The sequence below is a fragment of the Procambarus clarkii genome, chromosome 54 (genome assembly GCF_040958095.1).
Source record: "Procambarus clarkii isolate CNS0578487 chromosome 54, FALCON_Pclarkii_2.0, whole genome shotgun sequence".
NCBI lineage: Eukaryota > Metazoa > Arthropoda > Malacostraca > Decapoda > Cambaridae > Procambarus > Procambarus clarkii.
In genome coordinates, this window is record NC_091203.1 from 12,900,606 (window position 1) to 12,972,694 (window position 72,089).

Sequence of the window (72,089 nt, forward strand, 5' to 3'; positions counted from 1 at the left end):
ATCAGATCTTTCCATGAGAACATGAGGGGCACCGTGGTCTTTGATGGCCTAACATCAGACGCCTTTGACATCCGAAGTGGAGTAAAGCAGGGCTGCGTACTGGCTCCAACCCTATTCGGGATTTTCTTCGCAGTTATGCTGCGGCACGCCTTCGGATCTGTCACGAAAGGTATTTACCTCCGGACCAGGTCGGATGGAAAGCTCTTTAACCTCGCCAGGCTGAGAGCCAAGACAAAGGTTTGGCTGAGGTGTCTCCGTGACTTCCTCTTTGCCGACGACGCAGCAGTCACGTCCCACTCAGCTGAAGACCTCCAACGGCTCATAACCCGCTTCAGCGAGGCCTCTCAGGCTTTCGGACTCACCATCAGTCTGAAGAAAACACAAGTCATGGGACAAGGAGTGGACTCCCCACCTGACATCGGCATCTCTGATTCCAAACTGGAAGTCGTTCACGACTTCGTGTACCTGGGCTCCACAATCTCTGACTCCCTCTCTCTTGATACGGAGCTAAACAAACGCATCGGTAAGGCATCTACTACCATGTCCAAACTGACAAAGAGAGTGTGGGCCAACAATAGGCTTACTGAGTATACTAAGTTTCAGGTTTACAGAGCCTGTGTCCTGAGCACTCTCCTTTATGGCAGTGAGTCTTGGACACTCCGCGCCCGTCAGGAAAGACAGCTGAATGCCTACCACATACGCTGCCTTAGACACATCTTGGACATCACCTGGCAGGACAAGGTGACAAACAACAACGTCTTGGGGAGAGCAAGAATCACCAGCATGTACACAATGCTGAAACAGAGACGAATGCGCTGGCTCGGGCACGTTGTGCGAATGGGCGACGGCAGGATCCCCAAGGATCTCCTGTACGGAGAGCTGAGGCAGGGAAAGCGTCCAACAGGCAAGCCCCAGCTACGGTACAAAGACGTATGCAAAAGGGACCTGAAAGCCATGGACGTCGATCTTGCTATATGGGAGACACTGGCTGCAGACCGTTCAGCCTGGAGGCAGTCTGTTCAACGAGGTCTCTCCAAGTTCGAGGAGTCACTTGCCAAGGAATCGAAGGCAAAGAGACAGAAGGAAAGCCGGTAGCCAGGAAGACAGACCAGAATCGGACTTCGTTTGTGCTCGGTGTGGGATGGACTGCCACTCTCGGATTGGCCTCATCAGTCACACCATACGCTGCACCAGGACCGACAACTAGGGCGCAACTCCATAGTCTCCCGAGACTGAAGGATGCCTACTACTATATATATATATATATATATATATATATATATATAGCACCGATAGCACTATATATATATATATATATATATATATATATATATATATATATATATATATATATATATATATATATATATATATATATATATATATATATATATATAATTTGAGATTACAAATTATCATCTGATAAGTTAGATTATGGACCTGCCAAAAAAACAAAAAAAACATGTTTTACAACCTATGTGGTTTTGCATGATTGTAAAAATACCAATCTTATGTAATCTCACCAACCCATTGTACCGTCTTGTAAATAAAATTATTATTATCATCATCATCATTATTATTATTATTATTATTATATGTTTATTTTTTTGGGAAATATATTACATCCATCTATAATAGTGATAAAAATAAAAGATGTAACTAATGCATTTCATAGAGAAAAGACTTGAATGTATTGAGGTTTGGTGTTGAATCTAGGAATTGATTTCTGAGAAAATAATGTGTTCGCTTTAGATGGCTTGTTCGCATCATCCTGCTTGGGGTCTTCAACCTACGGCACCTGAAATGGAAGCACCTGGCTAATACAGTATTATCAGAAAGAATACCAGCAAGTAGCCTAAATGAACAGGCACATGCAAATGACCTACTACGGATGTGCGATAGGTTTGCCTTAAACCAGCAAATAGTAGAACCAACTATGAAGGAGAACACGCTGGACCTCATTTTCACTAATAATGATGTATTGATCAGGAACATAATGATTACAAATACCTGTTACTCAGATCACAACTTAATTGAAGTTATGACAATGTTACGGCCCTCTCGGGACGCAACGGGGTTCTCACTCTGATGTTGTTAGAGGAAGATATATGTATCCGTTCCCAAGCCAGTAGTGGCTATCAAGGGATGAGATCCGTGACGCAAGTAACTTAAAGGGAGTAGGGAAAGAAAGTTAAGAACTTAATATTATATAATGTTCACCATCACCATTTAAATATATAAAAGTAAAACGTACACAAGGGGGAGGGGTATTAACACTTTACAAAGGAGATCAACACTGTAGTCTTCTGCTGGAGACTATGGATCCTCGAAGCTAGGTGCTGAGTCCGCGGTGCTTTCTTCGTGGCCTCAAGACGTGTCCTCTGAGAACGCCGAGCCTACCCTGGCCACAGGTCAGCCACAACACAGGTCCACTGGGGGCACCGTCGTGGAGGCCGTCAACCACACGTCCAGCAGGTCTGCTGGCAGGTACTGAGCCACCAAGGCTGGTACGGCCACTCCACGAACGATAAAAGGGGTACGCCCTAGACAGGAGTCTCGTGTGATATCACCAATCACCCTCCTGTCCTCAATACCCCAGTGGATTATCGTCTCCAACCGTCGGTCCCGGGTAAATCCTTTCACTGCCACTCCACTGGCAGGCTTAACACACCACAGTGTTCTTCCGGGGGGACGACGTCACAACAGCTGCAGCAAACTTCACTGTATGGAGACTGGCTGCCTCGGGTAGACTGACTCCACCTTCAACACAGTGGTCCCAGGTCGGCTCTGTAAGCAGACACGTCATCAATAACTGGGACACTAATACACCACACTCACAGGCTCAGATACTAACACCTGACGTATCCAGTCCATAGATGGCGCTGTCGTCGGAGCACCACCTCACCAGAGGTCAGGAGCGGCGGTGTTGAGCGCTGAACCAGACTGGAAACTGGTCCTCGAGGCCAGTACACGCTGTCCTCACTAGGTGTCGTCGTTCGTTTGGCGGGGGTTTCGGGAGCTGACCCACAGATGGCGTGGTTGTCACTGCTCCTTGCTCGGACGCTGGATCCGGGTTCGTAACAGACAACCATGCGGAGTAGACCTTCAAAACCAGTCCAGATTCCCGGTGGAGGAGATTTCAGCAAATTCAACTTCAATAATAAACAGATAAACTGGGAGCAAATAAACCAGGACTTCACAGAAATAAACTGGGAAGAACAGCTACAAAATGCAAACCTGAACCAGTGCCTGGAAAAAATTAGCTCAGCAGCACTAGAAATATGTTCAAATCGCATATCCCTAAGAAAAAAGAGGAAGAGATGCTGATTGGAACGGGAACGTCGTTCCCTATATAGGCGAAGAAAACGAATCGCGGAACAACTTGAGAGTCGCACCCTATCTCAAGAACGGCAAAGTAGGTTAGGTAGAGAAATAGAAACAATTGAACGCAAGCTACAAGAATCATACAAAACCCAGGAGAGGCAAAGAGAGCAAAAGCCCATCAGTGAAATAGAGAGAAATCCGAAATATTTTTTCTCCTATGCAAAATCAAGATCAAAAACCACATCTAGGATTGGGCCCCTGCGAAAGGGAGATGGAACTTTCACCGATGACAACAAAGAAATGAGCGAGCTACTGAGGAAGCAGTACGACTCTGTTTTCAGTGAGCCATTAAACGCACTAAAGATTGATAACCCAAATGAATTTTTCATGGATATGATACCAACATCAAATCATATATCAGACGTCACCCTATCCCCACTGGATTTTGAAGAAGCCATAAACAGTATGCCTATGCACTCTGCATCAGGCCCGGTTTCTTGGAACTCCATATTCATCAAAAACTGTAAAAAACCACTATCGCAGGCCCTCCACATTCTGTGGAGACAAAGCCTAGATTCTGGCGTTATTCCTGATATACTAAAAACAGCAGAGATAGCACCACTTCATAGAGGAGGAAATAAGGCAGAGGCAAAAAATTACAGACCGATAGCACTAACATCGCACATTATAAAAAATTTTGAGAGTGCTAAGAAGTAAGATCACAAAATACATGGAATCACAGCATCTCCATAACCCCGGACAACATGGTTTCAGAACAGGGCGCTCTTGCCTGTCGCAGTTGCTGGACCACTATGATATGGCAATAGATGCTATGGAAGACAAACAAAACGCTGATGTAATTTACACAGATTTCGCAAAAGCTTTTGAAAAATGTGACCATGGCGTTATTGCACATAAAATGAGTTCAAAAGGAATTACCGGAAAAATAGGCAGATGGATCTACAATTTCCTGACCAACAGAACCCAGTGTGTAATAGTCAACAAAATAAAATCCAGCCAATCAACCGTGAAGAGCTCAGTCCCCCAGGGTACTGTGCTTGCTCCAGTACTTTTTCTCATCCTCATATCAGACATAGACAGGAACACAACCTATAGATCTGTATCATCCTTTGCAGATGATACTAGGATCTTCATGAGAGTAGGCAACATAGAGGACACGGCAAACCTCCAGTCAGTTGTAGATCAGGTCTTTCTATGGGCTACAGAAAATAATATGGTGTTTAACGAAGATAAGTTCCAGCTCATGCGCTATGGAAAAAATGAAAATATAAAAACGGAAACCACGTACAAAACTTAGGCAAATCATAACATAGAACGAAAAGTCAATGTAAAGGATCTGGGTGTATTCATGTCGGAAGACCTTACCTTTAAAGAACACAATAAAGTAGCCGTCACAACTGCAAGAAAAATGACAGGTTGGATAACAAGAACTTTTCACACTAGAGATGCTATACCGATGATGACACTTTTCAAAACGCTTGTGCTCTCTAGAGTGGAGTACTGCTACACAATGACAGCCCCTTTCAAAGCTGGAGAAATTGCTGACATGGAGAGCGTGCAGAGATCCTTTACTGCTAGAATCCACTCAGTAAAACACCTAAACAATTGGGACCGACTAAAGAGCCTAAATCTGTACTCCCTTGAGCGCATGCGGGAGAGATACATAATAATTTACACGTGGAAAATATTAGAGGGGCTGGTCTCAAACCTGCCCACAGAAATAACATCACATGAGATCAGAAGACATGGCAGGATGTGCAGAATACCCCCGTTGAAAAGCGGAGGTGCAACAGGTACTCTGAGAGTACCTGTTGATATGTATGTTGATAGAGTACCTATCTACTCTATCAACATTAGTAGCCCGAGACTGTTCAATACGCTTCCGCTACACATAAGGGGCATAACTGGCAATCCCCTCACAGTGTTCAAGAGAGAACTGGATAAGCACCTCCAAAGGATACCTGATCAACCAGGCTGTGACTCATACGTCAGGCTGCGAGCAGCCGCGTTCAACAGCCTGGTTGATCAGTCCAGCAACCAGGAGGCCTGGTCGACGACCGGGTCGCGGGGAAGCTAATCTCCGGAAGCCCCTCAAGGTAACCTCAAGGTAGGTAAGGTAGGCTTATGATATATAAACGCATATTTAAATACACCATACATGTGTAATATCATTTTAACAAAGACTAAATTCTACATAAGAGATTGCTATCTAATACAATTCAATATGTTCATATTGAGATTTCCGCATTTAAATATATTTATATAGACTTACTACAGATGTTAGGTGGATGGAATACCGTTGGGGAAATAACGCCCCCCCCCCCCCCACCAACGTTTGGTGGGGTCGGGGCGCGGACTCCCAAAGTCAAAGCATCCATTTAATAAGTATTCGTCAGTGGTTCATTCCTTTGATGCAATTAAGGAGAAAATACAATATTTTTTACTAACAAGTACCTTAATGTAAGGTTAAAGTGAATTTAGTTTACCAGGCGTGTATTCAAAGTGTTGGTGATTTTTATTTAATGCCAATTTTACACGATAAAATTATGTCAGACCCGCAGGGATAGTTCATTGTGCTTTGTCACTCATCATGTTAGTAAAAATACTGCCACAATGACATTATTTGGCAACGTTAAACGTCTTATGAGTGAACTCACCACAGTTAGAGTATTGGACAGCGTCTCTCCTCGTATGAGTAAACATACCGCAAATGAAAATATTGGGCAGTGCCAGTCATGCTCTGGTTGAACATACCTATAGTGACAGTATTGGGCAGTGTTACTAATCTGTAAGTGAAAATATCGTTACATTGAAAGAACCAGTTGAAATAAGAGCTGTGAATAGCCTAGAGTATATATATACAACGTACAGTATGTATGTATGAACAGGGGCCTGACAGCTGAGTGAACAGCGCCTCGGATTCGTATTCTATAGGTTCCGGGTTCGATACCCGGTGGAGGCGGATACAAATTGGCAGAGTTTCTTTCACCCTGATGCCCCTCTTACCTAGCAGTAAATAAGTACCAGGGAGTTGGACAGCTGCTACGGGCTGCTTCCTGGGGGTATGTAACAAAATAGAAGCATGGTCGAAGACCGGGCAGCAGGGACGCTAGGCCCCAAATCGACTCAAGATACAGTATATAGTGTATAAAATATTGAGGAATAAAATGTAGATAATAGAATAAAAGAACACAATATGCATTGAATATTAAATATATGCCTAAAAATAATAAATATATTTTTTAATGCAGCCAGGAATAATGGGAGCCGGTCGGCCGAGCGGACAGCACGCTGGACTTGTGATCCTGTGGTCCTGGGTTCGATCCCAGGCGCCGGCGAGAAACACTGGGCAGTGTTTCTTTCACCCTATGCCCCTGTTACCTAGCAGTAAAAAAGGTACCTGGGTGTTAGTCAGCTGTCACGGGCTGCTTCCAAGGGGTGGAGGCCTGGTCGAGGACCGGGCCGCGGGGACAAAAAAAAAAAAGCCCCGAAATCATCTCAAGATAACCTCAAGATAACCTCAAGATAAGAAGCCTAAAAAATGTCAACCCATCTCTAATTGGAGAATGATTTACTTATTGGACAAGTAATATTTGAACATTTTATTAATATATCTTCAGTTTTTTTATCATATTATGTTCTGTGAAATTGGATATTTATACTCATGCTACATATGCCGCAGATTCACAACAGTGGACTCTCAAATCCAAGTGGTTTGTATATAATCATTGAGCCTGTTTCACACAAAAATCACAATAACGTGATGCACCAAATGAACAAATCCACAAGGGCCGTGACGTGGATTCGAACGTGCATCCTGGAGCATCCTAGACGCTTCCTTAATCGACTGAGCTATGACATGGTTAAAAGAGTTGAAACCGAAGTTCTACTGAACTTACTGGATCCCGCAGCCTCTCCGAGACACAAACTAGGGTTTTACAAAACTCCCCTATGCACTCGAGCTATGTCAATAGGCCGTTTTCCCTCTTCGCCCTTACATCATTACACACAGAAATCACAATAACGTGATGCATCAAATGAATAAATCAGAAGGGATTTAAGGGATTAAGGGATTGCAGGACAGCCTTCTACCTAAGACCAATGGCGTCAAGGAGGGGTGCCACTACCCATATTGATTTTGCAGAAGGATGGATAGCTTACATTGAGATTACGATTGAGGGTGATAGCTGGAGGGACATGCCCCGAATTCAAATTCAAACTTTATTCATAAATAGTATTTTTTTTTATAATTTGGATACTTTACATAAAATAACAGCTATTAATTACATAAGACATTTTCAATAAATAAATAACATGTAGACATTGGCATTATCAGAATCAGAAACAATTGATAACAATTTAAGCTAATCATTTCAATTCCGGCTACACTAAATACGAGTATAACACTCTAATTATAAAATTACATTTAGGCATCAAGATAGGGATATTTAACAAAAATTAGAAGGATTATATATTGTTAAGACATTATATATCACAAAATTAGGACGATGAAGCAGATAACAGCAAATTTAATATTAATTAATCATATGACGTAGAATATTTTTGTTCACACTCTGCACTCTACATCAACAAAATCTGGAACTATCCTCGATCAAAATCTCTCCAAACACTCATTTTATTTAGCATCAATCTGACTTCATTGAACTCACAATGCCTGTCAGTAATCCATCTCTCTCTCTCTCTCTCTCTGATATAAGTCCTTAATTACTCCAAACATTCAGTTGGGGTAAGGTCTAACCTGTATACTGCTTTAAATGTTCCGGTAAGGCACTATGTGTTATAAGGGTATCGTATCAGCTGAGGCCACATTCACTGACTCACCTGGTGTTGCTGGATCCCATGGAAGTATATGGTGTCGTTTGTGAAGGACTATAATTGAAAATTTTCTTTATTCATGCATTGAGGTTTCGTTATATAAATAAGTATACTAGACATATTCAAATGTTGTGGGGCTGCATCTCAGAGAAGGTCAGAAATTCGACCTTTTTTGGGGATATCGATATATACCTATTGTGTATATTTGAACAGGTTGCCTGTCCTTGACAAAACCAACTATAATTATTATTATAATAACAACTGTTCATTTGAGTGTTAAAGGAAGTTTTAAAACACAATAAGTATAACGTCAGAATTATAAATAAAAACTATTTTTCAAGAAGGATATAAAGGAGTTTGTCTCAAGTCTGCCTCACCTTCACGTCTCAACACGGAAGATTTTACTGACGCCATTGAGATAAATTTAGCTCACATGCCTTCTAACCGCGGCTAATTTCTCAAACAGAATGTCTAATTTTATTGTGCTTATTTGAGATTGTCTGTAGAGCCTTGCCGGAGAGGTTAGGGGTGTGGTGAGCAAATGTTTGTGGAAGGATGGATGAATGGTGTGATAATGTTTAGGATGGATGTAGTGAGGTGAGCAAATCCACATGGGGGGTGACGATGGTTCGAACCTAAGTCCATGAGAATCCCAGACGCTGCCTTAATCGACTGAGGCAATCGCTTAGGGCAAGGCAGCGTCTGGAATCCGCTCGAACGAAGGTTCCATCCCTCGTCACGGCAATTGTGAATTTGTTCATTTGATGCATCACGCTATTGTGATTTCTGTGTGCGGTGGGGTGAGATTACGAGTGACACGAAAGTGGTGTTGGTATAGTGAGGATAACGTTAGGTAATGTAAAGGGTGAGTTAATGTGAGAGAGTGGTGAGAAAGTGACGAAATGTGTGGGATGGGTGAGACATTGGGTAGCCATAATATTGGTGGGGCGAAATAGCCTATGCAATGGGTGTAGTATTCACCTAGTTATATTCACCTAGTTGTGCTTGCGGGGGTTGAGCTCTGTTGGTTGATACCTGGTTGATACCTGGTTGATGGGGTTCTGGGAGTTCTTCTACTCCCCAAGCCCGGCCTGATGCCAGACTTGACTTGTGAGAGTTTGGTCCACTAGGCTGTTGCTTGGAGCGGCCCGCAGGCCCACATACCCACCACAGCCCGGTTGGCCCGGCACTCCTTGGAGGAATAAAACTAGTTTCCTCTTGAAGATGTCCACCGTTGTTCCGGCAATATTTCTTATGCTTGCTGGGAGGACGTTGAACAACCGTGGACCTCTGATGTTTATACAGTGTTCTCCGATTGTGCCTATGGCACCTCTGCTCTTCCCTGATTCTATTCTGCATTTTCTTCCATTTCTTTTCGGTTCTTTCGGCCAGCCTCTCAACTGTCAATCAATCAACTGTTACTAACTACTAGGTTTTTTCACACACACTCACACCCAGGAAACAACCCGGAATAGCTGTCTAACTTTCAGTAAGTTCAGATGAACTTCGGTTTCAACTCTTTTAATCATGTCGTAGCTCAGTCGATTAAGGCAGCGTCTGGGATGTTCCCGGACGCAGGTTCGAATCCTCATCACGGCACTTGTGGATATGTTCATTTGATGCAACACGTTATTGTGATTTCTGTGTGTAATGATGTAAGGGCGAAGAGGGAGAACGGCCTATTGACATAGCTCGAGTGCGTGGGGGAGTTTTGTAAAACCCTGGTTTGTGTCTAGGAGAGGCTGCGGGATCCAGTAAGTTCAGTAGTACTTCGGTTTCAACTCTTTTAACCATGTCGTAGGTCAGTCGATTAATGCAGCGTCTGGGATGCTCCCGGACGTATGTTCGAATCCTCGTCACGGCCTTGCCGGAGAGATTGGGGTGTGGTGAGCAAATGTTTATGGAAGGATGGATGGATGGGTGTGATAATGTGTAGGATGGATGGGGTGACGTGAAATTATGAGTGAGACGAAAGTGATGTTTGTATAGTGTGGATAATATTAGGCAATGTGTGAGGTGTGGTAATGTGAGAGATTGGTGTAAAAGTGATAAAATGTGTGGGATGCGTGAGATATAAGGTAGCTATAATATTGGTGGGGTGAAATAGCCTTTACAATGGGTGTAGTGTAGTGTGTGTGAAGTGTTCTGTGGGACTGCTGTTATAAAGTATAGACAAGGTGACTTCTGGGATGGGTGTAGTGTAGAGGGTGAGGTCAAGTAGTTATGGGGAGAGATCAAATTAGTTATAAGAGGGCTAGAGCTGGCATTATTTAGGTGAGGGATAAATTGTGGGTTCTCGACCTAAACGAGCGGCATACTATACAGACGGGTGCAATTTTGTTTTCAAAATTACGTTGTAGAAATGTTTTATATCATCATATAAATACAATATAAACTGAGAGAGCTGATTACACGGGTGAAGATATATGTTTTAAAGAGGTATTAGATTAGTTTATTAAAAGTTGTTCAATGTCAACCAATATTTTTTGACTTATTGTATATGAAAAGGGCTGCAGTTATTCCAAGTTTCAGTACTGCAGCCTAAATAGCAAGGGAGATTTTTTTTTTTTTTTTTTTTCAACGAATATTACACATTTTCAAGTGTGTATATATAACCAAACGTTGTAGATATAATCTTTCTATGACACTTTTCTGACACAATAGCAAATAATTTTACAATTTCTGACACAATAGCAAATTTCATGAACAAGAATAACAATAGAGTTCTTTTCTGCTAAATATTATATAACTGTTCTTGTGATTTTTCATATATAGGGGGTTTGTGATTCTGGTGGCTGCCACTTGCGCTTCTGAGATTGAGAAGCGAGATGCAGAGCCCAGTTACGTGACGAGCAATTACGGTAGTGCTTACCATGCATACTTTCACCGTTACCACAATGGAAAAAGGTCTGCCTAGCCAAAGCCTGAACCATCATACCCAGTTTATTCCTTCGGCCAAAGACATGGTTATGGTCGCCATTTCTACAAGAGATCTGTAGAACCTGAACTATCGTATCCTTTTTACTACGCTCCCTATCACGGTTATGACCGCCATATCTACAAAAGGTTTGCCGAACCTGAGCCTGAACCATTGTACCCGGTCTACTATGCTTCCCATCACGGTTATGGCCGCTATTTCTACAAGAGGTCTGCAGATCCTGAACCATCCTACTCAGTCTTCTCTAATTACGGTTACCGGCCACTAAACACTTTACTAGACTTCTGCTGATCTAAATGACACCATCTATACCTACATTTAGGCCTATGGGAAAGCAAACCCTTTCACCAATAATTTTCAGACTATGAGGCCTACATGACAAACAATTGCAAAAATCGCACTCATCGCTACGATCACCATGACATAAATGAACTGAATTACATTTTTAATGGTTGCAACATGATCAATGTTGCTTTGACGAGTGCCATGTTGTACAGTAAAGAAATATTTATGTATAATGACTTTAAGTCTATTATTAATTACCATTTGTACTATTATTAATTACAATTTGTATCAATAATATCCATTTGGGAACATGACGCTCAAAGCGATTCAGTATGTTACTAGTTGATTGACATGGTTAAGATGTCTTAACAATACTCTACTCTCATTATACGATGCCCTAATCATTTCCTATCTTACATACGGTATCTGTGCATGGTGTTCAACCACTGTAAATTACTTCAACCCCATCATCGCTCTGCTATAAATTGCTATCAGAACTATAATAAGCTCTTGTGTTTTGTCTGAAGACAACACACAAAGCCCCTCTGTTCAAGTCCCTTAACATGTTAAACATACATTCGCTCCACACATTCTCATGTGCTGTTTACACGTAAAATACTTTCTCCTAACTGCTAATCATGATCTAAAACTGTTACTTGATAGCTGTAACAGAACCCCTGAGCACCTTACCAGACATAAAAATCTCTTTGATATCCCAATATTGAAACTAAATCTTTGCAAACATTCCATGCAAATAAAAGAACCCAGTCTATGGAACTCATTCCCTAATGAATATTGTCCAACCATCTATACCTACATTTAGGCCTATGAGGCATTATTCAAAAGTAAAACGAAAAAGTACCTAGTTTTATCCTCATTGTTTCCTACCTTGTGCTTCAAACTCACGCTGAATCTTGTACAACCCATTTCCCCAATATTAGTACTTAAGACATATCTTCACCCGTGTAATCACCTCTGTCAGTTTATATTGTAGTTATATGTTGATATAAAACATTGCTACAATGTAATTTCGAAAACAAAATTACATTCTTCTGCATAGTATGCCGCTCGTTAAGGTCAAGAACCCACAATTTGCCACCTCACCTAATCAATGCCAGCTTTTGCCCGCTCATAACTAATTTGATTTTTCCAGAACACTACTTGATCTCACATTCTACACTACACCTATCCCAGAAGTCACCTTATCGACACTTTATTACACCAGTTCCTCAGATAACTTCACCCACACTACACTACACACTCACCCGGGTCTGGTAGCTGAGCGGACAGCGCGCAGAACTCGTAATTCTGTGGCCCGGGTTCGATTCCCGGATCAGGCAGAAAGAAATGGGCAAAGTTTCTTTCACCTTGACGGCCCTGTTACCTAGCAGTAAATAGGTACCTGGAAGTTAGACAGCTGTTCCGGGCTGTTTCCTGGGTGTGAGTGTGTGTGAAAAAAACCTAGTAGTTAGTAACAGTTGATTGATTGATAGTTGAGAGGCTGGCCGAAAAAACAGAGCTCAACGCCCGCAAGCACAACTAGGTGAATATAACTAGGTGAATACTACACCCATTGCATAGGCTATTTCGCCCCACCAATATTATGGCTACCCAATGTCTCACCCATCCCACACATTTCGTCACTTTCTCACCACTCTCTCACATTAACACACCCTTTACATTACCTAACATTATCCTCACTATACCAACACCACTTTTGTGTCACTCATAATCTCACCCCATCGCACACAGAAATCACAATAGCGTAATGCATCAAATGAACAAATCCACAAAGGCCGTGACGAGAATTCGAACCTTTGTCCGAGAGGATTCCAGACGCTGCCTTGCCTTAATCGACTGCATCAGTCGATTAAGGCAGCGTCTGGGATTCTCTCGGACGTAGGTTCGAACCATCGTTACGGATGTTGTGGATTTGCTCACCTCACCACATCCATCCTGAACATTATCACACCCATCCATCCATCTTTCAACAAACATTTGCTCACCACACCCTTAACCTCTCCGGCAAGGCTCTACAGACCATCTCAAATAAGCACAATAAAATTAAACATTCTGTTTGACAAATTAGCCGCGGCACGAAGCCATCAGAGCTAAATTAATCTCAAAGGCGTCAGTGAAATCTTCCGTGTTGAGGTGTGATGGTCACACTTGATACAAACTCCTGAATTTCCTACAATTCTTGAAACGTAGTTTTTATTGTTATTCTCATGCGGCTCCTGAAAAATTCTGAGTAACTATACTTATGTTTTATAAAACTCCTTTAAAATTAACACTCATATGAACAATTATTATTCTCTAAATAATGATTGGATGACATGTTTTATGCTCTATTGAAAAATTCATATTTATTATGTTTAGGCTTTTATTTATTATTCAATTCATATAATGTTCTTTTATTCTATTATCCACATTTTTCCTGCCTATATTTTATACGCTATATACTGCATTTTGAGGTTACCTTGAGTTGATTTCGGTTCTTAGCGTCCCGAGGCATGGTCCCGGACCATGCGTCCCGAGGCATAGTCCCGGACCATGCCTCCTTTTTGTTGTCATTGTGGCAGCATGCTTACTTACAGCATGAGTGGTGCTAGGCACTGTTCCTGATATATGTAAATGAACTTCTAGAAGGAATAGATTCATTCCTCTCATTGTTTGCTGATGATGCAAAAATTATGAGGAGGATTAAGACGGAAGGAGATAATATGAGGCTACAAGATGACCTAGACAGACTGAATGAATGGTCTAACAAATGTCTACTAAAGTTCAACCCAGAGTATATGCAAGGTAATGAAACTATACTGTGGAAACTAGGAGGACAGATACAGGATAGTAATTATAAGGAGGATTAAGACGGAGGAAGATAATATGAGACTACAAGATGACCTAGACAAACTGAATGAATGGTCTAACAAATGTCTACTAAAGTTCAACCCCGAGAATATGCAAGGTAATGCAACTATACTGTGGAAACAGGAGGTCAGATACAGGATAGTGAATGAGAGATGAAGGCATTCATGAAACGGGCAAAGAGAAAGATCTAGAAGTTGATGTCACACCAAACCTGTCTTCTAAAGGGCACATCAAAAGAATAACATCTGCGGCGTATGCGAGGCTGGCTAACATCAGAACTGCCTTCAGGAACCTGTGTAAGGAATCATTCAGAACCTTGTATACCGCATATGTAAGACCAATCCTGGAATATGCAGCCCTAGCATGCAGCCCGTACGTTGTCAAGCACAAGATGAACCTGGTAAAAGTTCTGAGGTATGCCACTAGGCTAGTCCCAGAACTAAGAGGCATGAGTTACGAGGAAAGTCTGCGTGAAATGAACCTCACGACACTGGAAGACAGAAGAGTAGGGGGAGACATGATCACTACATACAATATTCTCAGAGGAATTGACAGGGTTATCTTGAGTTGATTTCGAGCACCCCGTGGAAGCAGCCCGTGACAGCTGACTAACTCCCAGGTACCCATTTACTGCTAGGTAACAGGGGCATAGGGTGAAAGAAACTCTGTCCATCGTTTCTCGCCGGCGTCCGGGGCCACAGGATCACGTTCCAGCGTGCTGTCCGCTCAGCCGGCCGGCTCCATTCGGGTAGATAAAGATAAACTGTTTAACACGGGTGGTACACGAACAAGGGGACACAGGTGGAAACTGAGTACCCAAATGAGCCACTGGGACATTAGAAAGAACATTTTCAGTGTCAGGGCAGTTAACAGATGGAATGCTTTAGGCAGTGATGCAACTATACTGTGGAAACAGGAGGTCAGATACAGGATAGTGAATGAGAGATGAAGGCATTCATGAAACGGGCAAAGAGAAAGATCTAGAAGTTGATGTCACACCAAACCTGTCTTCTAAAGGGCACATCAAAAGAATAACATCTGCGGCGTATGCGAGGCTGGCTAACATCAGAACTGCCTTCAGGAACCTGTGTAAGGAATCATTCAGAACCTTGTATAGCGCATATGTAAGACCAATCCTGGAATATGCAGCCCTAGCATGCAGCCCGTACGTTGTCAAGCACAAGATGAACCTGGTAAAAGTTCTGAGGTATGCCACTAGGCTAGTCCCAGAACTAAGAGGCATGAGTTACGAGGAAAGTCTGCGTGAAATGAACCTCACGACACTGGAAGACAGAAGAGTAGGGGGAGACATGATCACTACATACAATATTCTCAGAGGAATTGACAGGGTTATCTTGAGTTGATTTCGAGCACCCCCTGGAAGCAGCCCGTGACAGCTGACTAACTCCCAGGTACCCATTTACTGCTAGGTAACAGGGGCATAGGGTGAAAGAAACTCTGTCCATCGTTTCTCGCCGGCGTCCGGGGCCACAGGATCACGTTCCAGCGTGCTGTCCGCTCAGCCGGCCGGCTCCATTCGGGTAGATAAAGATAAACTGTTTAACACGGGTGGTACACGAACAAGGGGACACAGGTGGAAACTGAGTACCCAAATGAGCCACTGGGACATTAGAAAGAACATTTTCAGTGTCAGGGTAGTTAACAGATGGAATGCTTTAGGCAGTGATGTGGTGGAGGTTGACTCCATACAAAGTTTCAAATGTAGATATGTTAGTGCCCAGTAGGTTCAGGAATCTGTACACCAGTTGATTAACAGTTGAGAAGCGGGATCAAAGAGCCGGAGCTGAACCCCCGCAAACACAAATAGGTGAGTACAGTGAACTAGCTCTCGTGGGCTGAATTTTTTTTTTCGTCTAAGACTGTCAGTAAATATATTTCATCAACACTCAGAATACTCTACTGATAAACTAATATCACTTTAACCTTACATTAATGCGAGTCTTAGTAAATTCTATTCGTATTTTACCCATATTTGCATCAGAGGAAAGAACCGACAATATTTATAAAATAGATGCTTTGACTCGGCGAGCCGCGGCCCCTTCCCATCCAATGCTATTTCATCCACCTAAATCTGTGTAAAGTATACATAAAAAATATATATTGATTTTTATTTTACTTATATATAAATATTTAATTTTATTTAAATATAAATACATTTAAATACTAAAAATATTTAAATGCTGACATCTCAATTTGAACTACTGTATTGTATTTTATAGCAAACTGTTATGTAGAATTTAGTTTTTGTCAAAATGTTATTAGATGTGTATTGTGTATTTAAATATACGTCTATTTCGCATGCCTCCTAAAGCAAGCAACAATTTCCACGGAAATCGTTTCCTTGGTTCAACACCAAATCGCAATATATACAAGTATATTCTCTATAAAATTAATTAATTACATACATCTTTTTTCATCAATATTATTGACGGAAGTTACTATATTCTTCCAGATATATTAACCATATCAACATTAAACATCTTAATCATCTCAACCAACCGGAAACACATTGAATCGTTTTCAGCGTTATTATACCACTATGATATTAATGATGCAAATGATAATTAATAATAAACTTAACAATTATTATATAGATTTATTTCTTTGCTGTACAACATAACACTCAACAAAACAACATTAAACTTGTTAAATAATTTAATGTGTATTTCAGCTCATGGATGTCATGGTGATAGTAATCCTGGCGATGAGTGCGATCTTTGCAATTGTATGTCATGTAGGCCTCGCAGTCTGAAAATTATTGTTGAGATGGTTTACCATATAGTTTGATTACCCGTAGGCCTAAATGCAAGTAGAGATGTTGTCATTTAAATCAGCAGAAATCTAGTAATAGTGGTGACTATGAGGGTTTAGTGGCCGGTAACCATAATTAGAGAAGACTGAGTAGGATGGTTCAGGATCTGCAGACCTCTTGTAGAAATGGCGGCGATAAATGTGACGGGGAGCGTAGTAGACAGGATACAATGGTTCAGGCTCTGGTTCGGCAGACCTCTTGTAGTAATGACTCTCATAACCATATCGAAGGCTGGAGGAATAAATTGGGTATGATGGTTCAGGCTCTGGCTCGGCAGACCTCTTTCCATTGTGGTAACGGTGAATGTATGCAGGGTAAGCACTACCGTAATTGATCGTCACGTAACTGGGCTCCGCATCTCGCTTCTCAATCTCAGAAGCGCAAGCGGCAGCCGCCAGGATAACAAACACCTAAATAGGAAAAAATCACACATAGAGTCATAAAATATTTAGCAGTAAAATACTGTATTGTCATTCGCGTAAATGAAATATTCTTCGAAAAGACCACTACTTTTCTTTATATTTTATGTAATACATTGCAATAAATATTAACCGATATAAGAGAGTCCGATTGTTAGTGCAACTTACCAAGAGCTTCATGGCTGAAAGTTGGTTAGCTGTGGCCACAGCTGAGCGAGTGTGTCTTGCAGCAGTAATGCCGGGGCTTTTATACGGGAGAGTCCCGAGTCCTTGAATCGTAATTTAGTGTTATAATGACGTTCCACTGACAAAGCTGTAATTAATGTTTCTTATCTCTTTATTTTATTAAATTTTTCCATATATAATCAATTACATATTATATTATAAAATTTTCCTTTAGGTTAATAAATATAAAACCCTAGTTAAATGCCAAATATTAAATATATGAATTTGTTTTACTTCTTGTTAAGAGAATGCACTGTTTACGATTCCTTGTTAATCTTAGCAAGTATTGCATACTTGGTATATACAGGGATAGTTTACCTTGGTCATTTATTATGTTCCATACTGAAATATGCTTAGTGGTTCGCAAGTAATCTCATGTTGTAGCTTTAATACTTCCCTCGGTTTAAAAGCCTTAAACCTAATTCCATTCCAACATGTGCTAGACTTTTCAAGTAATATAGTGTTAGGCAAATCTAAGTATTCTTGCGAATTTGGTAATACACTTTAATACAATTTACTGACTTCATTAAAACAAATTTTTTTTTGTTTATTAATTCCAGGTTTTACTTTTTCTCTGAATTACTTTTCAAGTAATTAAAATTTAATTGTAAAGATTTTTAAATTAATTTGAATTAATTTACCAAAAATAAATTACTAATTTTATTAGGTAATTTATAAATTATAATGTATAATATTTAAGTCTCACCATAGCCCGTGCTACTTGGAACTTTTGTTCTGCGTAGCGGAATCTAAAACAACAATCATTGTTTGGACAAGTTAGCGACCCTCTCCTGTGCCAGGTAAGTCCACAAGGGGCTCACCAAAGCCTGTGCTAGTTGATCCGGGCCAGGGCCAGGTAAGTCCTCCACTTGCTAACCATAGCCCATACTACTTATTTATTTATTTATTTATTTATTTATTTATTTATTTATTTATTTATATACAAGATGGTACATTGGGTTTGTGAGAATATATAGCATGGTATTTACAATCTTGTAAAGCCACTAGTGCGCGCATCGTTTCGGGCAGGTCCCTAATCTAACAGATAATTTTAAGTAGGTAAATTCTAGCGGAATTAATAAAATGATAACAGATTCATTGCAAGAAGAGAAAAAAATGAGATAAGAGAGCCTAGTAGGTATATTAAAGCACATTGGTAAATTATAGCTCTGATTGATTGCACTGACAGCTTTATTGGTAATTTAAACTTAGATTAATAGGCACCATACAGCAAATTGAAAGCACATTTTTTTTTTTGTTTTTTTTTTTTTTTGAGATATATACAAGAGTTGTTACATTCTTGTACAGCCACTAGTACGCGTAGCGTTTCGGGCAAGTCCTTAATCCTATGGTCTTTGGAATACGATTCCCTGCCGCAAAGAATCGTTTTTTCATCCAAGTACACATTTTACTGTTGCGTTAAACAGAGGCTACAGTTAAGGAATTGCGCCCAGTAAATCCTCCCCGGCCAGGATACGAACCCATGACACATATAAGAAGACAGCAATAATAAAGTAATTGCAATAAAGTACAAATAAAGTTCAATGGTAAAGTTGTTTGGATTTGGTACATGAAAATTGGGAGATTGGGTAGCACTTGTTAAGGTGCAATATTTAAAGCAACAAGGTAGAAAATAATGAAGGTGAAATTAGGTATTTTTTAGTTTTGTATTTGAATGACGCAAAAGTTGGATAACTTTTCAATTCATTAGGGAGTGAGTTCCATAGACTAGGTCCCTTTATTTGCATAGAGTGTTTGCACAGATTAAGTTTGACTCTAGGGATATCAAAGAGATATTTATTTCTGGTGTGGTGATAAGGGTCCTATTACATCTGTCCAGGGAGAGTTTCAGAGCAGGATTTGCATTTAAGAACAGGGTTTTGTAAATGTAGTTGACACAAGAGAATATGTGTGGAGTGAGATTAGGTTTAGCATGTTTAGGGAGTTAAACAAGGGGGGTGAGTGTTGTCTAAAAGCATAATTTGTTTTTATTCTGATTGTTGATTTTTGCTGCGTGATGATGGACCTGAGGTGGTTTGCAGTGGTTGAACCCCATGCACAGATACTATAATTAAGATAGGGATAGATTAGTGCATAATATAGTGAGATGAGAGCAGAGTTAGGTACATAATATCTGATTTTGGGGAGTATACCAACGGTTTTAGAGACTTTCTTAGTTATGTGTTGTATGTTGGTGCTGAAGTTGTGTCTCTTGTCTAGGAATAGGCCAAGAAACTTTCCATCATTTTCACTACTAATGTTAACATTGTCTATCTGAAGCTGAATTGCATTTGTTGATTTGCTTCCAAATAAGATGTAGAAGGTCTTTTCTATGTTAAGTGTTAGTTTGTTGGTTGACATCCATAAGTGGACTTTTTTTTTAGTTCATTATTAACAACATTATTTGGTGTATGTGGGTTGGGGTTAGAGTAGATGAGGGTAGTATCATCAGCAAACATTATAGGTTTCAGAATGTTAGAGACATTAGGTAGATCATTGATGTATATAAGGAATAAGAGAGGTCCCAAGATCTTGCCCTGTGGCACTCCAACGGTTATTGGTAGAGTGGGAGAGGTTATATCATTTATGGCTACATATTGGTGTCTATTACTAAGATAGGATTGGACATGCCATTCCTCGGATTTCATAATGATGGAGTTTACGTAAGAGGTAGTTGTCATTAACAGCATCAAAGGCCTTTCTCAGGTCAATGAAGAGTCCAATCGGAAACTCATTTTTGTCAAGGGCTGAGTAAATTATATCAAGGAGACTAATAATTGCATCGTTGGTACTCTTTTGGGAGCGGAAGCCAAACTGACAGGGCCTGAGTATGTCGAATCTTACGAGGTAGGAGTAGAGCTGTTTTAGATAGTTTTTTCAAATATTTTTGATAGAATGGGTAGGTTTGATGCTGGTCTATAATTGTTTATGTCTGTCTGATTGCCTCCTTTATGAACTGGCGTTACTCTTGCTTCTTTTAAGGATATCAGGGAAGGTATGACATTTTAGAGATTTGTTGAACAGCAGAGCTATGGGTGCTGCAAGGGCATGGGAGGCGCTCTTGTATACAATGGATGGGATTTCACTGTTGTTCCCAACCTCGGTTTTTTAGTGAGTGTATGAAGGACAAAACATCTGTCGGGCTGACTGGTGAAAGGAGAAGAGAGTTTGGATAGCTGCCTGAGATATATGTGTCTGAGAAATATTAACTGGGAATCTGAATTCAATAATGCCCAGGATATAAACTCATCAACTAAACGCTTTCTCTCCAAAACTCTAAGCCTCTACAACACTCACTGTCCCCTCCTTACCAAACAAGTAACTGACAAAAGAATAAAAAATCCGTGGCTCACAGGTGGCATATTCAAATCAATCAACAAAAAACATGAATATATAAAGAAATTTAGGATTAACCTAGTTATAAAGGAAGTAGTTAAAAGGTAGTCATCAATGATTACCAGTATCATAAGAAAAGCTAAACTTTCACTTTATGATACTAGCAAAAAGCAATATGAAAAGCACATGGAAAAGCCATCTCTAATTTCCTAGGAACTAAACAACACTCCCACAACCAGATAACACTCTCTATGGAAGGCTATACACCGTCAACTGATCTAGAAATGGCAAATGAATTGAATAGCTTCTTTTGATCGGTTGGTAGTAACCTCGCCAGTAAAATCCCACAGACTCAGACACATATCTCTCAGGCAGCTATCCAAACTCTCTTCTCCTTTCACCAGTCAGCCCGACAGATGTTGTGTCCATCATACAGTCACTAAAAACCAAGGCTGGGAACAACAGTGAAATCCCATCTATTGTATACAAGAGCGCCTCACATGCCCTTGTGGCACCCATAGCTCTGCTGTTCAACAAATCCCTTGAGTGTCATACCTTCACTGATATCCTTAAAACAAGCAAGAGTAACGCCAGTTCATAAAGGAGGCAATCCGTCAGACATAAACAATTATAGACCAATATCAAACCTACCCATACTATCGAGAATATTTGAAAAAATGATCTGCAAACAGCTCTACTACTACCTCGTAAAATTCGACATACTCAGCCCCTGTCAGTTTGGCTTCCGCTCCCAAAAGAATACCAACGATGCAATTATTAGTCTCCTTGATATAATTTACTCAACCCTTGAAGAAAAATGAGTTTTCGATTGGACTCTTCATTGACCTGAGAAAGGCCTTTGATACTGTTAATTACAACTACCTCTTATGTAAACTCCATCATTTTGGAATCCGAGGCATGCCCTGGACTATATTCAATCCTATCTTAGTGATAGACACCAATATATAGCCATAAATGATATAACATCGCTCACTCTACCAATACCCATTGGAGTGCCACAGGGCAGCATCTTGGGACCTCTCATATTTCTTTTATACATCAATGATCTGCTTAATGTCACCAACATTCTGAAACCTATAATGTTTGCTGATGATACTACCCTCATCTACTCTAACCCCAACCCACATACACTAAATAAAGTTGTTAATAATGAACTAAAAAAAGTCCACTTTTGGATGTCAACCAACAAACTAACACTTAACATAGAAAAGACCTACTACATCTTATTTGGAAACAAATCAACAAATTCAATTCGGCTTCAGATAGAGAATGTAAACATTAGTAGTAAAAATGATGGAAAGTTTCTTGGCCTATTCCTAGACAAGAGACACAACTTCAGTATCCACATACAACACATAACTAAGAATGTCTCTAAAAACAAGTTGGTATACTCTCCAAAATTATATATTATGTACCCAACTCTGCTCTCATCTCACTATATTATGCACTAATCTATCCCTATCTTATTAATAGTATCTGTGCATGTAGTTCAACCACTGCAAACCACCTCAGGTATATCATCACCCAACAACAATCAGGTATCAGAATGATAACAAATTATGCTTTCAGACAACACTCAGCCCCCTTGTTTAACTCCCTAAACATTCTAAACCTAATCTCACTCCACACATATTCTCTTGTGTCAACTACATTTACAAAACCCTGTTCTCAAATGCAAATCCTGCTCTGAAACTCTCCCTGGACAGATGTAATAGGACCCTTATCACCACACCAGAAATAAATATCTCTTTGATATCCCTAGAGTCAAACTTAATCTGTGCAAACACTCTATGCAAATAAAGGGACCTAGTCTATGGAACTCACTCCCTAATTAATTGAAAAGTTGTCCAACTTTTGCGTCATTCAAATACAAAACTTAAAATTACCTAATTTCATCTTCATAGTTTTCTACCTTGTTGCTTTAAAATTGCACTTTATCTAGTGCTATCCAATCTCCCAATTTTCATGTACCAAATCCAAACAACTCTACCATTGTACTTTATTGCATTTACTTTATCATTGCTGTCTTCTTATATGTGTTTTCAATTTGCTGTATGGTGCCTATTAATCTTCGTTTAAATTACCAATCAAGATGTCAATGCAATCAATCAGAGCTTTAATATACCAATGTGCTTTAATATACTTACTAGTGTCTCTCTTCTATTTTTTTTCCTTCTTGCAATGTACCTGTTATCATTTTATTAATTCCGCTAGAATTTACCTACTTAAAATTTTCTGTTAGAATAGGGACCTGCCCGAAACGTTGCGTGTACTAGTGGCTTTACAAGATTGTAAATACCATGCTATGTATTCTCACAAACCCAATGTACCTTCTTGTATATAAATAAATAAATAAGTAGCATGGGCTATGGTTAGCAACTAGAGGACTTACCTGGCACAGGAGCGGGGCAAGTAGCACGGGCTATGGTGAGCCCGTTGTGGACTTACCTGGCACAGGAGCGGGTCTGTAACTTGTCCAAACAAGGATTGTTGTTTGTTGTTTTAGATTCTGCTACTCAGAACAAAAGTTCCAAGTAGAACGGGCTATAGGTGAGCCCGTAGTGGAATTACCTGGCACAGGAGCGGGGCTGTGAAAAAACAATGATTGACTGTAGCTGCTGTTATAGCGTGAAGTCAGGTTTCTTAGGGAGATGTATATAAACTGGGTAATAACTTCTTTGTTACATAATCGCTCACCAGATCTGGTAACCACTGCCCTGAGGAGATACTGTTAAAGAAAACATAAATACTGCTGTATGTTCATTGTTTAATATCCGTTATAAAATATGTTAACAGTTATTTAGAAACTATTGAGGCAGTTGATGAGATTGAATATGGTTCTCTATTCAGAACTGTAATTACATCGCATACAATTTATATAATTATCGTATTATTTTATACACATTTCAAACTTCATATATGCAAAGAACCCTGTAATGAACAAATCCACAAGGGAAGTGACGAGGATTCGAACCTACGTCCGAAATCATCCCAGACGCTGCCTTAATCGACTGAGCTACGATATGGTCAAAAAAGAGTTGAAAGCAAAGTGTTACTGAACTTACTGAATCCTGTAGCCTCTCGGAGACACTAAACAAGGTTGGCGTTTTTCTACGCTAACGTATTGCTAAATTTCTCAATATGTATGTAGTTGATGAGAGTAGATAATCTCCAGAAACGTTTGGGAGCTCACAAAAGATTATACATTTCATATTATTAACAATAAATAGAGATATATAGATAAATTCAAATTAATATAATTTATTATTGATTTTTAAAATCAATATTAATTATTAATTAATTAATATAATTGATATATAATTTATTACATATAATAAATTTATATTTAATTTTAGTTATAAAAATGAGTTAATTAATTTAATTAACTAAATTATTTAATAACATTATAAATAATAAATTACCTAATAAAATTAGTAATATATTTTTTGTAAATTAATTCAAACTATTTTAAAAATATTTACAATAAAATTTTAATTATTTGAAAAATATTTGAAAGAAAAAGTAAAAGTAAATTTTGGAATTAATAATAATTTTTTTTTAACGCAGTCAATAAATCTTATTAAAGTGTATTACCAAATTCTCAAGAATACTTAGATTTGCCTAACACTATATTACTTGAAAAGTCTAGCATATGTTGGAATGAAGTTAGGTTTAAGGCTTTTAAACCGAGGGAAGTATTAAAGCTACAGCATGAGATTACTTGCGAACCACTAAGCATATTTCAATTTGGAACCTAATAAAGGACCAAGGTAAACTATCCCTGTATATACCAGGTATGCAATACTTGCTAAGATTAACAAGAAATAGTAAACAGTGCATTCTCTTAACGATAAGTAAAACAAGTTCATACATTTAATATTTGACATTTAACTAGGGTTTTGTATTTGTTAACCTAAAGGAAAATCATATAATATAATATGTAATTGATTATATATGGAAAAATTTAATAAAATAAAGTGATAAGAAACATATTAATTACAGCTTTCTCAGTGGAACGTCACTATAACATTGAGTTACGATTCAAGGACTCAAGACTCTCCCGTATAAAACCCCGGCATCACTGCTGCAAGACACACTCGCTCAGCTGTGGCCACAGCTAACCAACTTTCAGCCATGAAGCTCTCGGTAAGTTGCACTAACAATCGGACTCTCTGATATTGGATAATATTTAATGCAATGTATTACATAATATATCAAGGAAAGTAGTAGTCTTTTCGAAGAATATTTCATTTACGCAAATGAAAATGTAGTATTTACTGGTAAATATTATATGTCTGTACGTGTGATTTTTTCATATTTAGGTGTTTGTGATCCTTACGGCTGCCGCTTGCGCTTCTGAGATTGAGAAGCGAGATGCGGAGCCCAGTTACGTGACGAGCAATTACGGTAGTGCTTACCCTGCATACATTCACCGTTACCACAATGGAAAGAGGTCTGCCGAGCCAGAGCCTGAACCATCATACCCAATTTATTCCTCCGGCCTTCGACATGGTTATGGCCACCATTACTACAAGAGGTCTGCCGAACCAGAACCTGAACCAACTTATCCTGTCTACTACGCTCCCAGTCACAATTATGGCCGCCAATTCTACAAGAGGTCTGCCGAACCAGAGCCTGAACCATCGTATCCTGTCTACTACGCTCCCCGTCACAGTTATGGCCCCCATTTCTACAAGAGGTCTGCTGATCCTGAACCATCCTATTCAGTCTTCTCTAATTATGGTTACCGGCCACTAAACCATTATAGTCACCACTATTACTAGATTTCTGCTGATCTAAATTACACCATCTCTATTTACATTTAGGTCTATGGGAAATCAGACTATATGGTAAACCATCTCAACAATAATTTTCAGACTACGAGGCCTACATGACAAACAATTGCAAAGATCGCACTCATCGCCAGGATTACTATCACCATGACATCTATGAGCTGAAATATACATTAAATTATTCAACACGTTCAATGTTGATTTGATGAGTGTACTGTTGTATAGCAAAGAAATATATCTATATAATAATTGTTAAGTTGGTTATTAATTATCATTTGCATCATTAATATCATAGTGGTATCATAACGCTGAAAACGATTCAATGTGTTTCCGGTTGTTTGACATGGTTAAGATGTTTAATGTTGATATGGTTAATATATCTGGAAGAATATATTAACTTCCGTCAATAATATTGATGAAAAAAGATGAATGTAATTAATTATTTTTATAGAGCAAATACTTGTATATATTGCGATTTGGTACTGAACGTAGGAAACGATTTCCGTGGAAATTGTATGCTTGCTTTAATAAGCATGCGATATATAGAGGTATATTTAAATAAACATTTTGACAAACACTAAATTCTACATAACAGTTTGCTATCAAATACAATACAGTAAGTTCAAATTGAGATGTAAGCATTTAAATATTTTTAATGTTTAAATGTATTTATATTTAAATAAAATCAAATATTTATATTTAAATAAAATAAAAATCAATATATATTATTTTATGTATAGTTAATACAGATGTTAGGTGGATGGAATAGCGTTGGATGGGAAAGGGCCACGACTTGCCAAGCCAAAACATCCATTTTATAAATATTGTCGGTTCATTCCTTTGATGCAAATAAGGGTAAAATACGATAATGTTTACTAAGACTCGCATTACTGTAAGTTTAAAGTGAAATAAGTTTATCAGTAGAGTATTCTGAGTGTTCATGAAATATATTTACTGACAGTTTTAGACGAAAAAAAAAATCAGCCCACGAGAGCTAGTTCACTGTACTCACTTATTTGTGTTTGCGGGGGTTAAGCTCCGGCTCTTTGGTCCCCCCTCTCAACTGTCAATCAACTGGTGTAGAGATACCTGAGCCTACTGGGCTCTATCATATCTACATTTGAAACTTTGTATGGAGTCAACCTCCACCACATCACTGCCTTAAAGCAGTGATGTTAATGCACGCATCTGTTAACTTCCCTGACACTGAAAATGTTCTTTCTAATATCCCAGTAACTAATTTCGGTACTCAATTTCCACCTGTGTCCCCTTGTTCGTGTACCACCCGTGTTAAACAGTTTATCTTTATCTACCCGAATGGAGCCGGCCGGCCGAGTGGACAGCACGCTGGCACGTGATCCTGTGGCCCCGGGCGCCGGCGAGAAACAATGTTCAGAGTTTCTTTCACCCTATGCCCCTGTTACCTAGCAGTAAATACGTACCTGGGAATTAGTCAGCTGTCACGGGCTCCTTCCTTGGGGTAGCGGCCTGGTTGAGGACCGGGCTGCAGGGACATTAAAGCCCCGAAGTCAACTCAAGATAACCCTGTCAATTCCACTGAGAATTTTGGATGTAGTGATCATGTCTCCACCTACTCCTCTGTCTTCCAGTCTTATGAGGTTCATTTCACGTGGCTTTTCCTCGTAACTCATGCTTTTTAGTTCTGGGACTAGACTAGTGGCGTACCTAAGAACTTTTTCCAGCTTCATCTTGTGCTTGACAAGGTACAGGCTCCATGCTGGGGCTGCATACTCCAGGATTGGTCTTGCATATGCGATATACAAGGTTCTGAATGATTCCTTACACAGGATCTGAAGGCAGTTCTGATGTTAGCCAGCCTCGCATACGCCGCAGATGATATTATCTTGATGTGGGCTTCAGGAGACAGGTTTGTTGTGACATCAACTCCTAGATCTTTCTTTGTCCGTGTTATGAATGACTTCATCTCTCATTCAGTATCCTGAATCTGATCTCCTGTTTCCACTGTATAGTTTCATTACCTTGCATAAACTCGGGGTTAACCTTTAGTAGACATTTGTTAGGCCATTCATTTAGTCTGTCTAGGTCATCTTGTAGCCTCATATTATCTTCCTCCTTCTTAATCCTCCTCATAATTTTTGCATCATCAGCTAACAATGACAGGAAGGAATCTATTCCCTCTGGAAGTTCATTTACAAATATCAGGAACAGTGCCCAGCGCCACTCATGATGTGAGTAAACATGCTGCCACAATGACAATAAAAAGGAGGCATGGTCGAGGACCATGCCTCGGGACGCTAATCCCCGAAATCAACTCAAGATGCAGAATATAGCATATAAAATGTAGGGACGAAAATGTGGATAATAGAATAAAAGAACATTATATGTATTGAATAATAAATATAAGCCTACAAATAATAATTATAATTTTTTCAATAAAGTATAAAAACTCTCATCCAATCATTATTTGGAGAATAATAATTGTTCATATGAGTGCTAAAGGGAGTAAACACAATGAGTATAGTTACTCAGAATTTGTCAGGAGCCGCATGAGAATAAAAATAAAAACTATGTTTCAAGAATTGTAGGAAATTCAGGAGTTTGTATTAAGTGTGACCATTACGCCTCAACACCGAAGATTTCACTGACGCCTTTGTGATTAATTTAGTTCTGATGGTTTCGTGCCGCGGCTAATTTGTCAAACAGAATGTTTAATTTTATTGTGCTTATTTGAGATGGTCTGTAGAGCCTTGCCGGAGAGGTTAGGCGCGTGGTGAGCAAATGTTTGTTGATGGAAGGATGAATGGGTGTGATAATGTTTAGGATGGATGTAGTGAGGTGAGCAAATCCACAAGGGCCGTGACGATGGTTTGAAGCTACGTCCGAGAGAATCCCAGACGCTGCTTTAATCGACTGAGGCAGTCGCTTAAGGCAAGGCAGCGTCTGGAATCCTCTCGGACGAAGGTTCGATCCCCCGTCACGGCCCTTGTGAATTTGTTCATTTGATGCATCACACTATTGTGATTTCTGTGTGCGGTAGGGTGAGATTATAAGTGACACGAAAGTGGTGTTGGTATAGTGAGGATAATGTTAGGTAATGTAAAGGGTGTGTTAATGTGAGAGAGTGGTGAGAAAGTGACAAAATGTGTGGGATGGGTGAGACATTGGGTAGCCATAATATTGGTGAGGCGAAATAGCCTATGCAATGGGTGTAGTATTTACCTAGTTATATTCACCTAGTTGTGCTTGCGGGGGCTGAGCTCTGCTCTTTCGGCCAGCCTCTCAACTGTCAATCAATCAACTGTTACTAACTACTAGGTTTTTTCACACACTCACACCCAGGAAACAGCCCGGAATAGCTGTCTAACTTTCAGTAAGTTCAGTAGAACTTCGGTTTCAACTCTTTTAATCATGTCGTAGCTCAGTCGATTAAGGCAGCGTCTGGGATGCTCCCGGACGCAGGTTCGAATCCTCATCACGGTACTTGTGGATATGTTCATTTGATGCAACACGTTATTGTGATTTCTGTGTGTAATGATGTAAGGGCAAAGAGGGAGAACGGCCTATTGACATAGCTCGAGTGCATGGGGGAGTTTTGTAAAACCCTGGTTTGTGTCTCGGAGAGGCTGTGGGATCCAGTAAGCTCAGTAGAACTTCGGTTTCAACTCTTTTAACCATGTCGTAGGTCAGTCGATTAATGCAGCGTCTGGGATGCTCCCGGACGCATGTTCGAATCCTCGTTACGGCCCTTGTGGATTTGTTCTTTTGATGCATCACGTTATTGTGATTTTTGTGTGACACAGGCTCAATGATTATATACAAACAACTTGGGTTTGAGAGTCCACTGTTGTGAATTTGCGGCATATTCAGCATGAGTATAAACATCTAATTTCACAGAACGTAATATGATAAAAAAACAGAAGATATATTAAAAAAGTATTTAAATATTACTTGTCCATTAAGTAAACCATTCCCCAATTAATGACGGGTTGACATTTTTTAGGCTCTATTAAAAAATGTATTTATTATTTTTAGGCTTTTATATATTATTCAATACATATAGTGTTCTTTTATTCTATTATCCACATTTTTGTTCTCTATATTTTATACATTATATACTGTATCTTGAGTCGATTTTTGGGCCTAGCGTCCCTGCTGCCCGGTCCTCGACCATGCCTCTATTTTGTTACATACCCCCAGGAAGCAGCCAGTAGCGGCTGTCCAACTCCCTGGTACTTATTTCCTGCAAGATAACAGGGGCATCAGGGTGAAAGAAACTCTGTCAATTTGTTTCCGCCTCCACCGGGTATCGAACCTGGAACCTATAAAATACAAATCCGAGGCACTGTTCACTCAGCTATCAGGCTCCTATTCATACATACATACTGTTACCTGGTTGATACCTGGTTGATGGGGTTCTGGGAGTTCGTCTACTCCCCAAGCCCGGCCCGAGGCCAGGCTCGACTTGTGAGAGTTTGGTCCACCAGGCTGTTGCTTGGAGCGGCCCGCAGGCCCACATACCCACCACAGCCCGGTTGGTCCGGCACTCCTTGGAGGAATAAATCTAGTTTCCTCTTAAAAATGTCCACGGTTGTTCCGGCAATATTTCTTATGCTTGCTGGGAGGACGTTGAACAACCGCGGACCTCTGATGTTTATACAGTGTTCTCTGATTGTGCCTATGGCACCTCTGCTCTTCATTGGTTCTATTCTACATTTTCTTCCATGTCGTTCACTCCAGTACGTTGTTATTTTACTGTGTAGATTTGGTACTTGGCCCTCCAGTATCTTCCAGGTGTATATTATTTGATATCTCTCTCGTCTTCTTTCTAGTGAGTACATTTGGAGGGCTTTGAGACGATCCCAATAATTTAGGTGCTTTATTGCGTCTATGCGTGCCGTATATGTTCTCTGTATACCCTCTATTTCAGCAATCTCTCCTGCTTTGAAGGGGGAAGTGAGTACTGAGCAGTACTCAAGACGGGACAACACAAGTGCCTTGAAGAGTACAACCATTGTGATGGGATCCCTGGATTTGAAAGTTCTCGTAATCCATCCTATCATTTTTCTGGCTGTCGCAATATTTGCTTGGTTATGCTCCTTAAACGTTAGGTCGTCAGACATTATTATTCCCAAATCCTTTACATGCTGTTTTCCTACTATGGGTGCATTTGATTGTGTTTTGTACTCTGTATTATGTTTAAGGTCCTCATTTTTACCGCACCTGAGTACCTGGAATTTATCACTGTTAAACATCATGTTATTTTCTGATGCCCAGTCGAAAACTTTATTAATATCAGCTTGAAGTTTTTCAATGTCCTCAGCCGAGGTAATTTTCATACTGATTTTTGTGTCATCTGCAAAGGATGATACGAAGCTGTGACTTGTATTTTTGTCTATATCTGATATAAGAATAAGGAAAAGCAGTGGTGCAAGGACTGTACCCTGAGGTACAGAGCTTTTCACTGCACTTGGACTAGATTTTATATGGTTGACAGTTACTCGCTGAGTCCTGTTTGACAGAAAACTGAGTATCCAGCGTCCTACTTTACCGGTTATTCCCATTGACTTCATTTTGTGTGCTATCACGCCATGGTCACATTTATCGAAGGCCTTTGCGAAGTCCGTGTATATCACATCAGCATTCTGTTTCTCTTCTAATGCCTCAGTGACTTTGTCGTAGTGCTCAAGTAGCTGTGAGAGGCACGATCTTCCCGCTCGAAATCCATGTTGGCCTGGGTTATGAAGGTCATTGGTCTCCATGAAATTGGTGACCTGACTCCTAATCACTCTCTCAAATACTTTTATGATGTGCGATGTTAGTGCAACTGGTCTATAATTTTTTGCCAATGCTTTGCTCCCTCCCTTGTGTAGAGGGGCTATGTCTGCTACTTTAAGTGCATCTGGTATCTCCCCCGTGTCCAAGCTCTTCCTCCACACTATACTGAGTGCCTGTGCTACCGGCACTTTGCATTTCTTTATAAATATTGAATTCCATGAGTCTGGACCTGGGGCCGAGTGCATGGGCATGTTTTCAATTTCTTTTTCAAAATATAGTGCGCTCGTGTTTATATCAGTTATATTTACCGGGGTTTGAATATCCCGCATAAAGAAATTGTCTGGATCTTCCACCTTCATGTTGTTTATTGGAGTGCTAAACATGTCCTCATACTGCTTTTTTAGGATTTCACTAATTTCTTTGTCATCCTCCGTGTATGAACCTTCACTTGTACGAATAGGTCCAATACTGGCAGTGGTTTTTGCTTTTGATTTCGCATATGAGAAAAAATATTTTGGATTTTTCTTTATTTCCTGAATTGCTTTCTGTTCTAACTGCCTTTCTTCAGTTTCATATGAGTGTTTCAATTTCCGCTCGATTTCTTCAATCTCCCTATTTAAATTATTCCTTCTTTGACGGGAAATTCGTGTCTGCATAAGCAGTTCCGTTATTTTTTTCCTGCGTTTATAGTGCCGTCTGCGTTCTCTTTCTACGTTATATCTCTTTCTGGCTTTCCTCAAAGGAACATGTTTCAGACAGACTTGATACGCTTCTGAAGTAAGTTTTTCTATTCCTTCTGTAGGACTTGTATTATTTAGAACAGATCCCCATGGAATGTTTGTAAGTTCCCTGTTTATTATCTCCCAGTCTATCCTTTTATTATTAAAATTGAATTTACTGAATAGCCCCTCTCGCTTTATCAACGTTTTAGGTCTATTCTGAGTATTGATGGTCGTTTGCACTTCAATGAGTTTGTGATCTGAGTATGTGGTATCTGATATCGTAATGTCTCTGATAATGTCTTCATTGTTCGTAAAGACCAGATCTAGAATATTTTCATTTCTCGTTGGCTCCGATATCTGCTGATTGAGTGAAAATTTGTCACAGAATCTACGTAGTTCTCTAATCTGTACGTAGTATATATACACTCAAAGCTATTTACAACTCTTATTTCAACTGGTTCTGTCAATGTAACGATATTTTCACTTACAGATTAGTAACACTGCCCAATACGGTCAGTAAAGGATGCTCAACCAGAGCATGACTGGCACTGCCCAATATTTTCATTTGCGGTATGTTTACTCATACGAGGAGTGACACTGCCCAATACTCTAACTGTAGTGAGTTCACTCATAAGACGTTTAACGTTGCCAAATAATGTCATTGTGGCAGTATTTTTACTCACATGATGAGTGGCACTGCACAATGAACTATCCCTGCGGGTCTCACATAATTTTATCGTGTAAAATTGGCATTAAATATAAATAATCAACACTCAGAATACTCGCCTGATAAACTAAATTCACTGTAACCTTATATCAAGGTAGGTGTTAGAAAAAAATATTGTATTTTCCCCTTAATTGCATCAAAGGAATGAATCACTGACAATATTTATGAAATGGATGCTTTGACTTTGTGAGTTCGCGCCCCGACCCCACCAAACGTTTGTTATTTCCCCAACGGTATTCCATCCGCCTAACATCTGTAGTAAGTCTACATAAAAATATTTAAATGCGGAAATCTCAATATGAATATATTGAATTTTATTTAATAGCAAACTCTTATGTAGAATTTAGTCTTTGTTAAAATGGTATTAGACATGTATGGTGTATATAAATATGTGTTTATATATCATAAGCCATCTAAAGCGAACACATTATTTTCTCAGAAATCGATTCCTAGATTCAACACCAAATCTCAATACATGATAATAATAATAATAATAATAATAATAATAATAATAATAATAATAATATTAATAATAATAATAATAATAATAATAATTATAATTATAATAATAATAATAACAATAATCATTTTATTTACAAATCGGTGCAATGGGTTGGTGAGATTACATAAGATTGGTATTTTTACAATCATGCAAAACCACTAACATGCATAGGTTTTATGGCAGGTCAATAATCTAACATATCAGATCAAATTTTGTAATCCACAAGACACGAATCTCACCATCATACATCCTTCTACCTAATTTTATGCTTCAACTAGCATGTAAAATGAAAGACGTTTTGTGCACAAGTCCTATGTTGACGTTATTGTGTGTGTTAAATTTATATTTGCCTTCTCTTGTTGGAATAATAATAATAAATCTCAACTGTTTCATCATGTATAGGATTTTTATCTTTGCTGTCAGTAATGGAGAGCTCTCATCTCTAGGACGTTAAAATATTTTAGAGGTAGAGATAATTGGCAATGGTTTCAGTGAACCTAATTATAATTTTAATTCCTTATTTAAAATTACATTATTGCTTATCTTATTTATGACTCATTGGGTACAGCTGGGATTGGTACCAAGGAAACAAATGTGACGCCACTATCACAAGGAACTTCGGGACAATATACACAAAATTAAATTAGAATTTAACCTTGGAGGGATGTTAGAAAATTCTGAAATGGAAATGGGATTGTGGATAAGTGGCATGCGCTACCCTCTTGTATTATAGAGGCAAGAGGTTCAACAGGTTTCAGGAATAAATTACATATATAAATATGGGTGAGAGTTGGGGAGGGGGTGGATTTAAATAGGACTCGTGAAATAATGTCAACAGGTCATCTGCTGTGTTCCCTAATTCCAATTTTCATAATTCCAAGAACTGATATCTTTACCAAAATTATTTAAACATAGTCAAATTCGTTATTATCTGAAGACAAGTATGGATGAGTGGGGAGGGGTTAAGATGCACATTTTGAGACGAGTGGGGAGGGGTTGATAAGGACAGGTGCAGACGAGTAGGGAGGTTATCTTAAGATGATTTCGGGGCTTTAGTGTCCCCGCGGCCCGGTCCTCGACCAAGCCTCCACCCCTAGGAAGCAGCCTGTGATAGCTGACTAACACCTAGGTACCTATTTACTGCTAGGTAACAGGGGCATAGGGTGAAAGAAACTCTGCCCATTGTTTCTCGCCGGCGCCCAAGATCGAACTCGGGACCACAGGATCACAGTCCAGCGTGCTCTCCGCTCGGCCGACCGGCTCCCAGAAGGGGACAGGGAGGGGTTAACAAGGACAGATGCAGACAAGTGGGAAGAGGTTGGCAAGAATAGGTGCTGACGACGGGGTAGGGAGTTGACAGGGTTAGGTGTAGATGAGCGGGGAGGGGTTGACAAAGACATGTGCTGACGAGTGGGAAGGGGTTGACCAGGAGAGATGCGGATGAGTGAGGAGGGGTTGACAAAAACAGGTGCAGACGATATGGAGGGTTTGAGTAAAACAGCTATTGGCGATGGGGAGGGTTTGAAAAGAAAGTGTGCTGGCGAGTGGGAAGGGAATGACAAGTACAGGTGCAGACGAGAGGGGAAAGGCTGACATGGAGTGGGGCTGTTGAGTGGTAACGGGATGAAAAAAACAGTTGCAAACGATGAGAAGAGGTTGACAAGGAGTGATGCAGAGTAGTTGAGAGGTGCTGATAAGGACAGGAGCTGACGAATAGGAAGGGGCTGACAAGGACAGGTGCAGACGAGTGGGGAGGAGTTAACAGGGACATGTGCAGACAAGTGGGAGGGGTTGACAAAGACAGGCGTGGATAGTGGGAAGGGGTTGATAATGATAGGTGCAGATGAATGGGGAGGGGGTTGACAAGGACAGGTAAGGATGAGTGGGGGAGGGTTTGAAGAGGACAGGTGCAGATGAGTGGGGAGGGGTTGATAAGGACAGGTGCGGATGGGTGGGGAGAGGTTGATTAGGACAGGTGCAGATGAATTGGGAGAGGTGCAGAGGAGTGGGGAGGGGTTGAGAAGGACAGGTGCGAATGAGTAGGGAGGGGCTGACAAGGACAGGTGCAGAAGAGTAGGGAGGGTTGACAAGGACAGGTGCAGACGAGCAGGGAGTGTTTGACAAGGACAGGAACAGATGAGTGGGGAGGGGTTGACAAGGACAGGTGCAGACGAGTAGGGAGGGTTTGACAAGGACAGGTGCGGATGAGTGGAGAGGGGTTGATAATAACAGGTGTGGTATTATACCCAAATTGTTGTGTAGGAATAAATTAGAAAATTCTCTCTGACGTTTTACGTGACAGAATTGGTTTATGAGTGTGGATGAATTGGGGTCTGTAGTGTGCGGTACTTGTCAAGACGTCTGGGAGCATCCGCCAGATGTCAGTGGAGTTTGAGTCTCACTAGTCATGTGACGGTGCCAGGCAGTACATCAGAGACCTCCAGTGTTGGCTAGAAACTGAAACCAGAAGTGGTCTTGAGCATGTAAAGCAGATTTTTTGGCTTTACAATGTTGCCGAAGATATTCAGATTCTTGAGTGAATTTCAATTGGCTGTCTTTTATGACTCCAGTATATTTAAAAGAGGTAACCCACTCAAATTCATGTCCTTGTATTGTGAGTCTGATGTCTTGAGTTCTCATTCTAACGGCCAATGCTTTGGTTTTATTGAAGTTTATTTTCACTGCAATGCGCTCCTCTTCCCTGCTGATGATGTATTGGCATTTTTGTGCATGGTTAATGGGGCCTTTGCCATTTATACCACAAAGTCGTGTGCATAGTTAAGAAGTTTGCTTTTGGTAACTTGAGCTTCAGGAATTGTTCCATGAAGCAGTTGAAGAGGAATGAGCTTAGTATTTCTTTCTGCATAGTCCCATTTGCTAGTCTCTTTGATGAGGGGGGGGGGTGTTTTTCCTTGGAATTTTACTTCAGCTTCTCTGCTAAGCAGACTTACTTTAGCAAAGGCAAGAGCGTGTCTTTTGATTCCTTATCCACCAGACAGCACATTGTAGCTGGAACATTAATTTGCTAAATCGTAGGCTTTTTCCTAGGTCCAGAAAAATAGAGATTCCTGGTTTGTCATTGATTTGATGTATTAGGGAGGTAAGGCATTCTGTGGTTGCCACACCTTTTCTGTAAACAAACATATTTTGATCCAGAGAATTGGCCTTCCCTTCAATTCGATTAAGAGCCATTCTTTACACAGTTTTGGCCAGACAGCTTCTTACTGAGATGGGGTCTTGAATTTCCTGGTTCTTTGGGGAAAAAAATATGTTGTTGTTGTTTTAGATTTAGCTACTGAGAACGAAATGTCCATGTACTATAGGCTATGGTGAGCCCGTAAAAAAATGATGTTGTTTTAGATTTAGCTACTCAGAATGAAATGTCCATGTAGCACCAGCTATAGTGAGCCCGTAATTGAGTTCGGTTATTCGTGATAACCTTGTTACTCTGATATTTGGGTCAAAGTTTTAAATGGAGATGGGGTTTCCTCCTTTTTCCTGTTTCTTTTTCGCTTCTGTTTTTGTCGTGTTTTAATAACATTATCTTGTGGCGGATGTAGGTGCAGAATGTTCACTAGTGCGTCCCATTCTTTAACGGCTATTCTAATCATTGTAGTGGCTGTGGAATGTGCATCTAATGCACATGTCGTTGGATTAATGTTTCCTTTGATGCCCAGGGCTTCAGTAGCTTCACATTCCAGTAAGTAGGGCAATAGTGGCGCCTCTGCTTTTATTCCACAGATATAACACTCTTTAACTATTGGGTTTATTACCTCCTAGCAGCACTTGTAATCAAGTCTGAGTCTGTGTATGGCTACTGCAATGTCTCTGGATATCTTTTTTGTCAGACTTAAAAAAGTAGTACCCAGTGGCATATTCATACCATATCGCAGTGGATTTTCCTTCCGCTACTTTGGCTCTGTGGCGACTTTTGATAGTTGGGAGTATTTTCTTTTTTATTTGCTCCTTAATCTGTACAACAGGTAGAGCAGTGGCAGTTTTTGCTAGTGAGTCTGTCTTTTTTATTACATCTATGCCAATGTATCTTGGTATCCAATACAGGATGATTGACAACCCTAGATTATGGGCTTCTTTTCCTATGTTTTGGATTTATGTGAGGAGTTGTATATTATCTCTGTGTTGACTGGATAACAATAGCTGGAGCGATGATTTAGACTCGATATGAATGATGACATCATGTAAATTATTCTCAATTGTATAGTTTATGGCCTCCTTCAGAGAATATAATTCTGTCTGCAATGATGAGCACCCACTATTCAAGCTCCAGTAAGCTTCACGGTTGGTAGTGTAAACTGCTGCCCAGCAGAACCTCTTTCTTGATCAAATGATCCATCTGTGAAAATGTGAGTCGTTGTCGGTCTTGAGATGGTTTCCATTTGTCGTTCTACGACATCTTTGCGAGTCACATGCTGATTTTTTAACTGGTAATCCTTCAATGGTAATCTTTAGTCGCGATTCTTCCCATGGAGGAGGCTGCCGAAAGTGTTGATATGGTCGATCTTCTCCTTTGTTTTTATTAGTCCATTTCAAGTCCACTTTCCCTAGAATCTTTACTAGATTATCCGTCCATGCACTTGTTCTATATTGAAGGATTCTCTGAAGCGATCTGTGTAAGCTATCTTTGATTGACAGTAAGAGGTGATGAAAAAAAAATTATGGCTGGAGCTGCTATTATAGCGTGAAGTTAGGTGTCCTAGGGAGAGGTGTTGTTATTGGATAATAACTTCCTTGTTACATAATCGCTCACCAGATCTGGTAACCACTACCCTGAGGAGATGCTGTTAAAGAAAATTTAAATACTACTACATATTCATTGTTTAATATCCGTTGTAAAAAAAACTTAATGCAGTTATTTAGAAACTATTGAGGCAGTTGATGAGATTGAATTTGGGTCTCTATTCAGAACTGTAATTTCATCGTAATTAATTAATATTTCTATCATCATATGTTATACACGTTTAAAATCGATAGATGCAAAGTACACCCTGTATATTTTTCAAGTGATTTTCTCATTAATAGTCTAGTTTTTCTAGTTACGCTAACATATTGTTAGATTGCTTAATATTATAATATGAAATTGATGGAGGGTAGATAATCTCCAGGATTTTTGGGGCTCTCAAAGAAGTTTATAAATCTCAAATTATTAATAATAAATAGATATATAAAGAGAATTGATTATTATCTATATAAAAAAATATGGAAATGTTCGTTTGTTCAAAATCGCTAATCTCCGAAAGTTCTTCACCAATTGCTTTGAAATTTTCACACAATGATCCATTCGCATTCTGCTAGGTTTTTATATACATACTATGTAGATGTCACGTTTGTGACAGTAAAAAAAACATGCTTTTTCTGAAAAACTGTGTTTTTCATATGAGGGAAATCTTTGAAAAATCTTTACCGATTGCCTTAAAATTTTGACACAGCGTTGTGTTCGAATAGGCGCGTCTTTTTATAAATCTACTGTATACATGCCTCACCTGTGACAGGAAAAAACATGCTTTTTTTGAAAAACAGTACCATCTGTTGGACGTAAGCACAACACACGCTGTAATCTCCAAAAGTTCTTCACCAATTGCTTGAAAATTTTGACACAACGTTGCATTCGAATAGGCCCTTCTTTTTATATACCTACTATATAAATGTTACCCCCTGTGACATGTAAAAACCTGCGTTTTTGAAAAACAGCGCCATCTGTTGCACATAATAGCAACATTCACGCTACACTAAATATGTTACGAATTCCATTTCAATGTTTCCGATTCCATTAATTAATTTTGTTTTCATAGATTTGGATTTATTATATTTTTTAATATAATATTTTTGTGTGACAATGTGTTGGAATTTAGCTGGGTTGTTTACCTTACCGTTCATTTCGTAAGTATAAGTATAGATGCCACACCTGTGGCTGGTAAAACTATGCTTTTCTTGACAAACAGCGCCATCTGTTGCATGTAAGAACAACACACATGCTAAACCAAATATGTTACATTTCCATTTCAATGTTTCTGATTGCATTGGCAAATTAAATTTTCATAGATTTTTGTTTATTTTCATTTTGATTTAATTATTTTGTGTGAATTGCATTGGAATTCAGCTGTGTTGTTTACCATACCGTTCATTTCGTAAGTATAGTTTTTTTCATTTTTTCATTTCAGTTTTTAACTGTTTTCTTATACTTCAGTGATGGGATCATCAGGTCTCTTGATGTTCCCGATTTTCTGATGGGAACATCAGACCATTGAGGAAGATATCGGACGAAGGAGTGGGGAATGGTGGGTATGACGAGGGGATGGAAGTGAGAGATGGTGGGTATGACGAGGGGATGGAAGTGAGAGATGGTGGGTAGGATGAGGTGACAAGGCAGGGGGTAATAGTGGGGAAGGACGAGTGGACGAGGGAGTTTGGGATTGTGGGGTCGAGGGGATGGGGGAATGGAGAATGGTAGGGAGGACAAAGGGGCAGTGGGGGCATGGTGGGAAAGACGAGGGTAGGGTGGAGTGGGGAATGATGGGGAGGAAGGGGGGACGATGGAGAGGGGAATGGTTGGGAGCTCGAGGAGGCAGGTGAGGAGAGAATGGTGGGGAGGACTGAGGGACAGGGAAGGTTGCTGTAGCTAAGCAACGCACATGCGTTGCTTAGCCACAGAAATCATCTATCGATGATTTCTGTGTTTTTTGTTAAGACTTCTCTGGTGATGGTCTGGTTGTGAGAAGAGATTATATGTTACTTAATGGAGCCCTATTGCTTATGCATCGTTCATCGCCTGGAAAGAGATGTTGTTGTCTTGTCTATATACTAAGTTCTATGAGGCTTACAGTCCCCAAGTGGGCATTTGAAGACATAGACGACATTGTTCTCTTTCAAAGTGTTCTGCTTTGTGTCTGGAGAGTTTCTCATTAGTAGGTTGGCCGTTTTTTGGTTTTATAGTAAACCGTCAATTGTATCTTCTGACTTTTGTCTGTAGGGATAACGTTCCTATTAGCAATATCTTTCAAGACCCTTTCCTCTGTTTTATGAGCTGTGGAAAAGAAGTTCCTGTAAAATAGTCTAATAGGGGGAACAGGTGCTGTGTTAGTTGTCTCTTCAGAGGTTGCATGGCGTTTCACCTTCGTTCTTATGATGTCTTCAACGAAATCATTGGAGAAGCCGTTGTTGACTAGGACCTGCCTTACCCTACAGAGTTCTTCATCGACTTGCTTCCATCCTGAGCTGTGGCTGAGAGCACGGTCGACATAAGCATTAACAACACTCCTCTTGTACCTATCTGGGCAGTACACTGTTGGCATTGAGGCACATTCCTATGTTTGTTTCCTTAGTTTCCTTAGACAACACTCCTCTTGTACTTGCCAATTAATGCACAACTATATTCTACCCACTTCAAGACTGCGCATCAATATAGAAGCATCAAGAAATATGTGCCATTAGGCCTTTTGCAGTTACTTCCATGCTTCCCTTTAATTTACCCAATATTATACCCATTGTTTCGTGTTCTATCATGTGTTGAAAGTTTGTTTTCACCTCATACAAAACTGTTGTATTACATCACCTCACCCAAATGCAGGTATATAAAATGAAAACCATTTAAATTATAGCATAGTAGAATTCTGTTTAGTGTTTGCAGGTTATAGTTGTGTGTGTGTAAACTAAAGTCTTTGAAATTGCAATAAGCTATTACGAAATGCGTTCAAGTGTTGTGTCAGACTAGAAATAAAAATGAATTTTGGAGAATTGATTTTTCAATTACCATCGACAGTGAAAAGAAACATAAAAAATTTTGAGATAATTCGTGTTAGAATTATTAATCATACTTTCTCGGTCATATTTAATAATATATATGGGTAGTATGGGTTAGAGTCACATCTGGGGTGTGAGTTTTCAGTTGTATGTATGCCTGGGGACCATTCAAGCTTGTTTGCATACATACATATATATATATATATATATATATATATATATATATATATATATATATATATATATATATATATATATATATATATATATATATATATAACTGAAAACTCACACCCCAGAAGTGACTCGAACCCATACTCCCAGAAGCAACGCAACTGGTATGTACAAGACGCCTTAATCCACTTGACCATCACGACCGGACAATGAGGTGATAGCCGAAGCTATTTGAACCACCCCACCGCCGGCACTCGGATAGTAATCTTGGGCATAGCATTTTACCAAATCACCTCATTCTTTGGGGCACACGTGAGGAACACAATTTTGTGTTCCTCACGTGTGCCCACGTGGGTTAGAGTCACTTCTGGGGTGTGAGTTTTCAGTAGCATATTGTCCTGGGGACCATTCAGGCTTGTTCACATATATATATATATATATATATATATATATATATATATATATATATATATATGTGTGTGTGTGTGTGTGTGTGTGTGTGTGTGTCCTTCAGAAGAACTCCTTCTGAAGATGTGTTAATATACGAAAGTACTTAAGGAAATTCCTGTTTCAATTTTATATATATATATGAATATATACATATATATATATATATATATATATATATATATATATATATATATATATATATATATATATATATATATATATATATATATATAATTTTTAGTATGGAATTAACATTTTTAATTATATTCATTGAATCCATTGCCAATTATCTCTATACCTCTAACATATATTTCAACGTCTTAGATAAGAACTCTCCATTACTGACAGCAAAGATAAAAGTCCTATACAGGGTAAATTGTTGAGATTTATTATTGTTATTCCAACAAGTGAAGGCAAATAGTTCTTAATGCACTCAATAACGTCAACATAGGACTTGTTCACAAACAATCTAATTTTACATGCAGTTGAATGCACCTAGCATTCTTCTACATGATACAAGAATGTATGATGGTGAAATTCATTGCTTGTGGATTATATACTAACAATTTAATTGCTTTGTTTGGGCCCCTGGCAGGTACTTTTTTATTTATGTGCTCTACCCAGATTTTGCAAGCACAAGCCTATTGATCAGACTCGCAGTTTTTGTTCAATCCTGATTCCATGAATGACAAACCATCATGTGAGCTAATGATAGAGCTCCCTAAGATGAGCTCGCAGCTAGCTTTTGATCTACACTCTACAATCTTTCATAAAATAAGGTAGCAGCATACAAAGCTTGTTGAAAAAGACACTTTTTCTTGGCTAGGTGAACCGCAGGTGATGAAAGGAAGCTATTGACTCAGTCTGAGGCAACATAACTTCGTACTGAATCTCTGTTCTTCATTTATGAACAGGAAGCATTATGAAATCCTTTAGACATTAATCTATAAACTCTCCCTCCGCGGTAACACTAATGTCTAATTATGTTGGTAATGTTGGCTAAACCACACAATAGAAAGTGAAGAGTCGACGACGTTTCGGTCCGTCTTTGACCATTATCATGTCGATCAAAGACCATTATCACATTCGACTTGATAATGGTCCAGCACTGACCGAAACGTCGTCGTCTCTTCACTTTCTAGTGTGTGTGGTTTGGTCAACATTTTTCAGCCACGTTATTGTTACTCATCTGCATGATGGTAATCATTTCCCGCATACTGTCACATATTGCGCTTCTGGCAGAGTTGAGGAGCTGTAGATACCAAGAGAGGTCCTTTCAGGGCGCGCTCCCACGAGTAGCTCACACGTTCTCCTTTCAAATTCTCTTGACGAATTTTGCTGTTTTATATCATCAAACAACAGATTTCTAATAGCCTTGCACCATTACATTCTTTCTCCATGTGTTTAATTGAATGTGAATTTATTGTAAGTATTTTTGCTCAATTTTTTTTCTCATATATATATATATTTTAAGTAATAGCCTGTATAATTAGATAAAAACATTATCTATATGACTAAAAATAAATGATTTGCGTGTGTTACAATTTACTTGGAAATAAACTTAAGTTTTGCTCGTCATTCACTATTATCATGAAACACTTGAATTTCTCGAGTTCATCTCCTATCTCTGGCGTGTTGGTGTGGCCTTCTCTCCTTAACAAGGAAGACTTTCAGACAAATTTAGCTACAGACGGCTTCCGGCAAGATCATATTCGTGATGTGTACAGCCTTGAAAGAGAGAGCGGATTCTTAGTGGCAATATGTAATGCTTGAATGAAATGTTGTGAGGGAGTGGGACGTTAAGGTCTTGGTGGAGTGAGAAAAGCTGGGAGTGGGACAGGATGTGGGTAGGTTGAGGTATGGTGTGGGAGGAGTGAGGTTAAATGTGGGTGGGTTAAGGTAAAGTGTGGGTGGGGTACTGCAAGATGTGGGTGGGGTGAAGTTATATCATGTTTAGGTGAAGTAAAGTGTTGCTAGAATGGGGTAATATGTGGGTGTGGAGAGAAAAGATGACGTGGAGTAAGTTTTTATGTGAGGGAAGGGTGTGGGTTGAGCTTGGGTAGAATGAAGTAAAGTGTTGTTAGAGTGTACTAAGGTGTGGGTAAGGTGTGGTAAGGGTGAAGTGAGGAGTGGTTAGGGTGAAGTAAGGTATGGGCCAGGTGAAGTAGGGTATGGTTAAGTGGAAGCACGGTGTGGGTAGGGTGAAGTAAGCTGTGGTTAGAGAGAAGTAAAGAGTGGGTAGGGCGAAGTAAAGTGTGATTAGGGTGAAGTGTGTGTGTGTGTGTGTGTTTGTGTTTGTGTGTGTGTGTGTGTGTGTGTGTGTGTGTGTGTGTGTGTGGAAGAACTAAATAAAATGACAATCAAATCTTACAAATATAAGTTAAAGAGCAAAAACAATGGAACATAAAAGCAGAGAGGAAGAGTCTATAACTGACCGACCTTGTGAATCACAGTAATACAAATGTTACATTCTTCACTTACCTGTGTGAATGACCTTGAGATACCACTGAAATAAAAGCTCTGGCCACAATGTGTATCAAGGAAGTCTTGATGGTTGACTCAGTAAATTACTCACTTACCGCGCAGTTTCCTGAAGTGGAAAACACGCACTAATAACAGCGAGCTTGTAGAGATCTTGTAGCAGTACTTATTAACTTTATTGAGTCTAGTAAGATGATTTTTATGTAATTGTTTTAACCTGTTTCCACACAAGTTAAGCTTCCTTAATTTATAAATGATTCAGTATAACTTATTATAAAGAGAGATTCAATCCACTCTAAATATCATCTTTATTGCCTCAGTTCTAGTGTGTCAATTTTTTTTAATCTTTTCACAATGAAAAGTTTTATACATAGTGTACCACGAGCATCATTGTCTCTTATCACTAGTAAGGCCTCGATAAGGCCGTTCTGATCGTGTTCTCTGGTTTCTCGAGTTTAAGGTCTACCTCACTACATGATTACGCTCATCCTTGCCACAGCTCTGAGTGCTTCCAAGGATTTTATAAGCGAAACACAAAGCGTTACTCTTCATGATTCCATCCTTTGCATCACGAAAATATTTCTATCCGCCTCTTTCCATCTCCGCTCTGAACTATTGCTGATGTTGTATATTAATCAACTCATTATTTATCACTGATATTTTCGGAAAATAAGAATATGAGGTGCAAGGTAGCAAATAAGTTTACAAGTGAACATACTAAAAAAAAAGTCACAATGGAAAATAACTAAATCAGATTTCTAAATCAAACTGAGTGTAACTGAGAGCACGAGCGATGAGAGGAGATGGAGAATGGCCGGGAGAGGAAGCGTGACAGAGAGGGAGCATGGCTGAGAGAGAGAGCATAGCCGGGAGAGGGAACCAAACCGTTTTCGCACTTTCTTACAGTCAATATTGACTTATTAAATACGTGCATATGTGACATACTAAATATACTAGTTTACCTTGAAAAGCTTCACAGAAAACACCGACCTTGCCTAACCTTCTTAGTATGTTAAGATAAGCATCTTATTGCTTCGTAATTACAATTATTACTTAACCTATACAAATAATAGGTTAAGTAATAATTGTAATTACGTAGCAATAAGATGTTTATCTTAACATACTAAGAAGCTTATGTATGGTCGGTGTTTTCTATGAAGCTACGAAAGTGCGATAACGGGTTGAGGGAACATATGGTAGGGAGAGGCAACATGGCGGTGATATGAAATAGCAAAATGCTTCAGGCATGTGAAGGAATGGGAGCGTGTCAGAGAGAGAGAGAGATTATTAGTAGTGTAAACGGGGCCTATTGGGTGCTAGTTTGATTGTTTCGACATCACCTCGTAGGTCAACCAAAACTTTCCGTGAATAACGTCGACCGTACCTCGTAGCCCTATTAAAATACTCGATTAATGATGTCAACAGGACCTCGTAGCCCACTAAAATATTCCGGGAATGATGTCGACAGCACCTCGTAGGTGTACTAAAATATTCCGTGAATGACGTCGAAAGCACCTCATAGGACCACCAAAATATAACGTGATTGAAGTCGACAGCACCTGGTAGGCCTGTTAAATTTAATATGAATAACATTGAGAACCACTCGTAGGCCCGTTAAAATATTCCATGAATGACGTCATCAGCAACTCACTATATTCTTTTGTGAATAACGCCGACAGAACCCTATTGGCCCACTAAAATATACCGTGAATGACGTCGACAACACCTTGTAGGCCCACTAAAATATTTCGTGAATGACATCAACATCACCTCTTAGGCCTACCAAAATATTCCGTGAATGATGTCATCAGCAGCTCGAAGACGTATTAAAATATTCCGTGAATGACGTCGACAGCACCCCGTAGGTCTGTTAAATATTCTGTGAAGGACGTCGAGAGCTACTCGTTGGCCCGCTAAAATATTCCATGAATGATGTCGACAGCACCTCACTATATTCTCTGGTGAAAAACGTCGACAGCACCCTATAGGCCCACTGAAATATTCCGTGAATGACGTCGACAGCACCCCATAGGCCTGTTAAATATTCCGCGAATGACGTCGACATCACTTCGTATTCCAATAAAATATTTCGTGAATGACGTCGACATCACCTCGTAGGTGCACTAAAATATTCCGTGAATGGCGTCGACAGCACCCTGTAGGCTCACTAAAATACTGCAAAACAAAATGGACTGCTGATTTAATACAGCCCTAATAAACAATACAACCATCTGCAAAAAACAAACTTTGTATACAAATTTACATGCCACAATGAAGGATGTCATCCCCGATCTAATATTGGCATGACCACCACAAAGCTTCCGAGAAGAATGACCTGCCGTCAACAAGCTGGAGCCCCTGGAAACCATATTACGAAAACTCCCTTTTGGCTTCCTTACTCCACTCCACCTCCACTTCTACTTACCAACACTCACTGTTGGCTTCCTTACCAACATTCCATGTTGGCTTACATATCAATATTCCCTGTTGACTTCTTTACCAACACCTTTTTATTATTAACATCTTTATTGACAAAATTTAATTACAGTTTTGCCTAATCTGAAGATTTCAATTCAATCAAGTCTTATTAAATTAAGGATAATGCTGGTATTCACTGTCATACAGGACAGTGGGTCATACACAAGACAATAGATCTAAATTGTATGCTGAAGCAGATATATAATATCATGATTACAGTCATTGTTTTAATGTATGAATATGTAAAATCAACTTTCTATTGTGCACTGCCACACAAGGCAGAGATGGGTTTATAAGAGATGCATCCTAAAAAAATTAAATAAACTTGTTCTTCATTCTTAAAATACCGAAGCAAATTTTGAATAAATTGTTACGATGTCGTCCAGTAAACCAGATTAAATGAAATAGTTACACAGTTGGTGGTACAATAGGCCAGGAGGTCTAAAATCTTTTACGGCTTCACATACAACAATATTGTGTTCTAATGAATGTATTAAAGGTTTGTCCCTGAGTTTAGAATCTGAATATTCTGGTAGTGGCTCAGCCTGACTAACCTGCCAGATATGCCTATAGATAAGGTGAATTCGCGTAATGACTACATCAAATTGCCTGGTCCGGTTACTGTGCTGACCATACAAATACCTATTATTACAAAAGTTGCCATATCTTTTAATACTGCAGCTTTCAAGTCACTGGGCATTTCTTAGTTCTTATAAATCTTAATTAATTTCTTTAATTTGTATGTTTCTAATAATTGCATTAGATAATCCAAAGTCATAATCAGTTTTTTCATTTCTGCAAGCGTCATTAGCCAGTTGATATACAAAGTTATGTTTTCCAACTCCTACATGGGATGGGATCCACACCAATTTTATACAATAGTTATTATCATCGGCAAAAATTATATTATATTTAATATTACAAGCTACTTCAGACATAAATTGTGATGGGTTATTTAAGGACTGCAGAACACTTTTAGATCACAGAATATCACTCCACCATCATTGAGCTTAATGTAGTCAGTGGCCAGATAAATACCCAATAGCTCAGTCTGTGTCGTGCTTGACCAGTTGTCCAATCTCTGTGTACTAGACATGATCATTTCATTCCCATTATATATTGCACATGCACAAACTGTTCTACCAGTGCCTAATTGCAGAGAGCCATCATTAAAGGCATAGGATTCAGTTGATTTGAGATTTTGAAGAAGACTGTCAATAGCTTTTAATGTTATACATCTCATATTTTCAGTGTTATACATATCTTTGATATTGATGTGGGTATAATGAAAAGAGACCTGAACATCTTTCCAAGGGGGGAATATAGTGTGTTGGATATTTCCAACATCGAATACAACATTGTTGTATTCTCATTACTTATTACTAACCATACTAAATATTGTAGTAAGTAAAATTAACAACTCGTAGAATTCTCATGTACTAATAATTCATCTGTGCATTAGGCTAGAATTCTCACGTCACCTGACGCCAGTATTGCGTCAGATTTCTTTACAGTAAAACACATTATATCCAATTTGTTTGAGAAATAAATACGGTTCTCCATAATTAAAGCATTCTGTATGACAACTGATTGCAGACGAATTGTTCTCTAACTAAAAGCCGAATAGAGCGTTAGAATCATAGCGTCTACCTCACGATAGAGTTAACATCATCAATGAATGCTATGGGGAGACATTAATTCCTCTCCCTTATATATTTACCATTCTTAAATAGGTAAATAATAATATTTTGTTCCTCTAAATAATAAACCCATCCAGTCTTTAGAGTTTCAAGCGCGAATGCGAGAAATATTAATGTTCGTGACAATAATTTGTGTTATGAACGTCGACTCGGCGTGGGTTGGAGGGACGCCATCCCCTTCAGTCGGTACGCGGACACGTGCAGAGCCGAAAGGAGGCAGAACTGTGCTTACCGTACTCATAAACGACGTCATTGCCCAGCAAATCGGGCAGGTGTTATTCATCCTCAGATGAAAGCCGCCACTGTGAGGCGTGAACGACCTTGCAGATAATATCTTCAACTAGTGCTGGTGTTAAATGAGGGACCCCTAGACTTGGTTCCTGACGACATGTGATCAGCCAGCTTGAAACGCATCAATCCAGGATAGGTTCACCGGAGCCTGGGATGCGAAATTACGGCAATCTTAATACTTATACAGTGCCCACAGCTAAGTACCCTTTATTTGATGCATCATTTACAGGTTTAATAATAGCGGGGTGATTGTTCGTCACGCAGCGGGATAACACCTAATAACAGGTGATTAGAATTCCATCTGTAGATATTAATAATTTTGAATATGAATTGAGTAGGTAAATCAATTGCTACTGGTAGTTATTTATCTTGCAGCTCGAGAGACGAATTCCTCATGCTGTCTTCTCCATGTTAACCGTACCATTCGTCAGTGTACCAGACTTGGAGATTAAGAGGACTTCCATGGTTATCTAAAGGAATCTACTACAAGCTAAGGCTTATTTCTTTTTATCCATATCCTTGCAATTTGATGTATTCAGAATGTTTAATATTAATGTGTGATTTACTGTAACTCATTACTATGCTCATATTCATGTTCTTCTTTATATGAATGATATTATATTCAGCATTATTTATAGGATTAGATTATTATTAATTGAATTAGTGAACGAACCACACTGATTCCTGGACGTACTTACCTCCAGTAATAACCCCCCAATGTAGGTGTTTGAGGTTTGTTTCTTTAATAATACAGCCCATTAATTATTCTTATGATCATACTTTCTAGTCATATCCATAGTCACTGGTTTTCTCTAGAATTTTATCTAATGATCTGAAATTCTCAGTTTCCCTCTTTACTTTAAAAGCGGGTGGTCCTTCGTAATTTAATTTACTACTTTAATTATTAATTAATCAGAATCAAGCCCAAATATCCCACATTATGGTCCTTCGAACCGGATAGGCATTAAATTTATAATTAAAATATTAACCATTAATAACTAATCCTTGTGTGATAGAAGCTAGACTAACTATTTAATTAATTGTGTCAACTAACAGTATAACACACCAGTTAGCCTAGATCACACTAACAGCTACCTTATACATAGCTTTAGTGGGTCATAACCAATTACCCACAACAGTTAGACCTACACTTCATACTGAAGTAGAATCCTTAGGTCACCAAGAGCAACAGCTCATAACCTTATATTAATCACTAACACCAATTAAGTGTTAACCATTTAGGCTATACCAATGTTTCAATATATGGCTGTCAGCAGACTGTCCATTATAGCCTGAATCTATGTTATAATTACTGATTCACTCAAGTCAGTGGATCATTAACATTTAGGGATCCAGTATACTAATATAAATTACTGATCTCATACTAGTTAATCATTACTAACCCTGATAATATTTTATTCCACAATTAGGAGTACATTCAGGAGTTAAGTAATATTTACGGCAGTAGAATACTTGCCAAACACAATTAATTCTTTTGTGTTCATTTAATTTCTTATACACATAATTACACAAGTGTATATTATATAAAATACAAAAAAACCAAAAACACAGCACAATTATTTGCACATTACTGCACCATAATATAATCTTTGCTAACCTTCATTAGGTAGCAATTTAGGCTGTGATTGTGTTGAATCTGGCACAAGCACAGACTAAATATAGTTGTAGTTTCTCAAGTAGAAATTCTCACGACTAGGCTTGAGCTAGTTAGTGACACATATATTATTCTTTTGTGCTGACCCTATCAAGGGTGGGATTAACCATTTATTGTGTAATTATTTTATTGCATATTTCTATGTATGTCTTTGAGTGTTACTGTAAGTCCACTACCCATCCGAGGCTGATTTAGAAGAGCTAAGCTGAGGAACACCTGTAGTGAGACTAAGGTACCACTCAAATCTTAGTTGCTTATTATTAGGTAGGTAGCTAACCTCTAAATGAGGTAAATTATAACCAGCCTCAAGAAATATTAGGCTGTCAATAATTATACCTGCTCTACATCAGGGAGCAGACACCCTAGCTATACCACTAGCTATATAAGCCTTATAAGGCTCAAATTTACATCCAGAATGGATACTCCTGAAATATTAAAGAGAATCAGTATTATCTTGAGAAGTCTCCAAAGGTACCTATCAAGACGACTTAACGACTGCGACAACTGTTTAGAAAACAATCCAATTGATTTCTTTGAGTTCAACCTCTACACAGAGGCAGCTAACGAAAAATACGTCCAGGTGAAGGAGACCATCGAGGCTTATAAAGATAAACTCTTTAGCAGTAATACTGACCCAGACGAATTAAGTCAGATCGAATATGATCTTGATGAATATGAAGATACCATTCAAGACAAGTTAGATCACTATAAAAGAGTGCTTGCGAAACAAAATGATCCTGATTGGATAGAACGCTTTTGTAGAAAAACTACAACCGAGCAAGCACACAGCTCAGATGAAATACATGAGCTACATCAAGACGAGGAGAATCCTCTAATCAATGCTGATCACTATATAAGATCAACAACTGAAGTTCAACTTTCATTTTCTAACCTCTCATCTAATACCGCTTCATGCGATGATTTGTTTACAGAGTCTGATCAAATTTCAGACCACTCTTCTCGATGTTCCCTGGATTCTATAAGTTCAATACATAATGCTACTGAATTAACTAGCTTATCACCAGAACCCAGAGAAACAAGTGAAGCTGCAGATGAAACAAGTGAAGCTGCAGATGAAACAAGTGAAGCTGCAATAATCAGTGAATCTGAACCAGAAAATGATAAAGCTAATGCTGCAGCAGCAGCCGAAGCTGCAATCAAAGCTGAGGCTAAGCAAGAAGCCTTAAGCAACACAAGTAATGGTCACAATTGCTCACAACAGCCTTCTAAAGTAAGTGCTAACAATGAGAAGACTATTATAAACCTTGTGCACCAATTATTAAATTTATCTTCACCAGAGCAATCAGTTGACTCTTTACAAACCTTTAGTTTCCAGCTTGAGCCACTGATAAATTCTTTCAGTAAAGAGGTGGATCACCCAACCACTGAGTGGATGACTAAAATTATCATCCAGAGAAAATTGTCTGGTGACACACTTAATAAATTATATGTATGCCAGAATGGTAATACCCTGTCAATGCAGGATATATTTACAGGTTTGCGTAATATGAGGAATCATACAGCAGACCAAGCAATTAATGCTAAATCTGAATGCACCAAAACTGTACCTACATCAGTTTCCTTACCTGAAACTCCTAAAGTGACTCTGTCACTAGGTAACCAAGGTGCTAATAATCAATGTACCCAAAATCAGTCAGACACTGATTTATCAGTGAGGCCTAAGAGTCCCACAGGTGCTCCTAAGAGACCTAATAGTCCAAAGAGCACTGCTAATAATTCCACCGGTGCTCCTAAGAGACCTAATAGTCCAAAGAGCACTCCCAAGAGCCTGTTAATGGTTCCCCAGAGTACACAAAGTACTCCCAAGAGAATAAATAACAAGCAAATGCAAGCAACAAAACCATCACAACCTGCAAATACTGTTTTACCTAAATCGGTAACCCTTAAACGATCTGTAGGATGGGGAATGTGCTTGTTTTGCAATAAAAAACATTCTCTGTACAAATGTACTAATTATCCTAATAGAGACACAAGAGTCAGACGACTCAAACAGTTACACAAATGTACTAGGTGTCTCAAACCACATAATGTTAACAGTTGTGACACCCCACTGAACACCTGCAATAGGTGTAGAAGGGGCAAACATCATGCTGCACTGTGCAAATTAGTTAGGACTAATTATGTCAACCCTAGAATAGGACGTAGAGAATCTACACCAGTACAGTGCTGCAAGGTGCGAGATGTGTACAGCGTAACTTCACAAGCATCTCAAATGGATGCTGCCTTGCCTACTGCCCAACTTCAAGTGAAGAACAGAGGAACCAAGATCACCATACGTGGACTATTTGATCAAGGTTCCCAGAGAACTTTCATTACTCAAAGGGCAGCAGAGGCACTTAATTTACAACCAATAGGACAGGTAAAATTAAACTTGTCAGGGTTCATGATAAATCGAGGAACCCATGAATACACAGTAGTTCAACCGCTTGTACGACTAGGTAGTCAAGCCAAGACTGTCCAAGCCATTGTTGTAGATCAAATACCTTTAGACTTAAATATTAAGGGTCTGGGGTACACAGCCCACTTCCTGCAGGAACGTGAAATTAATTTGGCTGACAACAAGTTAAAGTCTGACCGCCTTAACAATGTAGATGTACTAGTAGGAGCCGACTACTATTACCAGTTCATAACTGGACATGTTAAACGATTGGGAATGAATATGCTCCAATCTGCAGGTGGCTACTTACTTACTGGTAAAGTTCTGAATGTGAACAAGCCTAAACCTGCCAACAATAATAAATTAGTCAGCAGTAAATCAATTCTCCAGCAGCAAGCTAAAGGGAGAAACGCAGCTGAGTAATAAACTCAGATTGAATGTAGTGCAATTGATACTCGCCGAGATGTTTCATAGCTCTCAGTGAAAACCAATGGTCTGTACTCAAACAAGTACAAGTCACAGCGACCAAACTATTGAATTCACTGCAGACCTAGAATTATTCTCGACAAGTAGTAGTTGACCACACTCAGTCTTCCTAGTTAAATTGTAATGTTAGGCTAGAGAATCTAGTACTCCCTAGGAATTAATAATGTTAGGCTAGAGAATCTAGCACTTAATGTCACTGGCATTTCCTGAATTTAATTACAAATTCATTAGGACCACTGGTCCACTATACTTGCGCTTAAAGGTTTGCCAAGAAAACCTTCTTTATACCATGTTTTCTGCACTAAGAGTTAGTGATAAATACTTGCATTAATTGTTTGAGTTGTTTTTTCTTTCGTTTCTGCTTATTTAGTGTAGGAGCGCAGCACGAACAAACTTGCAAACTTACTAATACGTAAGTGAATTTTCAGAGAACTAATATGTTTAATGCATTATCGTTAAACATTAGCATTGTTAATTAACATGCTTCATGAGCTTAATATAGCTCACCTTAGAATTAACGTAATAATATGAGTGCTTGTTCACCATGCGTACGAGCTTAATATTGCTCGCCATGATAATTGAATGACAAATCTCCACCTCGTTAATTCGAGTTCACTGAACTCACCCTGTTAACGAGCTCACTGCAGCTCACCCTGTTAGCACTGCTAACGAGCTCAATGTAGCTCACCCTGTCAACACTGTTGATGAGTTCACTGCAACTCACCCTGTTAGCACTGCTAACGAGCTCAATGTAGCTCACCCTGTCAACACTGTTGACGAGTTCACTGCAACTCACCCTGTTAGCACTGCTAACGAGCTCAATGTAGCTCACCCTGTCAACACTGTTGACGAGTTCACTGCAACTCACCCTGTTAGCACTGCTAACGAGCTCAATGTAGCTCACCCTGTCAACACTGTTGACGAGTTCACTGCAACTCACCCTGTTAGCACTGCTAACGAGCTCACTGTAGCTCACCCTGTCAACACTGTTGACGAGTTCACTGTAACTCACCCTGTCAGCACTGCTGACGAGCTCACTGTAGCTCACCATGTTCACGAGTTCAATATAGCTCGACTTGTTAATGAGCTCAATACTGCTCACAATGTTAATTCGAGAACATTTTTGCTCACAATTAGCTTAGTCTCTTACTTAGGTAGGTTAGAAATTCAAACCATTTATTTAGGTAAGTTTAGGGACTTTAGTTAGTGTCAACGGAGTACTAGCCTAATCTGTACTCACCATTAATTACAGTTGACTATACTTATAGAGACTGATCTAATAAACTCAAATTCATGTAAAGGTGATTTCGTACTAACCAGTTTACAGTGTCAAGCCTATGAGCTGCCATTTAATTAGCTCATAAGTCAGAATGACTAGGCTACTAATCTCACTGTCGACTCAGAATTTTCCTTGATTTTAATGAATAAACTTTTCAGTTCTCTACTTTTCTATTATTTTAGCTAGTTAACAAATTAGTTGTACCATCAGTCAGAATGACTACTGCACAGCAGTGCATATTAAATTCAACTTCCTCATTTAAATTTGAGGTGATCGTGATGCTGCGTGATGTTATTGTCTAGTAACTCAATAGTTACAAGTCACGGCGACCCTAGACAGTCACCTTACTGTAGTGTCATAGTCTCCTTGATCTCGAATGACTAAATAATATTTACTGTATAATTATACAATAGTGTTATCAGTTCTTAGGAACTTATTCTGAGTTTGCCTACAATTCAGCAGCTACGTAATACACCATTACATGTCACTGCGACCCTAGTTGTTGAGTTTATTGAGAGCTTTAGAGTGTTCCTGATTACCGATAACTTAATCATTTAATGTTTCATTATTTCATGCATGTTTCCACTAAGGAAAACTGCAAGCCTATTACAACTCTGAACAAGAGTAATTTCTTTCACATCCCACTGAGAAAACTGTGATGATGCTACGATGAGATATCACGTAACTAAACATTACACGTCACTATGACCCAGGATATCGCATCACCGTAGATTCTGTTAGTTTAAATTGGGAGAGTTGAATTCTATAAATATTGTGTAGGCTACAAACAACATGTTTCAGTTGACATGTAAATAGCAAGACTCAAATTCTTGTAAGTCCTTAATAAATCCGGGACGTTCGTTACGTGTGTACTAACATACTAACATACTAATGTATTAATCTTAATATCACTTCGGGATAGGTCAGTACTACACAGTACACTGCTACCCTAGGATCCCCCCCCCCCCCCCCGGAGTTATGTTGGATATTTCCAACATTGTTGTATTCTCATTACTTATTACTAACCATACTAAATATTGTAGTAAGTAAAATTAACAACTCGTAGAATTCTCATGTACTAATAATTCATCTGTGCATTAGGCTAGAATTCTCACGTCACCTGACGCCAGTATTGCGTCAGATTTCTTTACAGTAAAACACATTATATCCAATTTGTGTGAGAATTAAATACGATTCTCCATAATTAAAGCATTCTGTATGACAACTGATTGCAGACGAATTGTTCTCTAACTAAAAGCCGAATAGAGCGTTAGAATCATAGCGTCTACCTCACGATAGAGTTAACGTCATCAATGAATGCTATGGGGAGACATTAATTCCTCTCCCTTATATATTTACCATTCTTAAATAGGTAAATAATAATATTTTGTTCCTCTAAATAATAAACCCATCCAGTCTTTAGAGTTTCAGGCGCGAATGCGAGAAATATTAATGTTCGTGACAATAATTTGTGTTATGTACGTCGACTCGGCGTGGGTTGGAGGGACGCCATCCCCTTCAGTCGGTACGCGGACACGTGCAGAGCCGAAAGGAGGCAGAACTGTGCTTACCGTACTCATAAACGACGCCATTGCCCAGCAAATCGGGCAGGTGTTATTCATCCTCAGATGAAAGCCGCCACTGTGAGGCGTGAACGACCTTGCAGATAATATCTTCAACTAGTGCTGGTGTTAAATGAGGGACCCCTAGACTTGGTTCCTGACGACACGTGATCAGCCAGCTTGAAACGCATCAATCCAGGATAGGTTCACCGGAGCCTGGGATGCGAAATTACGGCAATCTTAATACTTATACAGTGCCCACAGCTAAGTACCCTTTATTTGATGCATCATTTACAGGTTTAATAATAGCGGGGTGATTGTTCGTCACGCAGCGGGATAACACCTAATAACAGGTGATAAGAATTCCATCTGTAGATATTAATAATTTTGAATATGAATTGAGTAGTTAAATCAATTGCTACTGGTAGTTATTTATCTTGCAGCTCGAGAGACGAATTCCTCATGCTGTCTTCTCTATGTTAACCGTACCATTCGTCAGTGTACCAGACTTGGAGTTTAAGAGGACTTCCATGGTTATCTAAAGGAATCTACTACAAGCTAAGGCTTATTTCTATTTATCCATATCCTTGCAATTTGATGTATTCAGAATGTTTAATATTAATGTGTGATTTACTGTAACTCATTACTATGCTCATATTCATGTTCTTCTTTATATGAATGATATTATATTCAGCATTATTTATAGGATTAGATTATTATTAATTGAATTAGTGAACGAACCACACTGATTCCTGGACGTACTTACCTCCAGTAATAACCCCCCAATGTAGGTGTTTGAGGTTTGTTTCTTTAATAATACAGCCCATTAATTATTCTTATGATCATGCTTTCTAGTCATATCCATAGTCACTGGTTTTTTCTAGAATTTTATCTAATGATCTGAAATTCTCAGTTTCCCTCTTTACTTTAAAAGCGGGTGGTCCTTCGTAATTTAATTTACTACTTTAATTATTAATTAATCAGAATCAAGCCCAAATATCCCACATAGTGAACATTTTTATCAGGATTAAGAGGCACATCCAGTTTCATAAGAATAATGGCACATCCATTGAGCCACACACAGTAACGAGTTTTTTTGCGGCGGATTCAGGGAAGTCAAAATTGTTTAGAATGGATCTGAATTTAATATGAATAGAGCTGGGGGGACCATTATTTTTTAAAGTTTAATAAATAAAATATAAACAGGAATTAACAAAAAATTATTTTAGCTTTCTTTGTAAATCTCATTAAAGTGTATTACCAAATTCACTAGAATATCTAGAATATACTATAAACTACTTTCAACGTCTAGCACTAGTTGGTATGGCGTTTTGTTTAAGGCATTTTAATAGCAGATAGGTTATTAAAACTCCAACATGAGATTACTTGACAACCACTAAACATATTTAAGTCTTGAGCATACTCAAGGACCAAGGTCAAATATTCGTGCACATATTGAATATTGTGAGACGCCTTTTGGTGTATATGTAATACTTGCTAAGATTAACACGAAATTGTAAAAGGTGCATTCTCTTAACGAGAAGTAAAACATATTCATATATTTAATATTTGACATTTAAGAAGGGATTTTTAATTATTAACTTAAAATAAAACCTTATATTAAAATAAGGATTTTATTATATATTGAATTATTTAATATAATAAAGAAATAAGAAACAATAATAATTATATATATTTATTAGTGGAACGTCATTATAACCTCGAGTTACAATTCAAGGACTCAGGACTCTCCAGTATAAAAGACCCGGCATCACTGCTGCAAGACACACTCGCTCAGCTGTGGCCACACCTAATCAACGTTCAGTCATGAAGCTCTTGGTAAGTTGCACTAACAATCGAACTCTCTGATATTGGTTAATATTTATTATAATGCATTATATTTAATATCAAGGAAAGTGGTGGTATTTTTAAAGAATATTTCGAATACGAGACCTGCAATACAGTACTTTACTGCAAAATATTATATGACTATACGTGTAATTTTTCATATTTAGGTGTTTGTGATCCTGGCGGCTGCCGCTTGCGCTTCTGTGATTGAGAAGCGAGATGCGGAGCCCAGTTACGTGACGAGCAATTACGGTAGTGCTTACCCAGCATACATTCACCGTTACCACAATGGAAAGAGGTCTGCCGAACCAGAGCCTGAACCATCGTATCCTGTCTACTACGCTCCTCGTCACGTTTATATCCGCCATTTCTACAAGAGATCTGCCGAACCAGAGCCTGAACCGTCGTATCCTGTCTACTACGCTCCCCGTCACGGTTATGGCCCCCATTTCTACAAGAGGTCTGCAGATCCTGAACCATCCTACTCAGTCTTCTCTAATTACGGTTACCGGCCACTCAACGCTTATAGCCACCACCTTTACTAGACTTCTTCTAATCCAAATGACACCATCTATACCTACAATTAGGCCTACGAAAAACCAAACCATCTCAACAATAATTTTTCAGAATGTGAGGCCTACATTACAAACAATTGCAAAGATCCCATTCATCGCCAGGATTACTAACACTATGATATCCATGAGCTGAATTATAAATTTAATTATACAACAAGATCAGTGTTGCTTCGACGATTGTTATGTTCTACAACAAAGAAATATATCTATATAATGACTTTAAGTCTATTATTAATTATCATTTGTATCATTAATATCAAGGCGGTAATATGATGCTAATGCGATTCAGTGTGTTACTGGTATGTTGACATTGGTTAGGATGCTTAATATTATAAATAATTATAATTGATTTATTTATAATTAATAACAATTGTTTAATAATTAATCATAGTGTCATTGGGAACTGCTGCCGTGGAATTGCCGCCCGACATTTTCATGATCTGCTATGGTGTAATGGTTAGTATACTGGCTAGCTTCCTGGTTAGCCTGAGTTCAATTCTCACATTGAAGAAGAATTTTTGTGTTATATATAACTTGAAGTTCATGTATGTGTGTGTGATAAAATATGGGCTCGAGTTTTCCCCTAGCAAATATAATTGAGTTGGGAGTACGTATGTCTGATCTGTCACCAGTAGCTAGTGTCATTGGGAGCTGTTGTCGGGGAATTGCCGCCCGACAAGCAGTTCTTTTATTGATATGTTTAGGAATTTGACTACAGATTCTCTGCATAGCAGAGAAGCTGAAGTCCATCAACTAATTTAGTTTACACACACACACACACGCGCGCGCGCACACACACACACACACACACACACACACACACACACACACACACACACACACACACACACACACACACACACACACACACACACACACACACACACACACACACACACACACACACACACACACACTCTTCACCCTGAACGACTCTGACATAAGAGAAATCAGTTTTGAGGCGCCAGTAGGAATGAGCGACCACAGTGTATTGGTGTTTGAGTACCTGATTGAAGAAGGGTTATTGAACTCGAGGAGGGATACCGAAAACCAAAAGGTTAGCATACCGAAAGGGAAACTATGAGGAGATAAGAAAATTCCTAACAGATATAGCATGGGAAACAGAGCTCAGGGAAAAGACGGCCCAAGATATGATGGAATACATCACGCAAAAATGAAAGGACGCAGCAAACAAGTTCGTCCCAGTCCAAAAGGAAAACAGTGAAATGAACATGAGAAACCCATGGTTTAATCAGAGATGTAGGCTAGCTAAGCAGCAAAGTAAAAGGGCATGGAGAAACTATAGGCATAACAGGACACTGGAGAGCAGAGAAAGATATCAGAATGCCAGGAATGAATATGTCAGGATGAGAAGAGAGGCAGAAAGACAATACGAAAATGACATCGCAAGCAAGGCAAAGACTCAGCCTAAATTGCTGCATAGCCACATCAGGAGAAAAACAACAGTAGAGGAACAGGTTATGAAATTTAGGATAGGGGCAGAAGGATTCACTACAAACGACAAGGAAGTGTGTGAGGAACTGAATAAGAAATTCAGAGAGGTCTTCACCTTAGAGCAAGGAGAAATCCTAGAGATAAGAGAGGGAATAGCTAACTAGGAACCACTGGAAGAGTTTGAGATCGCCAGCGGGGAAGTAAGGAAGTGTTTACTAGAATTGGATGTGACAAAGGCTATAGGCCCAGATGGAATCTCCCCTTGGATACTAACTAGGCAGTGGAAACAGGAGGCCAGACACAGGATACAGAATAGGAGATGAAGTACTTAATGAAACGAACAGAGAGAAAGATCTAGGAGTTGATATCACACCAAACCTGTCTCCTGAAGCCCACATAAAAAGAATAAAGTCTGCGGCATATGCGAGGCTGGCTAACATCAGAACAGCGTTCAGGAACCTGTGTAAGGAATCATTCAGAATCTTGTACACCACATATTTAAGACCAATCCTGGAGTATGTGGCCCCAGCATGGAGCCCGTACCTTGTCAAGCACAAGACGAAGCTGGAAAAAGACCAAAGGTATGCCACTAGACTAGTCCCAGAACTAAGAGTCATGAGTTACGAGGAAAGGCTGCGGGAAATGCACCTTACGACACTGGAAGACAGAAGAGTAAGGGGAGATATGATCACAACCTACAAAATCCTCAGAGGAATCGACTGGGTAAACAAGGATAAACTATTCAACACTGGTGGGACGCGAACAAGGGGACACAGGTGGAAACTGAGTACCCACATGAGCCACAGAGACGTTAGAAGGAACTTTTTCAGTCAGAGTAGTTAACGGATGGAATGCATTAGGCAGTGATGTGGTGGAGGCTGACTCCATACAAAGTTTCAAGTGTAGATATGACAGAGCCCGATAGGCTCAGGAATCTGTACACCTGTTGATTGACGGTTGAGAGGCGGGACCAAAGAGCCAGAGCTCAACCCCAGCAACCACAACTAGTTGAGTACAACTAGGTGAGTACACTGGAAGAGTTTGAGATTACCAGTGGGGAAGTAAGGAAGTGTTTACTAGAGTTGGACGTGACGAAGGCTATAGGCCCAGATGGAATCTCCCCTTGGGTTCTAAAGGAAGGAGCAAGAGAACTGTGCCTACCACTCTCCATAGTGTATAACAAAACACTGGCAACAGGGGAACTGCCGGATATTTGGAAAGCAGCTAACGTAGTCCCGATATACAAGAAAGGGGATAGACAGGAGGCACTGAACTACAGGCCAGTGTCCCTAACCTGCATACCATGCAAGCTGATGGAGAAGATTGTGCGAAAAAAACTAGTGGAGCATCTGGAGCGAAGGAACTTTGTAACACAGCATCAATATGGGTTCAGGGATGGCAGGTCCTGCCTCACAGGGTTACTTGAATTCTACGACCAGGCAACAAAAATAAGGCAAGAAAGAGAAGGGTGGGCAGACTGCATATTTTTGGATTGTCAGAAAGCCTTTGATACAGTGCCACACAAGAGGCTAGTGCGAAAGTTGGAGATGCAGGCTGGAGTGAGAGGGAAGGTACTCCGGTGGATAGAGGAGTACCTAAGCAACAGGAGACAACGAGTCTGTGTGAGGGGTGAGGTCTCAGATTGGCGAGACGTCACAAGTGGAGTCCCGCAGGGGTCAGTCCTTGGACCTATACTGTTTCTGGTATATGTAAATGATCTCCCAGAGGGTATAGATTCGTTCCTTTCAATGTTTGCCGACGATGCAAAAATTATGAGGAGGATTGAAACAGAGGACGATAGTAGGAGGCTACAAGATGACCTAGATAGACTGAGTGAATGGTCCAACAAATGGCTGTTGAAGTTCAACCCGAGTAAATGCAAAGTAATGAAACTAGGCAGTGGAAACAGGAGGCCAGACACAGGATACAGAATAGGAGATGAAGTACTTAATGAAACAGACAGAGAGAAAGATCTAGGAGTTGATATCACACCAAACCTGTCTCCTGAAGCCCACATAAAAAGAATAAAGTCTGCGGCATATGCGAGGCTGGCTAACATCAGAACAGCGTTCAGGAACCTGTGTAAGGAATCATTCAGAATCTTGTACACCACATATTTAAGACCAATCCTGGAGTATGTGGCCCCAGCATGGAGCCCGTACCTTGTCAAGCACAAGACGAAGCTGGAAAAAGACCAAAGGTATGCCACTAGACTAGTCCCAGAACTAAGAGTCATGAGTTACGAGGAAAGGCTGCGGGAAATGCACCTTACGACACTGGAAGACAGAAGAGTAAGGGGAGATATGATCACAACCTACAAAATCCTCAGAGGAATCGACTGGGTAAACAAGGATAAACTATTCAACACTGGTGGGACGCGAACAAGGGGACACAGGTGGAAACTGAGTACCCACATGAGCCACAGAGACGTTAGAAGGAACTTTTTCAGTCAGAGTAGTTAACGGATGGAATGCATTAGGCAGTGATGTGGTGGAGGCTGACTCCATACAAAGTTTCAAGTGTAGATATGACAGAGCCCGATAGGCTCAGGAATCTGTACACCTGTTGATTGACGGTTGAGAGGCGGGACCAAAGAGCCAGAGCTCAACCCCAGCAACCACAACTAGTTGAGTACAACTAGGTGAGTACACTGGAAGAGTTTGAGATTACCAGTGGGGAAGTAAGGAAGTGTTTACTAGAGTTGGACGTGACGAAGGCTATAGGCCCAGATGGAATCTCCCCTTGGGTTCTAAAGGAAGGAGCAAGAGAACTGTGCCTACCACTCTCCATAGTGTATAACAAAACACTGGCAACAGGGAAACTGCCGGATATTTGGAAAGCAGCTAACGTAGTCCCGATATACAAGAAAGGGGATAGACAGGAGGCACTGAACTACAGGCCAGTGTCCCTAACCTGCATACCATGCAAGCTGATGGAGAAGATTGTGCGAAAAAAACTAGTGGAGCATCTGGAGCGAAGGAACTTTGTAACACAGCATCAATATGGGTTCAGGGATGGCAGGTCCTGCCTCACAGGGTTACTTGAATTCTACGACCAGGCAACAAAAATAAGGCAAGAAAGAGAAGGGTGGGCAGACTGCATATTTTTGGATTGTCAGAAAGCCTTTGATACAGTGCCACACAAGAGGCTAGTGCGAAAGTTGGAGATGCAGGCTGGAGTGAGAGGGAAGGTACTCCGGTGGATAGAGGAGTACCTAAGCAACAGGAGACAACGAGTCTGTGTGAGGGGTGAGGTCTCAGATTGGCGAGACGTCACAAGTGGAGTCCCGCAGGGGTCAGTCCTTGGACCTATACTGTTTCTGGTATATGTAAATGATCTCCCAGAGGGTATAGATTCGTTCCTTTCAATGTTTGCCGACGATGCAAAAATTATGAGGAGGATTGAAACAGAGGACGATAGTAGGAGGCTACAAGATGACCTAGATAGACTGAGTGAATGGTCCAACAAATGGCTGTTGAAGTTCAACCCGAGTAAATGCAAAGTAATGAAACTAGGCAGTGGAAACAGGAGGCCAGACACAGGATACAGAATAGGAGATGAAGTACTTAATGAAACAGACAGAGAGAAAGATCTAGGAGTTGATATCACACCAAACCTGTCTCCTGAAGCCCACATAAAGAGAATAACGTCTGCGGCATATGCGAGACTGGCTAACATCAGAACGGCGTTCAGGAACCTGTGTAAGGAATCATTCAGAATCTTGTACACCACATATGTAAGACCAATCCTGGAGTATGCGGCCCCAGCATGGAGCCCGTACCTTGTCAAGCACAAGACGAAGCTGGAAAAAGTCCAAAGGTATGCTACTAGACTAGTCCCAGAACTAAGAGGCATAAGTTATGAAAGGCTGCGGGAAATGCACCTTACGACACTGGAAGACAGAAGAGTAAAGGGGGACATGATCACAACCTACAAAATCCTCCGGGGAATTGACCGGGTAAACAAGGATGAACTATTCAACACTGGAGGGACGCGAACAAGGGGACACAGGTGGAAGCTGAGTACCCAAATGAGCCACAGAGACATTAGAAAGAACTCTTTCAGTGTCAGAGTAGTTAGTAAATGGAATGCACTAGGAAGTGATGTGGTGGAGGCTGACTCCAAACACAGTTTCAAATGTAGATATGATAGAGCCCAGTAGGCTCAGGAATCTGTACACCAGTTGATTGACGGTTGAGAGGCGGGACCAAAGAGCCAAAGCTCAACCCCCGCAAGCACAATTAGGTGAGTACACCCACACAGAGTTCGTTCGCCTGTCTGGAGAGAGTCACACGTGGTGTCCGGTCCGTGGATAACATCAATTATCTTGAGACATTGAAATGTTACGGAGACAAGAAACATAGCTTTTTGTCACAGGAGTGTATGCAAACCCAGTGATCAAGTGTATAGTGAGCTCTTACAGCGGTAGAGCAATTAAGAAAGCAAAAATAAGGTCGAGTGGCAAGATCAGTGTGAACCGATAGGTCAGCCTAGCCACCCAGCCTAGCCAGGACCTACGATTTGCTTGCTGAGTGATGTGTTGTGAAGCAGATAAATACATACATACATAGTGATTGATCCCCTAAAGTGTGTGCACCGTTTAGGATCGTATACTAAATGCACATAGTGGCTGACGACCAGTGAGGAAGATAGGAACGAATGTTATACCAGGAGCATGTGGAGACAACCAGTAGCACGTGGAGACAACATTGATACCAGTGAGACGAGAGGACAGGCGACCAACCCCGTCATAAGGACATCTTTTCAAACTCACCTAGGCGTGCTTGCTCGAGGTGAGCATAAGGTGTACAGAGTGACTTAAAATAATTAATTTAAAGTAGGTCTCAATATCTCAAATATACAACTCCGTGAGTAGCGTAAATTGAGACTAGAGCGACGCGCACCATCTGGCCAGGTGGGACCCCTGAGACTAGAACGACGCGCAGCATCTGGCCAGGTGGGACCCCTGCGACTAGAACGACGCACACCATCTGGCCAGGTGGGACACCTGCGACTAGAACCGCGCGCACCATCTGGCCAAAGGGTTTGGGGAAATTTTAACGGAAGTTTGGCGTGTGTCGGACGCGTGTGAGCGTCCGGTGTTTGGGCATGTGGTCAGGAAAGATGGGGGGAGTTATGTTGTTCGGGGTGTAGGAGAGTATGTGCGCTATGTGGTATGTGGTATAGTAAGGAATTTGAGAATTTGATGATAATAGTAAATGAATATGTATGTGTGTTTGCAGTAAACTTAATCCTGTGTGTAGATAATAGTTTTGATTAAAAAGATGATAGTAAGTAAGCTATGTAGAGGCTGTGTGTAGGTGTGAGGGGTCCCAATATAGGCGGATATGTTGTTTGGGGTGGGGGATTGGTGAGGGGAGCTTCCACTTGGCTGGAGAGTGTTTAGGGCCATTTGTGGTTTTGTGGTTTTCTTTGAGTTATGCACACAGCCGGAAGTGAGAGGAGGGTAGGAGAGAGCAGAGTCCAAGAGGAGATGAGAGCTGAAGCAGGAGGGATGTGGTCCATTACCTTAATCGTTTTTCAATGTCTTCAGAGTGGTCTGGAGATGTTCACCCCAACAGGCCTCTCCCAACACTGCGGATTCGTTAAGGAGCGACGTTCTAACTACTGCCGGCAGGTCCACACCTGTCATTGTCAATCACTCCCACCCCTCATCCCCTCCTCTCCCCATACCATTAGGGCCCCCCTCTCCCTCCCCTCCATTACCTTCTAGAGTGGGGCACCCCTCTCCCCCCCCCCCCCTTTACCTTCTAGAGTGGTATGGACCAGGAGATGTGCTGTACCGTCACATCTACCTGAGAAGTGTCTCTCTCTCTCTCTCTCTCTCTCTCTCTCTCTCTCTCTCTCTCTCTCTCTCTCTCTCTCTCTCTCTCTCTCTCTCTCTCTCTCTCTCTCTCTCTCTCTCTCTCTCTCTCTCTCTCTCTCTCTCTCTCTCTCTCTCTCTCTCTCTCTCTCTCTCTCTCTCTCTCTCTCTCTCTCTCTCTCTCTCTCTCTCTCTCTCTCTCTCTCTCTCTCTCTCTCTCTCTCTCTCTCTCTCTCTCTCTCTCTCTCTCTCTCTCTCTCTCTCTCTCTCTCTCTCTCTCTCTCTCTCTCTCTCTCTCTCTCTCTCTCTCTCTCTCTCTCTCTCTCTCTCTCTCTCTCTCTCTCTCTCTCTCTCTCTCTCTCTCTCTCTCTCTCTCTCTCTCTCTCTCTCTCTCTCTCTCTCTCTCTCTCTCTCTCTCTCTCTCTCTCTCTCTCTCTCTCTCTCTCTCTCTCTCTCTCTCTCTCTCTCTCTCTCTCTCTCTCTCTCTCTCTCTCTCTCTCTCTCTCTCTCTCTCTCTCTCTCTCTCTCTCTCTCTCTCTCTCTCTCTCTCTCTCTCTCTCTCTCTCTCTCTCTCTCTCTCTCTCTCTCTCTCTCTCTCTCTCTCTCTCTCTCTCTCTCTCTCTCTCTCTCTCTCTCTCTCTCTCTCTCTCTCTCTCTCTCTCTCTCTCTCTCTCTCTCTCTCTCTCTCTCTCTCTCTCTCTCTCTCTCTCTCTCTCTCTCTCTCTCTCTCTCTCTCTCTCTCTCTCTCTCTCTCTCTCTCTCTCTCTCTCTCTCTCTCTCTCTCTCTCTCTCTCTCTCTCTCTCTCTCTCTCTCTCTCTCTCTCTCTCTCTCTCTCTCTCTCTCTCTCTCTCTCTCTCTCTCTCTCTCTCTCTCTCTCTCTCTCTCTCTCTCTCTCTCTCTCTCTCTCTCTCTCTCTCTCTCTCTCTCTCTCTCTCTCTCTCTCTCTCTCTCTCTCTCTCTCTCTCTCTCTCTCTCTCTCTCTCTCTCTCTCTCTCTCTCTCTCTCTCTCCTCTCTCTCTCTCTCTCTCTCTCTCTCTCTCTCTCTCTCTCTCTCTCTCTCTCTCTCTCTCTCTCTCTCTCTCTCTCTCTCTCTCTCTCTCTCTCTCTCTCTCTCTCTCTCTCTCTCTCTCTCTCTCTCTCTCTCTCTCTCTCTCTCTCTCTCTCTCTCTCTCTCTCTCTCTCTCTCTCTCTCTCTCTCTCTCTCTCTCTCTCTCTCTCTCTCTCTCTCTCTCTCTCTCTCTCTCTCTCTCTCTCTCTCTCTCTCTCTCTCTCTCTCTCTCTCTCTCTCTCTCTCTCTCTCTCTCTCTCTCTCTCTCTCTCTCTCTCTCTCTCTCTCTCTCTCTCTCTCTCTCTCTCTCTCTCTCTCTCTCTCTCTCTCTCTCTCTCTCTCTCTCTCTCTCTCTCTCTCTCTCTCTCTCTCTCTCTCTTTTTTTTGACACTCACACTGGGACATAGCAAAGGTGTGCCATGAGCACAACATACAAATTTCATCAAGAACTACCTACATGTTGCTATACAGTCCAATCTCACACAAGGCAGTCATATGGACAGTAAAGGCTTGCAGAGACACATAAAGGAGTCCAGGACTGAACCCCACAATTCATTTTTAGCTAAGCAAGTTACAATCATGACGAGCTAGTTACAAATTTCTATATAAGTCAACACATCGTCACGGGAGACGTTATCTCTACCTACAAATTGTTCTTGTTAACTGTGATCACAATATCTGCTGGCCCAAATAAATATAATTTAAATGTATGCATGTCTACTCAATCTCTTTCACCTCTTCTTCCTACACCCATTACTGCTGTGCAGACCTTGTAACACAACGGCGTCTTCATAGCAAGACAATGTCACAGAATGTTCAAGACTCTTGAATGAGTGAAACAGCAATCCGTCTCGTTAAGGTCTACCCTTCGTGGTGGTTTGAGGCGTAGTGAGATGGACGAGGTACTGGGATGACCTTACCCTCTCCCCATCAACCCCCACCAAACCCCTACCCCCCTCCCACCCCCACTTCCAAACCCAAACCATCAAGCATCACTTCACCCTTCCCAGACCGGATGTTCTGTGCAAAGCCTTTAGTATTATTTCTGATCATATGTGTAACCTTGTATCGCAACGTGACCAACATGGTATCATCATTCTTTGCTCAAATAGCATTTTTTAAGAATATCGAGAGTCATAAGCTGGTCTTCAATCTTATTATTATAACAAATCATAATATGTTGTAAACACAACTGCATGGGATACACATAGCAGTCAGTGGTTTCTCTCTCTCTCTCTCTCTCTCTATTCAGATCATTTAATAGTTGGGGGGAAAAGTAACATCAATTCCTTTCTCCTGCCGCCGCTGTTCACATATCTTTTTTCATTTCACTTAGACTGACAGCGCACCAGAGGATGGAAGACTAATGTCAATTTTTCGAGCCCCCATCACTCTCATCCTTATAACCTTGTAACGTAACACGACCAACATGATGACATCGTCCTTTGCCCAAATATCATTAATGTAACGTGACCAATATGGTAACTTCGTTCTTTGCCCAAATATCATTTTAAGAGTAGCGAGCAACTTTCCGTCCGATGTCTGAATATTTAAATGTGAACCGTGTTTAGCCCTTACACTAACTCAGTAAGTCAAACACCAACAGTGGACTGAAGACTCTAATATGTTATGGGATAGACTGCTTCTCTCTCGAGTTGAGTCATTAGTGAAATACCCGGCTTCAATTTGGTAAGACATAGCATCAACAGTTTCGTCAAGCTGACCTTATGCCATTAGTACTGTATGACAGTTTAGCTAGTTTAGTTCATTTATTATGCACCCCATACCCATCTTGCGGGCGGTATTGGAAAGGGTTACAGAGGCACATAATGGGCTCAGGGACTGAAACCCTCAATTCATTTAGTTAAGCAAGTTACAATCTTGATCAGCTAGTTACAAAATTCAATATAAGTCGGCCCATCGACAATGGGTTCGAGACCGACCACAAGTACAGTTTCTAAATTAAGCACTGTCAATTTCACTTTGCCTCAGATCTACAGGATCTTGTTGAAGATTTAGTTTTAACAAAAAGTGAAACACGAGAACATGAACTAATAGGGTTGAGATAGGAGGAAAGGCTTTGCGGAAGATAAAAGAGCTGACGAGACATGTTCGCTATCTACATTTCTTCATGTAAGTTCATTTTAGTTTAAAGTTTTCCATCTTAAATTAAATACTACTATCATCATCCATGTATTGACTGACTCAGCCATTCAGTTTACAACTCAGTAAGTGTTTACTGAACGTGGGAATCACTTCATGCGTGATTATTTAGTTTAGTTTAAAGTTTTCCATCTTAAATTAAATACTACTATCATCATCAACAACGTATTGGGTGTCTTAGACATTCAGTTTACAACTCAGTACGTTTTTACTGAACGTGGGAATCACTTCATGCATGCTCATTTTTTAGTTTAGTTTAAAGTTTTCCATCTTAATTTAAATACTATCATCATCCATGTCAGCAATTACTATTCGTGTCATCAAAGTCCTTTCAGTCATCAAAACAAGCAGAGGTGCAGCATAAACCACTAAAGATCTGATGTATGCAAGGTACATCATTTTAACAATTCCGTCATCAACCCGCCTTAGCGAGATGACTGCGCGCAACAGTACCCTAGCACTCTTAATAATTTTATTCAAGCACTGTTAACATAGCATAATGTAAGATTTTTTTCACATTTCATATCGCGTGTGTAGATTTAGTTTTAACAAAAAGTGAAACACGAGAGCATGAACTAATAGGGTTGAGATAGGAGGAAAGGCTTTGTGGAAGATAAAAGAGCCGAGGAGACATGTTCCCTACCTACATTACTATTATTTCTTGCAGACCTGCAGACCTGACCAGAAAAGCAGTCAGTCAGTCACTCAGTCAAGCATTTTATAGTTAAAAGTTTTTCATCTTAAAAAACAGGGACTACTAGTCTTCATTTTTTTCTTCTATCAAATCAAATAGACGCGAGGGCCACTACCTATTGCTGTTGTCTGTCTATCGCTTGACTAGGTTAAGGACCGCAATATCCCACACCATACATGCTACAGGCTCTCACTAGTCAATAAACACAATTTTGTATCATTTCTCTACTAAATAGCATTCCGAATCATCTTTGCACATTTTAATTTTACATTGTCACGTGCACAGCCATCAAAGGGGAATCTCACTACTTCACGGATGTCGTGTGTGTGTGTGTTAAATAAAAGGTCCTTACATAGCTTATCATTTTCTTTGAGAAACTTATATGTGGTGATCATATCTCCCGAGTCCACACAAATAACCCACATCCATATTGAGAAAGAGAGAGAAGGCAAACATAGCTTGGTTATTGCATCTAGTTTTAAAAAGGGGTAAGAATAAGAAGAGTCATGTTCCATAAAAAATACTTTACAGCATTCATTATTTATGTGAAGTAAGAGGGAAACGGGATCCGCACATACAATTTCCAAGCATTACAACGCTATTGAGGTAAACATAACATAAAGACAATAATGTAGTAGTAGTATGCTATTAATCAGCTAGTCAAAACTTAACATAACAGATATGATTTCACATAGTTTTAACCTTTGCAAGTTTTTCAATGTTTTCTCTTCACTTGTGCTAAGTGAGTCAGACAAAATGTAACATTTCATTATTAGCCAGGCAATACGCTATTAGCTAGATAGTCAAAACATATAACACGCATTATTTCACAGGAATTTTTTCTAGCAAATATGCTTCCTTTAAGCAGTTCAACACATCAAACACCAGCAGTCTGCGAAATTCCCTTTAGTAAATAATCATCCTTTACAGTATTTCTTGACTAAAATAGCACTCCAAAACATAAGTGGTCATTTTTATTCTCACTGTCGCACGTATAGTCAATAATTTGTTTCGCAGAGTGACAAGTTATGCTGAGTGACGAGATTTCACGGTGAGCATAGTTTAAGAGAGTTCACATTGTATTAATTATGGTCATGGATATGTTATGTTATGTTTATGAAGATCATTACTTCTTATTTTTAACCATTTTTCTTGCCCCCAGCTTTTCAGTCTTCTCATATTCTTTTCAAATAAAGTTTGCTTACTGTTTTCCAGTAGATTGGCTTCACAATACATATATTAATCAATTTTCAAATTCAGTTCAGTTTCTTTTCAATATCACAGCTTTGTTGTTCCCCTGCCAGTATCTAGTTCAAGACCTCGTATTATCAATGTCATTAATATTACTATCATCAACCATGTATTGGATGTCTCAGACATTCAGTTAACAACTTAGTAAGTGTTTAATGAATGTGAGAATCACTTCATGTGCGCTCTTTTTAGTTTAGTTTAAAGTTTTCCATCTTGAATTAATACTACTATCACCAACTATGTATTGGATAGCTCAAGCATTCAGTTAACAACTCAGTAAGTGAAAGTCACTTCATGTGAGCTCATTTTTAGTTTAGGATAAGGTTTTTCCATCGTGAAATACTATCATTAACCAGGTATTGGGTGGCTCTACCATTCAGTTTACAACTCAGTAACTGTTTACTGAACATAGATACCCTTCCATGTGACCTCATTTTTTAGTTTAAAGTTTCTCCATCGTAAAAAAATAAAATATTACTATCATCAACCATGTATTGGGTGGCTCAGTCATTCAGTTTACAACTCAGTAACTGTTTACTGAACATAGATACCCTTCCATGTGACCTCATTTTTTAGTTTAAAGTTTCTCCATCGTAAATAAAAAATAAAATATTACTATCACAAATCTTGTATTGGCTGGCTCTGGCATTCAGTTTACAACTCAATAAGTGTTTACTGAATGCAAAATCGCTACAAGTGTGGTCATTTAGTTTAAAGTTTCTCAATCTTAAAATATTACTATCATCATCAACCATGCATTGGTTGTCTTAGTCTTTCAGTTTACAACTTAGTGAGTGTTAACTGAACGTGGAAATTATCACATGTGTGAGCATTTAGTTTAGTTTTAAGATTCACAATCTTAAATTAAATACTATCATCAACCCCGTA

At 39.8% G+C, this 72,089-nt stretch overlaps 3 protein-coding genes across 3 annotated transcripts; 2 read left to right on the plus strand and 1 right to left on the minus strand.

The window, feature by feature from the left end:
- Window positions 1-16,872: 16,872 nt before the first annotated feature.
- On the minus strand, window positions 16,873-17,733 carry LOC138352529 (uncharacterized). The gene is made up of 2 exons (XM_069305025.1): window positions 17,696-17,733; window positions 16,873-17,518 (listed from the first exon to the last, which is right to left on the minus strand). Exons 1-2 carry the CDS (start codon window positions 17,705-17,707, stop codon window positions 17,138-17,140), a joined length of 393 nt encoding a protein of 130 aa, XP_069161126.1. The 5' UTR covers window positions 17,708-17,733; the 3' UTR covers window positions 16,873-17,137.
- A 7,484-nt stretch (window positions 17,734-25,217) lies between these two features.
- Window positions 25,218-26,158, plus strand: LOC138352528 (uncharacterized). Its single transcript, XM_069305023.1, has 2 exons — window positions 25,218-25,255; window positions 25,432-26,158. Exons 1-2 carry the CDS (start codon window positions 25,244-25,246, stop codon window positions 25,891-25,893), a joined length of 474 nt encoding a protein of 157 aa, XP_069161124.1. The 5' UTR covers window positions 25,218-25,243; the 3' UTR covers window positions 25,894-26,158.
- A 31,976-nt stretch (window positions 26,159-58,134) lies between these two features.
- Window positions 58,135-58,983, plus strand: LOC123751789 (uncharacterized). Its single transcript, XM_045733871.1, has 2 exons — window positions 58,135-58,181; window positions 58,358-58,983. Exons 1-2 carry the CDS (start codon window positions 58,170-58,172, stop codon window positions 58,733-58,735), a joined length of 390 nt encoding a protein of 129 aa, XP_045589827.1. The 5' UTR covers window positions 58,135-58,169; the 3' UTR covers window positions 58,736-58,983.
- The last annotated feature ends 13,106 nt before the right edge of the window (window positions 58,984-72,089 follow it).